The sequence below is a fragment of the Hyaena hyaena genome, unplaced genomic scaffold, assembly GCF_003009895.1.
Source record: "Hyaena hyaena isolate Hyena2069 unplaced genomic scaffold, ASM300989v1 scaffold_143, whole genome shotgun sequence".
Lineage (NCBI taxonomy): Eukaryota > Metazoa > Chordata > Mammalia > Carnivora > Hyaenidae > Hyaena > Hyaena hyaena.
The window spans coordinates 3184164-3256252 of NW_024080775.1; the positions used below are offsets into that span (position 1 = coordinate 3184164).

Sequence of the window (72089 nt, forward strand, 5' to 3'; positions counted from 1 at the left end):
CTCTCCCTTGCACTAGCTGTGACAGGCTGCATTGAGTCTGAAACATTTAGAACTCAGCTTCAGGTCTTTTGATTGCAGCATTTTGGGGTATAGTAAGGAGAGGCAGTTTTTATATCCATGTAGGGGTCTCTGGGATCCCCCAATGGCACTGGGGAGCACCTGGGGGCATCGATGGAAGCACCTTCACCCTGTCAGTTTTCTGGGCACATTTAAAACCCAGCAGTACCTGAGAGGGGACCGCACTCTACAGAGAGCTCAGTGAGATGGAAGAGGATCATAAAGCAAACATATATCCCCCTTCTTGGCTTGGCCCCTCCTCCTCCACACCTGCGTCCTCTCTCTCTTTGTCTTGTCTCTTCCCCCCCTCCTCCCTGCAGCCCTGACCTCATCCTTCCCTCTTTGCCTCCTTCACCGTCACTTTCTGTTGTGCAGCTCTGTCTATGGGCCTGTCTTTCTGACTGCAAATGTTTTGTGGTCTGAGACTTCCTAGGACTGAGTCTGCCCCCAGCTCTCCCTTCTGGCTCTCTACCTCCCTGTTTCCCTCACGCAGTCTCTGAGGGTCTCTCTTCCCATCACAGCATGTGAGTTTCACCCTGTGTGCCTTTCAGTTTCTCCTCACACATCTCCTCCTGCCTGTCTCCTTTTGCTGCCTCTCCATCTCTGTTCCCTCTCTTGCCCTCCCTTCCATCTCTCTTCCTGATATTCTTATCTCTGTCTCTTCCAGCCTCTTCCCCTGTCTCTGGATCACACCCCTGCCTCCTCACCTTTTCCCTCCTCCCAACCCTCAAGGTTCAGACATTGCATGTGAAATCACTTGCATGGGCTCCACCTTCCAAGTCCCTACATTGTGTCCCTTTCTCCAGCAGAGAATTATGTCCCCAACTCTGTATCCTCTGCATCCCCACCCCAGTCTCAGTCAGTTCATTCTTTTTTTTCTTCTCTATTTTTTAAATGTAAAATATTATAACAGGGTCTACACAAAAAGAGGGAGTGAAAGGTGGAAAACTTGAAGGACATAGAACACAGGAACACAATGACATAGGAGGGCCATAGCTTCTGTCCTGGGGGAGGCGGTAAGAAGAAAAAGTCAGAACTGGAGCAGTGGAAGTGTGATGGGGACACGGTGGCTGCATCCCCACACTTCCAGGAAGCACCTATAGTCTCTGGATCCTCCCGTTTACCCTGGACCCTACCATTCCATCTCTTGTCCTATATCTGGCCCTAGTGGCCTTCTTTTGCTCACTTTGACGTGGGTTACCCTGATAGTTATTTAGGAGAATGATGTTTAGGGCCTGACTCCAAACAACCCCACCTTATGAACTTACTACAGTTGCCTTCCCTGCTTCTGACCTTTCTCCAGTCTCACACTTACTGGTGTCTGGGACAGAATCTCTGAGTCCCTTCCTTCTGTTCTTTCCACCCTTAAAAAAGAAAGAAAAGCACTAACTCCCCAGGGAGAGGGAGCAGACAGTATAGGGGTGGTGGCAGGAGAGCACGGACCATCAAGGAGAGACTCACACATCCCCCTCTTACAGCAGAGCAAAGAATTGTACAGGGAGGAGAGGGAGTGAGGACACAGCCACTCCTGTCCTCTGCCACCCTTGCCCGCTGCCCAGGAAGCTTCAACACAACCGAAGGGGAACAGTGTGTGTGTTGGGGGGGTCAGGACTGATAGGGAAGAGAGAGGAACAGAGGAAACAATTTGTGAAGACCTAGCAAAGTGGCCTAAGAAAGCTCTCTTCCTACTTTTCTTTTGGAGCTTATATGGTTAGTGGAGTCATAGAGAGATGGTAGGAAGAGAAAGGGGAAGAAGAGCAGGTTCCAATGGACTTTCCTCCATTTTTCACTCTCCCTGCCACCAAGGTGGAGCTCACATGGCTGGTAAGAGGTGTCTGAGAGGTCATAGCATCCCCTCAGCCACTACAAGGAGTTCTCAGCTGGGTGGGAGAGTGGGGGAGGGAGGCCACTGCCAAGTCCACCACCATCTTCACTGCTGCCCTAGGACAGACCTCACCCATGCCTTGGTTGCAGAGCTCACAGACAGGGTGAGGGTCCTGGTAGTTACCTTCATGTGGTTGGAAATATAAGCCCAATTCGTCATCTTGACACATACATGACATGGCACCTTCTTCTCGTGTAGCACTGGGTACACCCCAGTGGATCCTTCTTGGCAAAGCTGACTCACATGGGTCACATTTGAAGGGCCCTCTGTGGATCCCATGACTGCTGAGGTGATCCTGAGGGAGAAGCTCTCCCACAGTGGGAGCAGTTGCAGGGCTCATGCACTGCACGATCCTGTCCTGTACGCACACGTGGTAGCTCCCTGGGTCCTTGCACTTGCAGCACAGCAGGCACACTGGACATGGGTAGCTCTCCTCTTCTGAAGCCACAGCGTGTCTTGGCTCTGGTGGGAGACATCGTGGAGGCCTTGCGGCACATATCACAGGTGTGCTTTTCCTGGATGCCCTTTCTAGAGTGGGTCCTGGTCACTCTTCACCCACCGCCCAGGGCCCCTGAAGCCCTTGTGACTGCCCAAACTCTAGCACCACCGTCTTACCCTATCCCACCTACTCGCTCAGCTGAGGACTTTCAGGGGCTCAGGGGTACCACCGTGGGCATCTCCGTAGCACCTGAGGAGTGCCAGCTGCAGGCCTTGGTTCACGTGAGGGTGGCCTGATGTTTTGGGATGTGGTAGCCATCTGCACCTCCTTGGAACAAGGGAGCACATGTAGGGCCCCTTGTCCTTTGTCTTCTCACAGGCAGGTGCGGGGGCAGGGGCAGAAATTTCAGATTTGTTGTGTCCATTGAGAAGCACAAGGCTGGGCCAGGGACTCAGGAGCAAAGGTAGTTGTGGTGGGGCAGACCCCTGGGCGGGTCCACCTGGAAAAACCTGGCCGTGGAGACTGAAACCTGGCTGGCATCGCAAAAACAGCCTGGAATGGAATCCCCTGGGAGGAAAAAAGGGGAACCAGAGCTCAGTCCTGATCTGAAAGGGGTTCTGGGTGTGACTCTGTGATGAGTGGAAGGAGTTCCAGAGGCAGCCCACCCCAGGGAAGACCAAACCATGCTAGGGGAAGGGAGTGGCAGCAGTGTGTTAGGGAATACAGGGACCATGGGCCTGTTTGATGGGCCAAGCCGGACTCAGTTGGAGCCAGGGGCACAAGCATTGAAGTACCCAGGCTCTGGGCCCAACCCTGGCCTGCCAGACTGGGTCAAGCTTAAAACATGGCCCTAAGACCCCCAGGCTGCCTGAGCACCTCTGCTGGCCTGTGGGACATTGGGAAAGAGGGATCCTGGGCCAGTTTTCATTACTTGGTGATTATCTAGGGGCCCTGGTATTTCCCCAGCCACTCACTTCTACCCAAGGCGTGAATAGCACAGGAAGAAAGAGGAAAAGATTGCCCTTGGGACCAGATACAAGAATACACAGACCCTCCCCTGCACTTTCGCTTATTTCCCTGAAGCAGATGCATATTTGGGGGGAAGAATCCCAGCTTGAGGCAGAGGAAGATAGCCTGGGACTGTTGGAACAGACACAAATGAGACCCCCGGTGCCCCTCCCCTTCTGTTCTGTCCTGAAGCCATCCTTTCTACTCCTGCCTACCTCCTTTGCCTCTAGGGTTTGGGATCTGTAGTCTGGCTGGGCCACTCACCCACTACCCAGCATAGTACCTGGAACAAAAGAGGTGCTTAATTAGTGCCTTTGGTCCGTGCTTACTGGAGGAGTATTAGGGCAGGGTCATTGTGATTTGTAGGCTTCCCTCCGTTGGAGGTCTTCCTGATATTTGTAGTAGTTCTTTCTGCTCAAATTTCAATGCTCTGTTTTAGTATAGTTAGTATAGACTCTGTCCCTTTAGGATCCTGCTGCTTCTCTTCTCTCCCTTCCCTCACCTCCACCCCAGTATTTAAGGAACCTCATTTAGGGTTTATGGGAATCTTAGCACTATCAAGAGAAGGCAGTGGTGCCCCTTTTCCATGTGACCAATGGCTTCTTGGGCCCATCACTTCTGCATTCAGCCCTTGGTATTAAGTAGGTCCTACTTTTTCCATCTCTGAAGATGTCTTGGCTTCTGTTTGAAGATTAACATTCTTGGAAATGTCCTTTGGTCACTGTTTCAGGGTATTGGAACCCACAGGTTTTGAATGTCTAGAGAGGGAAGTTCTCTAGGTGGGACTATATCTTTTCTTCACTTCCTCCAACAAAATGCCCAATGCATGTTCACTTAAAATATGCTATGAATGCTGAGTGACTGTCTCAAGAAATCACTCGAGGTGAAGCTTAAGCAAGTTCCCATTTAGTTTTAATCCTGGAGTGAAGTGAAAGATGAATGAGGGAGTAGGTATGTGTGGTGCTGAGAGAGGAACCTAGTAGAGGATTCTGAGAGGTGTCTGTGGTTGTGCTTCTATCCTCGTTTACAGGAGGGCAGAGTGGGCTCCTTAGCTGGATGTGGGTCTGGCCTCCAAATCACCACGGGCTGGTTCCACGTGGCTCCCCACACTCTCTTTCTGCCAACCAGGACCTCCTCCATACCCTGGATAGCTTGTTTACCACTAAATGCAGATCTTGGGTCAACAAAGTCTTAAACAATGTTCCATTTAAGCCCTCAGTTCACCTCATCACACATGCAGGTCCCACTAGTCTTCCATTGCCCATTTCCAGCTTTCCTCCAGGATTGTGCCTAATCCACCTCCTTCACAGTTCCCCACCCTTCTCATGAGCCCTCCTCCCAGGCACTCCAGCCCTCTGATGGCCCCGCCTCCTGATGATTCTGCTTTCCTGGAGGCCTAGTCTCCCTATTCCCCCAACTCCTTGATTGCCCCCTCTAAGCTCCACCCCAAGTCCTGACTTTGCTTGGCCAAGCTCCTTCCCTCTCCCTTGGTTTGACTTGCACTTTTTTCTCAGGTCTTTCTCCTCTGATACAGAAACAGCCTATGGGTAAGTGATTTCTCATGTTTGTAGAGTTGACTAGAAAACTGAGCCAGAGCCAGAGAGGAAGAAGCCTGAGCAGGAAGTGCAGCAGGCTGTGCAAGACCTGTGGGGTTTGAATAGAGGGTATTTTCTGGCACCAGAGCAAGGCAGTGGATTGGGAGAGAGGGGTACAGACCAGAAGCCTTGTGAGTTTGGGAAGGGCAGGGGGTTTTCTGGGTCAGAGTGATTTGGAGGCCTACGCTCTGTTCTCTTCCAGACCAGAAAGATTCTCAGCGCTGCTGGGGAAAAGATGAAGTAGGTAAAGTTATTCCTGGGTGCTTCTTCTCCAGAGTCCTTCCCGCCTCTGTGCCCTGCCCTCCTTTCTGATCTTGTGCAGAGCTTCCTTTCTTCATCTTTGTCTTTCCCATAGGGCCCTGCCAATAGTATGCTTAGACATGTTCCTTGAATGAATGAAGATTCTTCCACCTGGCTCTGCTGCCTCCTTCATGTTTTGTTCTACCTTCTCATGGAGATTCTGAGAGTCTCAGTGTCCTATCTTCTTAGGGAGGACATTGCTGTGGACTTTGCAGAAAAGCAGGTCTAGTTTGATGAGGTGGTCCACCATCACCAGAGAGAATTTGAGAGTTTTCTTCTTCCATATTAAAGGAACTAGATATCTATTTTTACAGAAGAAGGTACCTCCCTACTTTTCTTATCTAATTAAAAAAAAGTTACACGGTGGGGATTTATTATACTCCGGGTCAGGCTGTAGAGGGCAAGTTTACTAAGTTCCCCTGGGGTGTGGATGCTTTGTAGTTTTTAAAACACTGTAGGAAGGCTTCTCTGTGGTCCCAAATATATTATGAGGAGTCAGTACTAAACAAACTTTGAAACTTGATTACTTTGTTCTTTCTCTTGGAATCTATCCATTTCATGTACATGATAGATATTTTGATAAGATTGATTTTATTGATTGATAAGATCTTGGAGGAGAAGCCTGACATAGATCTGGCATCCTCGGTTTCCAAGAGGAAAAAGAGAGTTTGCTGTTACCTCAGAAAATATTTGCAACTCTTTTAACTGTAAAAGCCTTGGGAGTCTTAAACTATTCTCTTCCCTCCACCCTCCCCAGCACCATGTACACTGTGGCCTGGACCCCAACACAGAAGCCCTAATAACACTTATCCATGCTCAAAACCTGTTTTATTGATTATATGTGGTAAATGTTGATTACTAGGTTGTCTTTCTTGATTCCTCTAACAATTCTTGGCAACTTCTCTCCATTATCAACTGATAGGTATTACGTTCTTCTAGAAGGCAGATTCATTTTCATCTTAATTTAAGCAAAATCATGTGGAAAGGCCAATTTCCTTCACATGTATACACTAAATTAACAAATACGATTTTTGGATTTTTATTTTATCCTCATTCTTTTATCCTGGTATTATCCCAGACGTCACAAAGCAGAGTGGGGATTAGAGGGAACTGGGGAAGAGGGATAAAGAGTATCCCTTAACAAGTGATTTAGATTATGTTGCCTGAGCTGGGTAAGGAGGATGAGTCCTGAGGGAGAAGTCGTATGGATCTATATTTGAATAGGAGCTCAGGACTTTGAGGCATGACACAAGTTTCATACAATTCAGATGTTCTAGTGTCTTTCTCACAACAAAACAAAGCAAAAGACATTAACTTTCCAAGGGAGATTTGGCGGTGTGGAGCAGCTACCTAGGGCTGTGAGAGGAACCAAGTGCAGTGTGTTGAGAGAGGACAGAGAGAAAGAGACAGCCGAGTACTTCCATGGAGGACAGAAGAACTTATTCGAAGATATGAAGTAAGGTGACCAGAAAGAATAAGCATTTCCTAAGCCACCTTGTATGCAGTGTATTACTGAGGGTATATATTGGGAGGAGGTACACGGAAGAAGGAGCCATACATAACCTCTGACGACTCACAGCGGCTAGTCTGAAAGTAGAGACAGGAGGTATTGTGGGAAGACCACTGGGTGGATATTTGGAATCTGACTTTACAAGGAAAGGAAGGATTTGAGGGGGGAATAAAACAAAGCTGCTTAACATGTACCCCAATGTTCATAGCAGCACTCTCCACAATAGCTAAAACTTGGAAAGAGCCTAAGTGTCCATCAACGGACGAATGGATCAAGAAGATGGGGTTTATCTATACCATGGAATACTACATGGCAATGAGAAACAATGAAATCTGGCCATGTGTAGCAACATGGATGGACCTTGAGGGTGTTATGCTGAGCGAAATAAGTCAGGCAGAGAAGGACAAATATCATATGTTTGCACGTATAGGAGGATTAGGAGGAACTTAACGGAGGACCAAGGGGGAGAAGAAGGGCAGAAATGGTGGGGGAAAGGGAGAGAGGCAAGCCATGAAAGACTCTTGAATGCTGACAAAAACTGAGGACTGATGGATGTGGGGGGGGAGGAGGGATGGGCATGGAAGAGAACACTTGTGGGGATGAGCACTGGGTGTTATGCGGAAACTAATTTGACAATAAACTATTTGTATAAACAAAAACAAAAAAAGAAAAAAACAAAGCTGCTTAGCATGACTTCTTAGAAAAAAATGATAGTGGATCAGTGCTCATTGTAGACAAAGTCCATCCTAGGTTGCAGGGTTGTTTTTTTTTATTTGCTTATTTGTTTGTTGGAAAGTATGGGGGACAAGCAGATGGTTTTCCTTCTACTGCTTTCTCCTGAGAACTTCTATTAGATGTTCTGTGTTGACAGGATCAGAGTTGGGAAGAAAGCGTTATCAAATGTAAGGAAATCAGAGAAGAAATTGATTTTTACTATTGACATTGATGTATCACATCACTTTCCATCCTTTCACTGCACACCCTTCCTGGATTTTTTTGGACCTCTTTTAGATTCCTGTTTGGAAAATCTAATTCTGATTCTTCCTGGTAGCCCATCTAGTTTCTGTAGACCTCTAGAAGCAGAAGTTCAGGCTTTTCTGATTTGTCAGGTTGACCATCTTGTTGGGTGTAATAGAAATGTTAAGAATTTCCAAAACTAGATTTTGACTGAAACTGAACCTGTAAATGTGTCAAATCATGAATGAAGAGTGTCACACTTAATTATGTCTTCTCTGCAGTTATCCCAGAAGGGCTAAGAAAGGGCTAAGGAAGACCTGCTCAGGGTCCATGGATGGATTTCAGAAGAATGCAGGACATTTTTTTGAGGTGACCGACCTCAGAAGGTTCTGTGATTCAGCAAATAGTAAAAACCACTGTTGTGTTTTTTTGGGAGGTAGGTGGCTGGGGAAGTTTCCCCAGAGAGAGAAATGTGGTACCAGCATCCTTAGTGTTCAGAAAGGAACCTCCAGAGTCAGTTGAAGGAGCTGAAGGAGAGAGAGGAATTGGGAAAAGGGAGATGGGTTCAGAGGGAACGGGTAGGAGGGGTGCCCCATCATCCTTTGTTCTCACCCCTCTTTCTAACAGGTGTTCCTTGTCTGTATTCTCTATATTCTGACATTACAGGATTCCAGTTCCCCTTCAATTTAAATCTGTTGAGTTTCTGTCCTTTATTAGGTTATGAACCAGCTGTTTTCACATTAACTTGTGCAATTCCTTTGTTGAGCCTGAAATGCAGAGACTGGAGTCAACCCCTCATCAGTCATGGACTGTTAGTACCATTGTTTCCTGTTAGAACCCTTTTCAGTTCATTTTTTTCATCTTTCATCCTGATCTTCATTCTCCTTTCCCATCTTCAGTGGAGGTACTTGCTTTAGTATATTAACAAATGCTCTTTCAATCCATGCTTTATAGGTGTATTTAGATACATTCATACATTTAACAAATTCAAACTGCCAATTGTGTCAGGCACAGTTGTAGGTGTGGGGACTACAGCCAGGAGCAAACAAAACAAAAAAAACAAAACCAAAAGTCCTGCTTTCATGGAGCTTACATTCTTTTGGAGTGAGATAAATCATGAACAAATAAATAAGTAAAACATATTGTACATTCAGTAGTGATAAGTCCCACATCAGGCTTTGCACTGACTGTGGGGAGTTGCTTCAGATTCTCTATCTCCCTCTCTCACTACCCCTCTCTTACTACCTGTGTCTCTCTCAAAAATAAATAAACATTAAAAAATTTTAAGATGGAAATAAAAACACTTAAGAAAGGGGCGCCTGGGTGGCTTAGTCGGTTGAGCGTCCGACTTTCGCTTATGTCATGATCTCGAGGTTCGTGGGTTCGAGCCCCGCGTCGGGCTCTGTGCTGACTGCCAGCTCAGAGCCTGGAGCCTATTTCAGAGTCTGTGTCTCCCTCTCTCTCTGACCCTCCCCTGCTCACGCTGTCTCTCTCTCTCTCTCTTAGAATTGAAAAAAAAAAAAAAGATGGGAGGGGTGCCTGGGTGGCTTAGTCGGTTAAGCGTCCGACTTTCACTTGGGTCATGATCTCGCGGTTCGTGGGTTCAAGCCCCGCGTCGGGCTCTGTGCTGACTGCCAGCTCAGAGTCTGGAACCTATTTCAGAGTCTGTGTCTCCCTCTCTCTCTGACCCTCCCCTGCTCACGCTGTCTCTCTCTCTCCTAGAAATAAATAAAAATATTAAAAAAAATTTTAAGATGGGAAACCAATGGAAGGTTTTAGGCAGAGGAATTTCATTACATTTTTATTAGATGCATGTTTATCCTTGACAAATACACAGCATTTTTTGGATGTTTTATAAATGTTCATAAATGGCATTGTGCTATACACCTCATCCTGCTTTTTACTTATCCTATTAAATATTGTCCTATCCAATTGCTATCTATGAATGTACTCTATTGTATCTGAGTGCTATGTGATATTTCATTGTGCACATAGGGAACTTGCTACTTATATATTCTTCTAGTAATAGACTCTGGCATAGCTTCCACTTCCTGTTGCCACAAAATTCCTTTGTTGAACATGTTCATGTGAGCCTCCTTATGGACTCAGGAGGGAGTTTTCTTGGGGTGTTTACCTCAAAAAGGTAATGTGGGATGGGAGGGTGTGCATTCTTAATGATGCTAAGATTGTGCTTCAGGATGGCAGCCCCAGGTACACTCCCACCAGATAGTTTTTATCTAGTCATTCAGTTCTTGTGTTGATCCAGTAAGGAAAGCCAAGTAAAGTCCCATATGGATGAGGAAATTGAGGCTTAGAGAGATTAAGGAAATTACTCTAGTTTATATAGTCATGCAGAGGGGCTAGATCTCAAATTCAAAATTTCTGATATAATATTCATTGCTCTTACCTCTATAGTACCTAGCACTGCCTTTCTAGGAATAAGATGAGGCAATCATAGGGAAATTATTATTATTATTATTATTATTATTATTATTATTATTATAGAGCCTTGCATTTTTCAATGCCTGGTCTAACTCAATCTGCTTGGGACACCCATGTGTTTATTCTGACATGTATGAGGGTGTTTAATTAGAAACCTTAAGTTTCAAGGTGAATTATATGGAATAAGACTGTTTTAATTTTCTCATGAAGTTAGCTAACAGGCTCAAGGTTTAGTGAGTCATTTTGAGGTTAAAAATGTATAAATACTAAATGATTTTCAAAGTTTGGGGACTTTGAATCAGATTTCAATAGTAAACATTAGGTAGATTCTATTATGCATTGTTTGCTAGGTACTGAACTACAACCCTATGAGATATTTACTTTTACTCCCATTAAACTGTCATGGAAACTAAAACCCCAAGAGGTAAATTAATTTGTTCAGAGTCACCAGGTAAGAGGTTGAGTTGTGATTTGATCTTGAACAGTCTACTTGCAGAGCCTTTACTCCTAACTACTAAACTGTGCTGCCTTCCTGTGAAGGAAACTTCTAGAATTTTTTCCTTTGAAATTGAGGGCACTTTTCTGTCAGTTGGGTGGCTTAGAGCAGTCATGGAAATACAGGTCTAGTGGAAAAGAATCTCCAGAGGGAGAGGATATGACATTTGAAAATGTTCCAGGATGTCTTCATTATGCCTCCCTCTGTCCCTCGAAGTGAGAACCTCTGCATTAGGACATCTCACCTAGATTATAAGGCATGAACATCATGCCTTAAAAAAAATAAGGATTCTTTAACTGGTGTGGCTGGTTGGTTGCCTATAACCAAAGGGTGCCTGATAGTTTTAAAACAACTGTTCTCAAAGGCAGACAATTTTTTTTTACACTCTTTGTGGTTTATACCTGCCATGAATGATGTGTCTAGGTGTTATCACAGTAGATTTTCTTTCCACACTTTTGATTTTGATTGCCTTCTCTAAGAAAGGTAATATCATGTATATCTTTAGCTGAGCCACGTTTATAAAACTTACTTAGCTACAAAGTATATATCTCAAAGTCAAGTAGATAGGAATTCTGAATCATGTGTTCTTTCAGGATTCTATTCTCAGTTTGTATTTGTTTAACAAATATTTATTGAGCACTTAACTCACACTCTGGTGGAGGAGACAGGCAGCTGACCTGGAATATTTGCCCCATTAGGATAACTGGCACATAAGGGAAGCATGAGTGCTAAATGAGCACACAGAAAAGGCAGCAGAAGGGTCAGGGGAGGCTTCTTGGGGCAGCAACTTTGAGCCGAGAAGTAAAAGAGAAGTGGGGGTTGGCTAAGTGAGGGGACAAGAAGGCATTAGAGGCAGGGCAACAGGGTGAGTGTAGGATTTTGCAGCTGCATTAGGAACTGGGCAGATGATGACGCTAGAGGAATAAGCATAGGTCAGATGATGAAGGAAGGCAGGATTAAGAATGAAGGGTAATGGGAGCCACTGAAGGGTTGAATCCTGGGGGGGGGGGTGACACGTCAATCACATTTATAGTATAGAATATTTCCTTGAGTTAAGTATTGATTCTCTTTTTTTATGTTGTGTGCTTGTTGGTAAATCGTAACATTGGAACTGGTGGGTGGCGAATGAGTCTAGATGGATTTGTAGACAGAAGGCCTGACCCATAACCCAAGGGTTCCTTTTGATGATTTATAGAGAAGACTTTGCAATTTCGACTTGTCTTTCCATCTTTAGAAACCTCTATCAACATTTCCTAAAATTTTCTCTCAAAACCAAACCCTGAATAGAGTGCAGAGTGGGGGCTGCATGACTCTGTTTTCTCTGTTCTCCACTACTCATTTCTGTGGCATTGTTGTGAATTGTTCACCCAAAGTCTTGCTCTCCTTGAGGAGGGGCCTATTTGAATAGCAGCCAGGGGAGGAGGGTGAAGGAGGAACCGTATGCAGGGTTCCTTCACTAAGGACACATTTAGACTATGGTTTGAGTGAGTTAAAAATAACTCCTTGTGAAAAATTGATACGGAGTTACAAGTGAGTGTTTTAATAGAAGTCCATAGATCATATCAGGGTCTCCAGGCAGTTGGCTACTGACATCACAGATGGTGCAAGGTGTTTATAAAGCACAGTGTGGCCAGTAAGGAGACTTTCTGCAGAAGTGAATCCACCTTCTCACTTGGAACCCAGAGAGGGAGAAGACAGAAGGAATTGTTTTGGTTGTGAGCTACTGAGCTAAATGACTTACTTCTTTTCTTGCTACGCATCACAGACTCAAAACTGTGGACATAAAAACTGTGGTGACTTTTTATCTGGTTACTTTACATGGTTTATTGCATATCAGATATGATAAAATGACTGACCTTTCTGGCTCTTCTCCCCTCTTAGTAATGGACTCTTGGTTGGCTGCTGCACCCATTTCTTTCCAGAAAGCCTTTTTCTTACCTTGCAGATAGTTATGAAGGCTCTTTCCTCCTTTCTCCCTCTTCCTCTCTTTTCACAGCGTCCATGTGGGCCTAGGAAGGTAAAGCGAAGAGTTGGACTATATATTCTATGACATCAATACAGCTGAATGGATGATGAGAATGAGGAGAAAGGGGCCAAAATGACATTAGACCCTGGCTAGCTGATTTGGGGGTAAGGGTTTTAAAACTGGGGGCAAATATTTTCACTTTAAACTCAGATAATATTTTATATGGTTCTATAATTGCAACAAGGCGCTCTAGCCTGTGAACTAATGTGTCATAACTCAAGCTCAAGCACCGGCCAAATATTTCTTGTGTAAATTATTGCACAATACATTCACCCTGTTATGTCTTACAGCTTAATTTGTACATGAAGCTACATGAGTTAGATGGATTCAAATGGGATTATGTCATGTGGTGTGTAATAAAGGAGTATGTTGGGAGGTATTTGACATTTTTGGGGGGAGGGAAAAGCAGGAATGATTTTTCTATAATTTCTTTTGGTGTCAGTTTCTGTGATATTTGAGCTGCAACAAGTTATATGACTTCTGAGCTTGGTGTTGAATAACATTGTTCAGTAAATATTTTTTATTTACCTAGGAATTATGGAAGGATACCACATACTAAAAGAAATATGAAGCAGCAGCTTTGAAGCCTGAACAAGGGAAATTGACTGCCCCAACGCAACTCAGCTTAAGTCAGCCTCATCGAACCGGATCCAACACTCCCTGGGTTTGCTATAGCTCTCTGATCCTTAGAATCTTCTTCAACTCCAGCTAGAATGCCGTTTCAGGCATTTCGCAGATTTGTCCAAAAGCTGGTACACAGACGTCCACCGGAGAAAGAAATATTTGAGATTTCCTTTGACAGAAGATTGAACGTTCTTGATTTAGTGGCCCTGGGTGTGGGTCGCACTGTAGGTGCAGGTGTGTACGTCCTGGCTAGTGAAGTGGTCAGTAATCAAGCAGGACCATCCACTGTGATCTGCTTTTTGGTGGCTGGCCTGTCTTCTGTGCTGGCTGGACTGTGCTATGCTGAGATTAGTGCTCAGGTTCCCCATTCTGGCTCCTCATATCTCTACACCTATGTCATTATTGGTGAACTCTGGGCTTTCATCACTGGCTGGAACCTCATCCTGTCCTTTATTGCTGATACAGTCATTTATATCACGACCTGGGTCTTAACCTTTGACAACCTGCTTGGGAACCAGATGTCTCAGAGCCTGCATGAAAGCATCTCTCAGCATGTTCCCCAAGTCCTTGCAGACAATCTAGTCTACTTTTCTGTGGCCCTTCTGTTGTTACTTAGAGAAATTGAATATTTGAATTTTTATGAGTTATTCGCCCTTTCCAAAGTGTTCACATTGGTGAGAATTTTGTTTCTCAGTTTCGTTATCATTTCTGGCTTCATTAAGGGGGACCTGCACAACTGGAAGCTCACAGTAGAGGACTACACAATGGCTGGACTCAATGACACCTCTAGCTTGGGCCCTCTGGGCTCTGGAGGGTTTGTGCCTTTTGGCTTTGGGGGAATTCTCCGTGGAGCAGCTACCTGTTTCTATACATTTATAGGTTTCAGCATTATTGTTACCAGAGTGAAAGAAGTCCGGAATCCCCAGCGTTCTATCCCCCTGGGCATTGTGATTTCACTGTTCATCTGCTTTGTGGTGTATTTTGGTGTCTTTTCCGCACTTACACTTATGGTGCCTTACTACAAGCTTCAACCTGGGAGCATCTTGTCTGAGGCATTTCTCCACATTGGCTGGGCCCCTGCTTACTATGTTGTGGGTTTTGGATATTTCTGTAGTGTTTGTGGCATTTTCGTGGGCTTTATGACCCCCGTACATTGGATGACATACATGATGGCAGAGGATGGCCTCCTGTTCCCTGTCTTTTCCAGGATCTATACCAGAATATACCCCCGCTTCGTGGCCACCATGGTATTTACGATTATTGCAGCAATCATGACATTCTTCTTTGGAGTCACTGATCTTGTGGACCTCAGGTCAATTGGAACGCTGATATCTTATTCTCTGGTTGCTTTTTGTGTTCTCATCCTCAGGTATCAACCTGAGAGGAAAAATGGAGGACATGAAGTAGAAGTGCAGCAGCAGAATAGACTTGCAGCAGAGAGGCTGACTCTACAGGGACTATTTTTTCCAGGCAGCTCCACCCCCACTGTGCTCTCCGGCCAGGTTGTCTATGTGTGTTCCTCACTGCTTGCTTTGCTGCTTACTTTTCTGTGCCTGGTGCTGGCCCAGCGGCCAGCTCTGCTTTCTGGGGACCCAGTGTGGATTTCAGTGACTGTGCTGCTCCTGGTGCTCATCACAGGGCTCACTGGGGTCATCTGGAGACAGCCACAGAGGCCCAGTCCCCCTCACTTTAAAGTTCCTGGTCTGCCTCTCCTCCCACTACTGAGCATCTTCATGAATGTTTGCCTTATGATGCAGATGACGGCTGCCACCTGGGCCCGATTTGGTGTCTGGATGCTGATTGGATTTGCTATCTACTTCGCCTGTGGGATCCAGCACAACCTGGTTGCTAACCCCACTTAAGTTAGTGCCCAAACTGTAGAACTTGAACTCAGCAGTGCCAGTACATATTTATTTGACATCATCACACCTGAATGCAGTAGGGTCTCCTTGCACAGTAATGGAAAGTACTCCTGAGTTCATGGAAAGGTAGGCCTCCCATGGGATATTGGTGGGGGAAACACTAAAAGAGCTGGGTATTTATGGTGAAGTAAAGGATACATGTTTGATCTCATCCCTGTCCTTTGATTCCTTTTACTTGTCTCCTTTTCAGTTGTGTCAGTAGCTGCTTTTTTGCTTTAAAAATTGCTTTTAAAGAAAGTTGTAAAAGTGTTTTCCTTTCTTGGTTAAATATCTACTAGTAGCCAGGGGGTAGGGAGTTCAGTCAGTACAGCTGACTTTTGATCTCAGTGTGGTGTGAGCCCATTTTGCATATAGAGATTACATAAGAAAATATCCAGTAGCAGGATTACTGGCTTATAGGATAATTCCTTTTTTAAAATTTTTGAGGAACCTCCATACTGTTTTCCATAGTGGCTGCACCAATTGACATTCCCACCAAAAGTGCATGAGGGTTCCTTTTTTTTTCACATCCTTGCCAACATATGTTTTCTGGTCTTTTTTATTTTAGCCATCCTGACTGGTATAAAATGATATTTGGTGATGTGATTTTAATTTGTATTTTCCTGATGATTAGTGATGCTAAACATCTTTTCATGAGTCTGTTGACCATCTATATTTCTTCTTTGGAAAAATATCTATGCAGGTTCCCTGTCCATTTTTAATTGGATTATTTGTTTTATTGGTATTGAGTTGTATAAGTTCTTTTTGTATTTTGGGTATTAATCCCTTATTGAGTATATCATTTGGAAATATCTTCTCCCATTCAGTAGGTCACCTTTTTGTTTTGTTGATGGTTTCCTTTACTGTGCAAAAGCTTCTTGGTTATGTTAATTTGAAAAGATATGTGCACCCCTATGTTTATTGTAACATTATTTACAATAGTCAGGACATGGAAGCAAACCCAAGTGTCCATCGGTAGATGAGTCGATAAAGAAAATATGACATGTGTATACATAATGGACTATTACTCAGCCATACACAAAATGGAATCGTGGCACTTGTAATAACATGGATGAACTGGGTGAATATAATGCTAATTGAAATATGTCAGTCTGAGAAAGACAAATACCATATATTTTTGCCCTTATGTGGAATAAAGAAATAAAACAAACTAAAAAGAAAGAAAAAAGACAGACAAGCAAAAACAAAAAACACACAAAAACAAAACAACAAAGACACTGTCCCAGATGCCTAGATACAGGGAACAAATGGGTGGTTTCCAAAGGGGAGATGGGAAGAGGGATGGGTGATTTAGATAAAGGGAATTAAGAGTATACTTATGTTAATATCTTAATGAGCACGGAAAAATGTGTGGAATTTTTAATCATTATATTGTATATCTGAGAGTACTATAACAACATTGTATTCAATAAATAAAAGAAACTAGAGGGGAAAAAAAACCAAAAAAAAAAAAAAAGATAAAAAGTGTCCCCTACTTTTAAGGAGCTCATATTGTAATATAAGGGATGAAACATAGCTGTAACACAAAGTAGAAAGTGTTATCATAAGGAATATGCAAATAAAGTGTCCTAGGAATTCAGAGTGGAGAAGATCATCTGTTGCTGACACAGTGGTGAGTGTTGTGATATCAGGGAAGACTTTGTAAAGGAATGCCATTTGAGTTCTCTCTCTCCAGGGACAGATAGGATTTTGCCACACATGGACAGCAGGGAGAGACTGTAGGTAGAGTGAACACCACAAAGAAAAGCAAAGGAAAATGAAGCAGTGTTTAGAGCACACTGAACATGGCATTTCACTTGGGCCTTGGCTGTGAGAAGGGCCAATAGAACATGCACAGGTGTATTGGAGCCAGAGCTTACCTATGAGCACAAAGCATTTTGGCTTCGAACCTGTACTGAAAATCCCTAAAGCTGGTTCTTCGGCTTGCTGATATCTGCATTTTTGGACTTCAAAATGAACAGAAAAGTGAACAGCTGAGAGCCAGATGTCCTGGGTTCAGTCTTGTTTCTACCACTAACGAGCAATATGACCTTGAGCAAGTCAGTCAGTGCCTTAGATGCTCTGCTTATTTATGTGCAACATGAGAGGTCAGAACCAATGATTTCGAATGTTCTTTTTACATAAAAAATTCTAGGATATCCTCTGATTCTTATGTCCTGTTATTATCTTAACTAGTTCTCTCTCATATGCATAACTGCATATGACTTGAACCCACTTTTTACTACAATTGTTGGAACTGTAGAGTTACAATAAATCACAGCCCGTTTCCCCCTACTATGTTTGGAACCAATTGATAATCAACATGTAGAGAGAGATGATTAAATCATTAGCTGTAGATCTGCAGTTTAATTGGTTTGCTAATCCTGCATCATTAAATTAGATTTAATCCTCATTGCAAGTGGTGCTGACACCACCTACCCTCCATCACTGGAGAGAGTCTAATTTTATTAGATTTTCTCCTGTATGAGGAGGTTGGAATGAAGACGTTCTGGGCAGATTGGTTCTGGTTCTGGTACAAAAAGAAAACCAACAAAAACTGGGGCAGAGCTGGACATATTCAATCCTGTCTCTTCAACTCACTAATCAACAGTGAGCAGGGATGGTGGATAGCAGCCAGGAATAGTACTCTGCTCAGTGCTGCTCAAATTTCAAAGCATGTCACCTCACCTGGAGGGCCTGTGAAAACAATTGCTGGGCCCCATCCCAGATTTTGGAATTCAGTAGGTCTGGATGGGGCCAAGGACTTGTACTTCTAACAAGCTCCCAGGTGATGCTGCAACTGCTCCAGGGACCTCACATAGAAAACCAAAGCTCCAGCTGATACCCTTACATATGTAAAGATGAAGTGAGGAAAACAGGGGTGCCCTTTGGGCACTTACCTTCATTTAATGAAACACTTAGATTAAAATACCACGTTAATCCTTTCACAGTGGGGAAATCATAGTGAATGATTTCACAATGAATGTGTCTATCAAATCACCACAATGCACACTTTAATACCTTACAATTTTATATATCAATTATACCTCAATAAAGCTGAAATTAAAAAAAAATACCACAGTCGTTTGAGTGTCTTTATTTTCTTCAGTTTGTTTCTGATTGTAGATCAGAGGTAAGGAGTGTATCTTGTTTACTCCCTCAGAGCATCCATCTGGGACCAGGCACATAATGAGTATTTAACAAATTCCTGTTAAATTGAATTGAACGTTCCACATTTCTTCCACATACAGAACCTCTTCTTCCTTTCAGGCTAGCACTGTGTTACTCTTTTAACTATCTTCTGGGAGAATTCTTCTGCAAGAATTGACAAACAGCATTTCTCCCCACCAGAATTATATCTAGAACTGTATCTGGTTCTGTACCTAGCATCTAGAACTGTACCCAGGCACTTCTAGTTTTGCCTTTGTGTGGCTCTGCCTGAGTTCTGGTGATTGCCCTGTCTGTTCCATCAGAGTGGAGTCTTGTGCAGGACAAGGAGTAGGTTCTCTACTCCCTCTACACCCAACAGTAAGAACAGTATTGTTCATTCAAAGAGCAACAGGAGAAATACAGTCCTGAGGCAGGAGAATGCCTGACATGACCTCCTTTAGTCTCACTGCATCTATTCCCATGGGTTGTAGGGAGGGTTGAAGTAGCAAATTGATAGAAGGCCCAACCAGCTCTGACTCCATGGAATCCATGAAGATGAGACTGCCTCCAGTTGGGCACAACAGGCATCTTTCTTGAGGCAGTCAGAGTTTTATGGTTGGTATAGAGGGCCAGTGATTTTCCATTGTATTTATGTATGGGGACTGCCCTGGGAGGGAGGAATATGAAGATACTTTTACTTGTGGAATTTCTCATCTTCCCAATGGGGAGTAGGAGGCTCTAGGGATGCCTGCTAGAGGCAGGATTACCATATACTTACCAAAGGTTTTAGATGGGTTTTTGTTTTTGGTTTTTGTTTTTTTTTTTTTTGAGAGACTGGTGCAAAAACCTCATGAGAGCATCTAAGATTCTTTTGGGAGAGAGAACTTATACCCCAAATGGGGAGAAACACAAACTGAAATAGGAAGAGTTAGTAAAAGGAAAGGGATTGAGACATCATTCCTTTGGAAGGAAAGTCTGAGTAGAAACTAAGAAAGAGGCATTGGTCAAGAGATACTTTGGGAAATAAAAAAGGGACAGGTGAGTTGGAAAAGAAATGAGACAGTAATCTGGGCTACACAGACCTTTAAGTGTCATGAAAGAATGAGAATATTATGAGGGATGTGTGTTTTCACACTTGAAAGGAATTTATGAGCCAGATTTGTGTTGTGTATTGTGCCATGGAGTGAGATTCCTGAATCAGGAAGGGATGAGATATGACTATCATTACGATCTATAGAATAGCAGTTAGAGCACCTGCTCCAGTCACCTACATCCTTGTTCTTCAAACTGTGGTCCATGGACCAGTAGCATGGGTGTCATCTGGGAGTCTGTTAGAAATGCAGAATCTTAGGGGCACCTGGGTGGCTCAGTGAGTTAAGCATCCTACTCTTGTTCTTAGCTCTGGTTTTCATTTCAGGGTTGTGAGTCCAAGCCTTGCATTGGGCTTTGTGCTGAGTGCGAAAGCTACAAAGAAAAAAAAAAAGGAGAAAAAGACAAGAAAAGAAATGCAGAATCTTAGACCCCAACCAAGACCTACTGATTCAGAACCTGCATTTTAAACAAGCTCCCAAGTGATCTGTATGATCAGGTTTGAGAAGCATTGACTTTAGATCAAGGATGATAGGTGTCTGGCCTCAGAGGAGCACTATGGAAAGTCTGAAAACCTTAGAACTGGGAACACAAGAAGAAGGGCCTAGGCTGGGGAAATCAAATTTGGGGAAGATGGAGATGTGTGTGCCTTGGCTGCCCTCCTATACCCAAGCTACCCACATCAGTCGCTGTGTTAGGATTTAGCACTCCACCCACTATGGGAAAGTGACTGCTATGCCCATGCTGGAGTCTGCCTGGTCCTCGGGGGCTCCCCTGGGGCAAGCATTCTGTAGGCCAGGTCTGCTGCCAATTCTGTTTCCCCTACTTCATGTGATGACCTGAAAGGGACTGGAGAGGACATAGTAGTCATGCCCCACCTCAGTGCTGTACTCCCTATTAATCGAATGAGTAATAACATGATGATACTATTTGAGGAGATTATAGAGGTTAGGGGGATCAAATAGGAGTTCTTAACTATCTGTCCTAGATATTAGGGATAATTTCATCTATCAAAAAGCTTTAAGGAGAGACCAGACGACTGCATAAGGGGTTCTATCATGTTAGGGAACAAATTAATGCTTTTCAAAAATGTTTTTGTTTTAATTTATTTCTGAGAGAAAGAGAAAGCATGAGCAGGGGAGGGTCAGAGAGAGAGAGGGAGACACAGAATCTGAATCAGGCTCCAGGCTCTGAGCTAGCTCAGCACAGAGCCCAAGAAGAGGCTGTAACCCGTGAATCGTGAGATCATGACTTGAGCTGAAGTCAGATGCTTAACCCACAGAGCCACCCAGGAGCCCCTGTTAATGCTTTTTAAGAAGTCTTTTGATGATTTTTAATGGGCCAATATTAAAATATATGAGACCTATATTTCCAGAGACCTGTACATTGGCAATAAAACAATGTTACGAGGTGGGCATTTGAGAATTTTCTTCAGTGTTTGAGCGTTTGTGTACTTCATCTTCAATCAGAATTGGTGATAAAGAGAGGCCAATATGAAGAAAAACTGATTGATATTGAGCATGAGGTCGAATTTTCTGAGATTTAAGGGTGATTAGGGGAGGTGGGAGGGTGCAGGCCCTCTGGCCATGAGCATGATTTGGAATACCTCAGGTGGACTCCTGCCCAGAAACAGGGAAATTTGCAAAACAAATGATCAAAATGTTTTTTTATCCCAGGAACTCTTCAGCCAACTCCTGAAATGGAAGGCTGGTGCAGATGTGGTATGTATAGAAGGTGGTGATGTATGGGGATGATGAATGACAAGAGGAAAAAAAATCTTAATAGAGGTCTGAAATCTGGTAAAACTTAAAACAGGGCTTGGATTACAGAGAATAAGTACATGTTAGGGCTCAAATAACAGTTTCAGGTTTCCATGTCATGTCTCTCCCTCTGTATTTGTCTTGTCTCATTGATGAGATTTAAAAACCTCCTAAGGAAAAAGAACATCTCTTTTATGCATTACTTCTTTATATCTCCAATGTCCCCAAAATGATAATAATAATAGCTACCATTTACTGAAAACTATGCCCTATATTTTGTTCCAAACACTTTTCATACTCACCTATTTTTAAATGATTATTTATTTGAGAGAGAGAGAGAGAGAGAGAGAGAGAGAGAGAGAACACGGGAGGGGCAGAAAGAGATGGAGACACAGAATCCAAAGCAGGCTCCATGCTCTAAGCTGTCAACACAGAGCCTGAGGGCTCTGAGCCTGGGGTTAGAACCAATGCACTGTGAAATCATGACCTGAGCTGAAGTCAGATGCTCAACCGAATGAGCTAACAGGTGCCCCCATAATCACCTATTTAATACAGAAGTGTATGAGTTGAGTAGTTTTATATTCATTTTACAAAAATTGAAGCTAAGGCTCAGAGAGGTCAAGTCATTTGTGTAAAGTGAGTAGTGAAAGTAGGATTTGTCCCAAGTTGAAGCAAAGCTGGTGCCTCTAATCTCTGAGCTATATTCTGTATTGAGTAGCCACTCAGCAAGGGGGAAATGATCACTGAAACTTGTTGGCATAGAGGTAATTGAAAGGTAGTGCATAACTTCAAATAGTAAATAATGAAAAAACAATTTTTTTAATCGAGTGTAGTTGGAGAAACACTTAGTGACACATGCAAGCTTCTACTAAGACATTCTCTCATTTACCCTCATTGGGCCCCAACCTGCAGTCAGGAGCTCAGAAAAGGGGAGAGACTGGGTACATACATTCATAAAGCACAACATTGAAAGTCATATATATGTGTCTATTCTCTGGACATATGTGTTTGAATTTGAGTGGAAATATACACCAAGGACTGAGGTACATTTATCTCAGCAGTCTATAAACAAGCATATTTGTTAGACTTCTTGTGTGTGTGTGTGTGTGTGTGTGTGTGTGTGAGCGCGCGCGTGCGCGCACGCGTGTACACAAATCTTAAAGAAGTTTAACGAGCTGTCAGGAAGTGGCTGCCTTCCACTCCTAGCCATGGTTGGTGTGTTTACACCAAACCCTGATATTTATTTTTCGTCGCCTCTCAAGGGAACATCAATGAGTTTTCTTTCTGGGAAGTTTATGGCTAAGATGCCAGGCTACTCATAGGAGCCCCTATAAATCTGCTACAAGCAAAAGAGGTTTGCATAGAAGGAGAAACAGTGACCACAGTGCAATCCCCTCCTGTTTTTTTACTTTCTGCCCAAATACACAGCCGCTCTTGTATGCACACCACCCACATAACCAGCTCTCCTCTCCTAGAACCCACTCATGGAAGGTACTAAGAGAAGTCATTTTGTCTCTAAGTGGAACTCTCTGCTTAAGCCATCCCAGAAAGAGGAGGATTGAAATTATGCTAATTAAGGAATCTAGGGTTGAGGTTGTGAGAAACTGGTCATTTCTGCAACTAATTTAATAAAAAAGCAATAGGGTCTGACAGAAGCAAGGTTGGTGATAGGGGTTAAATGTCTCTGTTTACATCTTTAGAAAACCTGAAGCCAAGCTCCTGGAAACAGGAGGTGGGATGACCTGCAAGTGGCTTGAAAGTAGACTCAGTCAGGCTACAGATTAAAAAAAAAAAAAAAAAAGTGGGGGGCATGGGGATAAGTTATGTTGTGGGTGGGTAGGAGCAGACTGCAATTCTTTATGGTGGAATAAGGTAGGTCTTGCTATAAATGCGCTATTACACCAAATGCAAGGAAGGGAGTAACTACGTGATTATCTGGGGTAGAAGTGCTGCAGTTATAGGAGACAGCAAGTACAAAAGCCCTGAGGTAGGATCTTTCCTGGTATGTTAGGCAGTCAGAATGGTTAGGAGACCAGTGGCTAGAGAATGGTGAGTGAGAAGGCAGAGAAACAGAGGCTGAGAAGTAGCTGGGTCTGTGACCAATACTGTAGGACTTTGTAGGCCATTGTAAATGCACACTTTGGCTTTATACTCTGAATCAAAAGGAAACCAATGAGAAGTTTTGAGCAGAGGAATGATATGACATTTTTAACAGATATATGTGTGTAGCCTTGACAATTATACCGCATATTTTGACTGTTTTTAAAATGTACATAAATAGCATTGTATTATACACCTCATCCCGCTTTTATTTTTCCCATCTAATATTGTTTCTGAGATCTACCCAAGTTGCTCTCTATAAATCTACTGCATTATTTCTGACTGCCATGTAATATTTCATTGTGCACATACAACACATTTTACTTATATATTTCTCTAGTAACAGACACAGGCATAGCTTCCACCTTCTGCTACCACAAATAGTCCTGGGATGACCATGCTCATAAGGGCCTACTTATGGACTCGGGAGAGAGATTCCGTGGGGTGTTTACCTTGAAGAGGGACTGTAGGGTGGGAGGGTGTGTGCATACTTTTTTTTTATTTAATAGTTTATTGTCAAGTTGGTTTCCATATAACACCCAGTGCTCATCCCCACAAGTGCCCTCCTCCATGCCCATCACTCCCTTTCCCCTCCCCTCCATCTGCCCTCAGTTTGTTCTCAGCATTCAAGAGTCTCTCATGGTTTGCTTCCCTCCCTCTCCCCCCACTTCCCCCCTTCTTCTCCCCCGTGGTCCTCCGTAAAGTTCCTCCTCATCCTCCTATACGTGCAAACATATGATATTTGTCCTTCTCTGCCTGATTTATTTTGCCCAGCATAATACCCTCAGGCTCCATCCGTGTGGCTATACATAATAAATATATCTGTGATCCATGTTGTCCAATATGTCATTCAAGTGCATGGTTTCTTTAGTAAATTTCTGTCTAGTTGATCTATCCATTGTTGTAAGTGGAGTATTAAAATTCCCTGCTATTAGCACATTCTTATCTGTAGGATTGTTTCTGTTTGTGGTTAATTGTATTAAATATTTGGGTGCTCCCATATTCGGTGCGTAGACATTTATAATTGTTAGTTCTTCCTGATGGATAGACCCTGTAATTATTATATAATGCCCTTATTCATCCCTTGTTATTGTCTTTAATTGAAAGTCCAGTTTGTCTGATATAAGTATAGCTACTCCGGCTTTCTTTTGACTTCCCGTAGCATGATAGATATTTCTCCATTCCCCTTACTTTTAATCTGAAGGTGTCTTCCAGTCTAAAATGCATTTCTTGTAGACAGCAAATAGATGGATTTTGTTTTTTTTATCCATTCTGCTACCCATGTCTTTTGATTGGAGCATTCAGCCCATTTACATTCAGTGTTATTATTGAATTATGTGGGTTTAGAGTCATTGTGTCCTTTGTGGAGTTCATGCTTGTGGTGGTGTCTCTGGTATCTTGCGTTCCTTGCAAATTTTCCCTCAGAGTCCCCCTCAGGATTTCTGGTAGGGCTGGTTTAGTGGTCACAAATTCTATCATTTTTTTGTTATTTGGAAAGACCTTTATCTCTCCTTCTATTCTGATTGACAGGCTTGCTGGATAGAGGATTCTTGGCTGCATATTTTTTCCGTTCATCACATTTGAAGATTTCCTGCCATTCCTTTCTGGCCTGCCAAGTTTTAGTAGATACGTCTGTAACGACTCTGATAGGTTTCCCTTTGTATTTTAGGACCCTTTTCTCCCTAGCTGCTTTTGAAATTCCCTCTTTGTCCTTATATTTTGCCAGTTTCACTATGACATGTCGTGCAGAAGATCGATTCAAGTTACGTCTGAGGGGAGTTCTCTGTGCCTCTTGAATTGCAACATCTACTTCCCTCCCTAGGATGGGGAATTCTCTGCCATAATTTGTCCCAGGCCTCCTTCAGCACTTTTCTCTCTCTCTTCCTCTTCTGGGATTCCTACGATATGGATATTGTTCCGTTTGATTGCATCGCTGAGCTCTCGAACTCTTCTCTCATGTTCTTGGATCAGTTTATTTCTCTTTTTCTCAGCTTCCTCTTTTTCTGTAATTGTGTCTTCTAAATCACTTATTCTCCTTTCTGCCTCTTCAATCCGTGCATTGAATGCCTCCATTTTATTATGTATCTCATTTATAGCATTTTTAATTTATCATAACTATTTTTGAGTTCCATAGTGTTTGTAGCAATAGTTTCTCTGATGTCTTTCATGCTTTTTTCAAGTCCAGCGATTAATTTTATGACTATTGTTCTAAATTCTTGTTCAGTTATGTTGCTTATATCTGTTTTGAGCAGTTCTTTAGCTGTCAGTTCTTCCTGGGTTTTCTTTGGAGGAGAGTTGTTGCGTTTCATTGTTTTGGTTAGTTTTCTATCTCTTGTTAATTTTAAAAGCTTGTCGTACACTCTGCCCCTGCGAGTTCTGCTGTATTAAAGAGCAGAGTCAAACAGGCTCTTTGACTGTTCAAGGCCTGTCCATTAAGGAGGTATTCTTTGAATGGTGTCTCTTGGCTTCTCTTGTTAGAGTTTGGTTATTTTCTTTCACTACTGGTAGTGGTATATGGGACTCTCCATCATGTGTACTTTGGCTGGTTTCTTGAGGTAGCCCTGGAAAAAATAAACAGACAACCACACAGGGAACAAAGGCATACAAACACACAGACAAAACCAATAAACAGGCAAACCCAGGCTCAGGTAAAAACAACAACAACAACAACAACAACAACAACAACACAGCTCTCTGGAGGGGATGGGTGTGGTTTGGTGTAGGCGGGTCTCCCCTCCACTGTGTCAGCTGGCAGCTCCCTGAGACCCCACCTTGGTGGTTGTGGAGTGAAAAATGGAGTCACCCCAGTGCCTTTTCAACCAAGCATTGCAAATCACTCCCTTGGGTCTGATCCCCCTGTGCTGAGGATGTAGCCAAGGTGGGCTGAGTTCTATGCCCCACCTCCTTTCCAGGTCCCAGTCCATGAGCATTGTTTATACTGCCCAAAACAGTCCTGCAGGTCGCTGCTTCCCTGCTGCTATGGGTTGAGTGGGGGCAGGGGGAAGTGTCGCAGCCTCAGATGCGCCAGGGTCATGCAGCCATACAACCTGTGATCTGAAGCCTCCGAGCCCGTCTGCGGGGAATATAGCAGCTTTAGGCACGCTGCAGCCTCCACCGCTCGCCAAGGTGTATGCATTCTTAATTGCACTAATACTGTGCTTCAGGACGGTGGTCCCAGCTACACTCCCACCCACAGTGCATGATAGTTTGTATCTTCTCATCAAATTCTTATGTTAATTCAGTAAAGGAAGTCAAGTAAGGTTTCTTCTGGATGAGGAAATGGAGGCTTAGAGGGATTAAGCTAGTAACCCCGTTTATATAGTCAAGTGAAAGAGCAGGGCACCCCAGCACTACCAGTTACAGAAGGACACACACACAGTGGCTCATGACATCCTTATCCCCTTCCTTTCTCCAGTCCCTGGGGTCTTGTCTTCCATCACCTCCAAAAGCCTAGTAGGATTTGGGGAGGTGGGGTTGGGTATGCTCACTGGGACCTAGGAGCAAATTACCAGACAATTGCTCCTTTTGCCTTGGAAGGGCGTGTGTGTGTGTGTGTGTGTGTGTGTGTGTGTGTGTGTTCTCCTTGCTTCACTTCTTCCCTAATCTCACCACCCCATCCACCCAACCCTGCCCTCTTTGAGGCTGACTCCTACTTCTGCACTGAGCACTGCCTCTAACCCTGAGTTCCTCTATTTGCCTGTCTCATATCTCTCCCAGAGGGCCTCTCCCTCCATCCTGCTTTTAGTCCTTTTGCTTGGACTTTATCTTTCCTCCCCATGTAACCGCATGTCCTAGACCCTATAGCCCTGTTCCTCAGCATCATAGCATTTCTGCTCTGTCTACACCCGCCTTGGACTCCCCCTACATGTCTTCCTTCTGCTCTCCCTTGCTCTGTCCCAGGCTGCTGCCACCTCCCATTTCCTGTCTAGGCCCTCTGTCTGTTTCTGCCTGGGTTATTTTTCAGACTGGCTCTTCTCTAGATGGATTTTGGGTTGGTTGCTGAGCTTCCACACCCCCTTCCATGGGGGTTCTTCTGGCCCCTCCAGAGTTCCAAGTTGGCCTGATTCCTCCTTCTCCTTCATGTTGTGAAGCTGAGGCCATTGCCTTCTGGCTCCCAGTCTCTGCCAGGACTCCACTGGGTGTGTCTGTGTTGGGGTTGGGGGGGGAGGCTATGGTGAAGCAGGAGATCTTGGGCTGAGCTGGAATCCCAACCCTGTTCCTCACCAAGTAGCCTTTTCACCTGGATTCATTCACCTGTAAAAGGTAAGAAATAATTGCAGGGGCTGCAGGAAATAATTCACAGGACGGTAGTGAGAATTAGCACTGTGGTATGGGCATATAGTGTGCCCTCAATCCATATTAGCTCTCGTTTGCCCTTCCTCAATCTGCTTCCCTTTCTCCTTAGCCTGGAGTCCAAAAAAAGCTTAGAAGAGAGAAGAACCAAAGGAATAGACAGTATAAGCCAAATCCAATTGAATATCAGGAATCTCATATGGTTCAGCCTAACAAATGCTCTAAGCTCTGAACACAAGAATTGCCTGTGAGTATGAAAGAGAAGGGAGGATAGAGACTAGACTGAAGCACAGAACACAGGAAACCATGTGAATTGTGCCCTGGACAGAGCAAATTCAAACCCAGGGAGGATGGGGGCTGCTCAAATTTGAGCTTGCATTCAACCTGCAGTGGCAGCAATGGCTCCCCTCTGTCCTTGCAGTCATGGGTCTGTGTCTGCTGGGGCTACAGAGGGTGTGGGAGTCCAGCTCTCCCAATACTTTTACCTCCAGACAGGACCTGGACTCCTGGAGCCTTATATCCGCATCCTCCTCTCCCCTCTGTGCATGTCAGGTGTGCATATGCGTGTGCGTGTGCGTGTGCGTGTGTGTGCCCTGGAATCTCTAAAGGAAAGCACTGCCCCACTAGAGATGGATTCCCTCCAGCTGCCTGCCTCCCTGACACTAAACCTCACAGGGCAGTGTAGGCTCAGATGATGTCCCTCCTTGGGTTTCTTTCTCAGTTCCTGTCTTTCTTCAAGGGAGCAGGATCAGTAAGTCATATACTTTACCTTCTGTGTGTTCTGGGCACCGAGGGGAGACCCAGAGGGAGGAGCAGGGGCCTGTGCTGCAAGAGGTCCTGGACTGCAGGTAAAGTGAGGCTGAGACCTAACACAGGGAGCACAAGTATTCTGGGCATTCTCTTCCAAATGTTTGTGAGATCAGTTGGTCAGGGTTTTACCCTGGGTCTGAGAGGAGCTGGGGGAGCTAGTCTTTGCAGAGACCCAAGAAAGCCTGGGAAAAAGAATGTCTTCATATATTTGGATGGTTGCTTCTTCACTATTCCCTTGAAACGTATATTTAAGCGTGTCGACTGACCTCAGTGTCTCGATTTCTGCCTTGTTTCTTATTTTGGGAATTTCATATGTATATTTATGGAGACCCTTTAGTGAAAAGCCACTTGGAGGCTTCATTGTGACTGCAAAGAAGATGTCTGCATGCATGATCCCAAATTAATGGACAGTCACTAGTATCTTACTTTGCTTATTTTTTGCATGGTGCCTATTTAGCTCTCAATGCAAACATAGTCCTAGTCCTTACCCTCTCCTCCTTCTTCTCCATGTGATCCCTAACCAGTCTGTCCCCAGCACTTTCCCCAGAACGTATCAGTTTCCCTTGCCCATCTGCTTCTGTTTCTGCTACTTCTCAGTCCCAAATCCCTTTTCCTTTGGTTACGATTGGCTGCATTAATTCTGAAATATATAGTCCTGTTCCGTCTCTTGCCCTCCCTTCCATCTCTCTTCCTTGCTTCTCATCTCTGTCTTCCAGCCTCTTCCCCTGTCTCTGGCTCACACCTCTGCCCCCTCACCTCTTTCCTCCTCCCACCCCTCAAGGTTCAGACACTTCATGTGAAATCACCTTCCAGATCTCCACATTGTGTCCCTTCCTCCAGGAGAGAATAATGGCTCCAACTCTGTATCCTCTGATTCCCCCTCCACCCTCTCAGTCTTGGTCACTTCTTTTCCTTTCTTCTCCTTTTTTTTTTAAAAACTTAAAATGCTGCAAATAGATCTGCACAAAGGAGGGAGTGAAGGGTGGGGGACATGCAGGGGCCACAGCTTCTGTCCTGGGGGAAGGGGAAGAGAGGGAAAGACCAGGACTGGAGCCGAGGGCAAGAGGGATGGGGATGCCGTGGCTGTATTCCTCCCACTTCCTGGAAGCACCTATAGTTCCTGGGTCCTGCCCAGCTCACCGTGTATCCTACAATTCTGTCTCTTGTCCTGCCTCTGGCCCTAGTGAATCCTTCCTTTGCTCCCCCTGACTTTTTTACCCTGATAAATATTCTAATAGAATGATATTCAGGTCCTGACCCCAAACAAACCCATCTTATGAAGGTTCTACCTTTGCATTCCTTGCCTTTATATCTTCTCCAATCTCACATTTTCCTGTCTCTGAGACAGAACCTTGATTCCTCTTTTCTCCTATCTTCCTTCCCCCTGAAAAAGAAAAGCACCAACTCCCCAGGGAGAGGCAGCAGACAGGAGTGGGGGCTGATGGGGGAGGGCAGGGTCCATCAAGGAGAAGCTCACACATCTCTGGAAGGGCAGGGCTGGGGGAGGGTACAGGGAGGAGTGGGGTGAGGATGTTGGCCACTCCTGTCCTCAGCCACCCCTGCCCACTGTCCAGGGGCTTCAACACAACCAAGGGGACAGTTGTGTGGGGTCAGGTATGATAGGGAGGAGAGAGGAGCAGGAGAAACAAATAATAAAAACCCAGCAAATTCCCCTAAGAAAGATCTCTCCTCTCCTTCTGGAGTCTCCTCGGTTGGTAGGGGAAGACAGAGGTGGTGGTGGGAAGAGAGAGGGGAGGAGGAGACGATTCCAAGGGATTTTCCTTCACTTTCCACTCTCCCTGCCTCCAGATGGTAGCTCACCAGGGCTGGGAGGAAATTCTGAGAGCAACAGTGCCCTCTTGGGCTGACAGGGAGCCCCCAGCTGGGGAGGGGTGTGCCACCGCCATCCTCACTGCTGCTGTAGGACAGACCTCACCAGTACTGTGGTTGCAGAGCTCACAGACATGGTGATGGTCCTGGCAGTGCACCTTCCTGGGGTCCGAAATAGAAGCCTGTTGCCACACACATGGCATGACACCATCTCCTTGTGTTGACTATGTGCATCTGCAGTGGATCCTTTGGGCAAAAGCTGCCTCACATTGGCCACATTTGAAGGGCCATCTGTGGAGGGTACTTGTGGGGCATGACTGCTGCGGTGATCCTGAGGGAGAAGCTCTCCCACAGCAGGAGCAGCTGCAAGGCTTGTGCCCCACCCTATCCTGTCTGTGGCCTGTGTGCACGTGGTAGCTACAGTAGTCCTTGCACTTGCAGTGCTGCTGACACTCAGCCATGGGTAAGGCTCCTTGTCCGAAGCCACAGCTTGTCTAGGCTCTGGTGGCAGATGTCGCAGAGGCCTTGCCAAGCAAATCACAGGCATGCTTCTCCTGGATGCACTTTCCAGAGGCAGTCCTGGTCATGCTTGGCTCCCATGGCTCCTGTGGCTCCTGTGGACTCTGTCTCTAGTACCCATGTTTCCCCCTCCCCCACCAGCTCCTGAGGCTCAGAGGGACCATGGTGGGTGATGGGGTTTTAGAACCGTGGGAGTCCAGAGATGACGGCCAAGAAAGACTTTTTGAGACATCTTTGGTGCAGAAGAGGTGATTTTATCAAAGCACAGGGGCAGGACCCATGGGCAGGAAAAGCTGCCTGAGACCATGAGAAGAGTTGATTATATACTTGGGCGGTGGGGGAGGTAAAATCAAGAGGAATTTTCGAAAGGAAATTGGATATGCTGAAGAAGACTCACAGGATACTGGAGGCCTAGCTATTGTTAAGCTAAAGTTCCTTTTCCCTTAGCAAAGCATAAGATAGTAGGGGGTTCCTGGAGGAATGTTACACTCTGTCTGCCACAAATATTTGTCAGTGGGCTGTAGATTATAAGGAAATTTAATTTTATCTGCCTTTTCCTTCTGCCTTTGTTTCCCATAACAGTGGGAACTCCATACCACCTGGAGATACCCACTGACCTGGCCTGCCTTGACTCTAGTGTGGAATGCCTTGTGACTTGAGGTTGTAGCCACCCAGAACTCCTTGGTGCAATGGGCCACGTGTAGGGCCCCTTGCTCTTTGTCTTCTCCCAGACAGGTATGACCCAGGGCATGACAGCAGGGCTATGAAGGCTGTGCGTTGGCTGTGGTGATGATGGTGGCAGAGATAAGACTGTGGTCTGGGCAGCGGAGGCAGACACTGTTCAGGGCGGTGGGATCTTGGAGCCTCTGTGTCCAATACAGACGAGGTGGTTAAGCTAGGAGCTCAGCAGCAAGGGCAGTAGAAGTGGGGGACAGAATCTTGGACAACAGCAGGAAGCTGGAGCACGTCCACCTGGAGGGGCTTGGCCTGTGGGCTGTGGTCTGGCTGCAGGCCTTGTTGTGGTCTGCAATGGACTCTGGTAGCAGCCCTGAGAGGCAAAGAAGGTGGACTAGAACTCAGTCCCAAGTTGCAGGGGGTTCTGAGCAAGACCCTTTGGTGGGTGGAAAGAGATCATGAGGCTGCCCACCAGGGAAGTCCAGGCCCTACTGGGGAAGCGGTTGCAAGCAGCATGCTAGAGAATACAGGGAACATGGCCTCAGGCACTGAGGGGTCTCAAGGGCTCAGTGGGTTCCAGCGGCACAAGCCCTACAGGGCTTAGGCCCTGGGTGCCAACCCTGACCTGTCAGGCTGGGTCAAGCCTAAAGTATGGTCCTAGGACTCTCAGGATGCTTCAGCACCCCTATTGGGCTATGAGAGGTAAGAAATGAGGGTACCTGGGCCAAGTTTTTCATTACCTGACCTGGTTTTTCCCCAGCCCCTACCCTCTACCCAGCAGGTAGTGAATAGCACAGGGAGAAAGGGGAAGGATTGCTCTTGTGACCCGATACAAGGATAGACAGACTCTCCCCCTGCACTTGCCCTTCTTTCCCTCAAGCAGATGCACATCTGGGAAAAATCGCAACTTGAGGCAGGGAAAGAGAGCCTAGGACTATTGGAACAGATGCAGATGAAACCCCCAGATGCCCCTCCCCTGCTGTACTGTCCTGACAGCCATCCTTCCAATTCTTGCCTGTCTCCTTTGCCTTTAGGAATTTTGGCTCTGTAGTCCTGGCTGGGCCACTCATCCATAACCCAGCATAGCACCTGGAACAAAAGAGGTGCTCAGTTAGTGCCTTTGGTCCATGCCTACTTGAGAAGTGTTAGGGCAGGGTCAATATGATTTTTCGGGTTTCCTCCTTTACAGGTTCTTCCTGAGATTAGGAGCAATTCATTCTGCTCAGATTTCAGTGCTCTGTCTTTAGTATATTTAGTGTAGTCTCTGTCCGTTTAGGGACCTGCCACTACCCTTCACCTCCACCTCCACCCCAGTTTTTAAGGAACCTAATTTAGGGTCTACAGGAATCTTAGCACTATCAAGAGATGGCAGTGGTGTCCCTTTTCCTTGACACTGATGGTTTCTTGGGCCCATGAATTGTCCTCAGTCTCTAAGTGGACCCCACTTTCTGCATCTCTGAGAGGTCTTGCTTCTGTTTATATTAATATTCTGGGAAGGAGGAGGGATCTTCCTTTGGTCACTGTTTCAGGGTCTAGGAAGTTCTATGTGTTGAACGTATAGAGAAGGAAGCCGTAGGCGGGGACTGTATCTTTTTCTTTATTTTCTCAGCACAATGCTCAATGCGTATTCAGTTAGAATATGCAATGGATGCTGAGTGACTATCAGGAAATCCCTGGTGGTCAAGCTTTAGTGAGTTGCCTTTTAGTTTTATTTCTGTAGTGAAGGGAATCATGAATGAGGGGACGGTGAGGGATGATGCTGGTAGAGGAACCTAGAAAGAGATTCTGGAAGACGTATGCTGGCAAAGGGTGAGTCTATCCCTGTTGAAAGGGCAGCTGAGTGGGCTCTTTAGCTGGATCTGGGTCTGGCCCACAAATCACTACAGGCTGAGCTCAACCTGGCTCCCCATACTCTTCTCCTGAAAACCAGGACTTCCTCCATACCCAGGAGCCTGGAAAGCTTGTTTACTTCTAAGTTCACATCTTGCTGCCACAAAATCTCCAACAAAATTCCATTTAAGCATTTAGTCCCCTTCTTCACCCAGACAAGGCCCCACTAGTCTTCCATTGCCCAGTTTGAGCTTTCCTCTAGGATTCTGCCTAATCCACTTCCTTCACCCTTTCCCACTCTTCCCATGAGCCCTGCTCCAAGGCCCCCCAGACTCATGATGGCCCCACCTCCTGAGGGGCCTACCTCCCAGAGCCCCTTCTTTAAAACAAAGTTTTTTTTAATGTTTATTTATGTTTGAGAGACAGAGCACAGGCAAGGGAGGAACAAAGAGAGAGGAAGGCTTCAGGCTCTGAACTATCAGCACAGATCCTGACATGGGGCTTGAGCCCACGAACCGTGAGATTATGACCTGAGCCAAAGTCAGATGCTTAACCGACTGAGCCACCAGGTGCCCCTCCCAGGGCCCCCTCTAAGCTCCACTCCAAGTCCTGACTCAGTTTGTCCAAGCTCCTTCCCTCTCCTGGGTTTGACTTGCAGTTTCTTCTCAGGTCTTTCTTCTCTGAAGTAGAAAAAGCCAATGGGTAAGTGATTTATCCTGTTTATAGAGTTGGTCAGAAAACAGAGACAGAGTCAGAGAGGATAAAGACTGGGCTTGGAGTGCGGCTGGCTTTCAAACCCTGTGGGGTATGAGCAGAGGGTATTTCATGGCGTCAGACGTCTGTGGATTGGGGTGTGCAGATGAGAGGCTTTGTAAGCTTGGGAGGAGCAGTCAGGTTTGCTGGCTCAGAGTGATTTGGAGGCCTACACTCTCTTCTCCAGACCAGAAAGGCTCTCAGCTCTGCTGAGGAAACTATGAATTAGGGGAGATATTTCCTTGGTGCTTCTCCTCAAGAGCCCTTCCCAATTCTTTTCCCTGCCTTTCTCCTTGGCCTTTCTTTTCTGCCCTGGTGCAGAATTTGCTTTATTCATCTTTGTCTTTCCCATAGGCCTCAGCACATTGTATGCTTAGACCAACTCTTTGAATGAAGATTCTTCCACCTGGCTTTGCTGCCTCCTTCATGCATTGCCACACTTTCTCACTGGAGATTCTGGAAGACTCTGTGTCATATCTTCTTAGGGAGGATATTGTTGTGGACTTTGCAGAACAGCACATCCAGTTCGATAAGGTTCAGTGGTCCACCACCACCATGATGATTTGACGGCTTCTTCCTCCATGCCCAAAGACCTAGATATCTATATTTATAGCTGCTGAGTGTATCTCCGTCTTCCTTTTCTAATTTTAAAAAGCTACGGTGGGGACTGATTACAGACAAGGCAAAGCTGTAGGAGTAAAGATTACCCAGTTTCCTGGGGTGTAGCTGCCCAGTGGTCTTTAAAACACTTTAGGAAAACTTGTCTGATGTCCAAGTATATTCTAAATCATCCAGTGCTAAATAAACCTTGAAACTTGATAACTTTGTTCATTCTCTTAGAATCTATCAATTTTATGTACATGATAGGCATACTCATTGATTGAAAAAGGCTTGGAGGAGAAGCCTACAATAGGACTGGCTTCCTGGGTCTTCAAGAGGCAGTTTGCTGTTATGGAAAAACTCTTTAATTTATTTTAATTTTAATTTCTTAAAACTCTTTGCAACTCTTTAATTTCAAAGGCCCTTGGAGTTTAAACTGTTCTCCCCTCTATCCCCCTCCCAACAACCATCTACACAGTGGGCAGTGCCACAACACCAAAGCCCAGACAACACTTATCCATGCAAGACACCTACTTCATCAATTTTTTGTGTATTTATACATTGTCTTTTTTGTTCTGGGGCAACTACTCTCCATTTCCAGTTGATAGATATTCTGTGCTTCCAGAAGAAAGATTCATTTTAACCTTAGTTTAAGCAAAATCTTGTAGAAAGGCCAATTTCCTTCACTAAGTATATTCCAAATTGATAAGTATGATATCTGGATTATATTCTTTTGTTTTATCCTCATCCCTTTTTTCTTTTACTTTCACAGAAAGCACAAAGCAGAGTGGGAATAAGAAAGAACTAAGGAAGAGGGACAAAGTGTATCCTTGAATGTGATGTCAGAGGCTCTTTGTTGCCCATATGCTGCCTGATCTGGGATGAGGCAGATGGGTGGTGGAGAAGTCATATTGATCAATATTTAGGTAAGAACCCAGGACTTTGAGTCCTGACACAACTTTCATATGACTGTTGATCTGGTGTCTTTCCTACAACAAAACAAAGCAAAACAAATTAACTTTCCAAGGGAGATGGTGAGGGGGTGGAGGAACTACCTGGCTCTGAGATGAACCAAACTCTGGTGAGAAAGAATAGAGAAAATAATCACATGGGAGGACAGAAGGGTATATTTAAGGATATGAAGTAAGATAAGCAGAGAGATAGTCTGTCCTTTCCAAGCCACCTGTGTATGATGCATTGTTGAGGCTGTATATTGGGAGGAAGTACATGGAAAAAGAAGCCATGAGCCCTGACCACTCACAATGGCTTTTCTAAAAATGGACATAGGCTGGAGTGCCTGGGTAGCTCAGTCGGATAAGTGTCTGACACCTGATTTCAGGTCAGATCATGATCTCATAGTACGTGGGTTCGAACTCTGCATTGGGATCTGTGCTGACAGCGTGGAGTTTGCTTGGGCTTCAGTCTCCTTCTCTCTCTGCCTCTCCCTTGCTCACTCTCTCTATTTCTCTCTCTCAAAATAAATAAATAAACATTAGAAAAATAAAAATGGAAACAGGGTGTAGTGTTGGGTGGGACCACTGGATGGATTTCTAGATTCTGTGCTGAGAAGGAAAAGAAGGAATTGGGGGAAAAGCCCAAAGCTGTTTAGCAAGGCTTTTTGGAAATGAGTTTGGATCAATGCTCGTTGTAGACAAAGCCCATCCTACATTACAATCGTAGTATGGAAACTAAGGTGGACTGGCAAATGAATTTCCTTCTGCTGCTTTCTCCTATTGATTTTTTTATAAAAATTATTTAATGTTTTATTTATTTCTAGGAGAGAGAGAGACAGCATGAGCAGGGGAGGGTCAGAGAGAGAGGGAGTCACAGACTCTGAAACAGGCTCCAGGCTCTGAGCTGGCGGTCAGCACAGAGCCCGACGCGGGGCTCGAACCCACGAACCACGAGATCATGACCTAAGCGAAAGTCGGACGCTTAATCGACTAAGCCACCCAGGCGCCCCTCTCCTATTGATTTTTATTAGGTGTTCTATGTTGACATGGTTGGAGGTTGGGAAAAGGGGAGTAGAGATTCACACAGGGAAGTAGAGAAGAAGTTGATTTTCACTGTTGAAATCAGTGTATCACATCACTTTCTTATCCCTTATTTCAACATGCTTCCAGGCTTTTTCCAGCTCTCTTTCTGATTCCAGTTTGGAAAATCTAATTCTGATTCTTCCTGTTGTTCATCTAGTTCATGAAGACCTCTAGAAAAAGAATATCAGACTCTCTGATTTCTCAAGTTGATCATCGTGTTTTGATGTGATTGAAATGTTAAGAATTTCCAAAACTGGATTCTGACTGAAACTAAGCTTGAGTCACATCATGAATGAAAAACATAGCATTTAATTCTGTCTTCTCTGCAATTATCCCAGAGGGACTAAGAAATGCTGCCTTGTTTGCAACTATCCCAGAATCACTCTAGATAATATGGAGTCTATACGCCTCTGGAGAAGCTCTGGCTATGGGATTGTTTACTCAAATAATGGTGCAATCATCCTTGTGTGGTGTGTGCACATAGCAGGGACCCAATAGGTTTTGTGGGAAGGAAGCAAAAATATGTTATACTACAGCTACATAGATTCTGGTCTACATTTGTGTGGATGGATTTGGTCTATATATAGTTGATCTAGCTTGTGTTAGCCTGTATATGAATGCGTTATATTGATGTGGAATTCAGCATTTGCCAGACTGAGATGGGATGAGAGGTGTAGTGCTGAGGGTGGTAGGAGGAGTTGGAGGAAGTGGCTGTGTTTCCCCTTGGTTTAATGAGCAGACCATTTGTGGGCTGCTATGCCTTCAAATTCAAGTCTTGGCTACACCTAGAAATATTAATATTACTTGCAGAACTAGGGTTTCTAGACTCACTGAAAGAACACGAAACAGGTTTTACCCTAAAGAGGTTTTTTTGTTTTTTTGTTTTTTTTTAGAGAGGGAGACAAAGGCTTCTTCCAGGTCACATGTAAATAGAACACAGTACACAGTAAGACCACAGGTTGGAAGATGCCTGGTAAGTGATCCATTTGGTGAGGTTGTTCTCAGAAGACTCCTGGGAGATAAGTTTGGATATTTGTTTTCTTTAGTATGAGCTGAATTTGGTTACTTCAGCTTTCTTTACAACCATTCAAGCAAACTATCTGACCTTTCTTCTCTTTCCCCAGGGGAGAGGTTACACATTTATTACTACTGCAATGGTTTCTCTCTTCCTCTTCTTTCCTTTCTTTCTTTTTTTAAAATTTTGTTTGTTTGCTTGTTTAAATATAATTTATTTTCAAGTTAGCTAACATACAATTATACAGTGTACTCTTGGTTTGGGGGGTAGATTCCTGTGATTCATTGCTTACATACATCACCCAGTACTCATCCCAAGTGCCCTCTTCAATGCCCATCACCCATTTTCCTCTCTCCCCCGCACCCCCCCATGAACCCTCAGTTTGTCCTCTGTATTTAATAGTCTCTTATGGTGTGCCTTTCTCCCTCTGTGTTTGTAGCTATTTTTTTCCCATTTCTTCCCCCCATGGTCTTCTGTTAAGTTTCTCAAGTTCCACATTTGTCTAAAAACATATGATATCTGTCTTTCTCTGACTGACTTATTTCACTTAGCATAATATAATCCAGTACCATCCATGTGGCTGTCAATAGCAGGATTTCATTCTTCCTCATTGCCAAGTAGTATTCCATTGTGTATATAAACCACATCTTTTTAATCAATCATCAGTTGATGGACATTTAGGCTTTTCCCATAATTTGGCTATTGTTGAAAGTGCTGCTCTAAACATTGGGGTATATGTGTCCCTATGAATCACCACTCCTGTATCCTTTGGATACATTCCTAGTAGAGTTATTGTTGGGTCATAGGGTAGTTCTATTTTTAATTTTTTTGAGGAACCTCCAAACCATTTTCCAGAGCAGCTGCACCAGTTTGCATTCCCACCAACAGTGCAAGAGGGTTCCCATTTCTCCACATCCTCACCAGCATCTTTTGTTTCCTGAGTTGTTAATTTTAGCCACTCTGACTGGGTGTGAGGTGGTAGTCGGTGTAGTTTTGATTTGTATTTCCCTGATGATGAGTGATGTCAATCATTTTTTCATGTGTTTGTTGGTCATTTGATGTCTTCTTTGGAAAAGTATCTATTTATATCTTTTATCTATGTCTCCCCTGGATTATTTGTTTTTTGGGTGTTGAGCTTGGGAAATTCTTTATAGATTATTGATACTAACTCTTTATCCGATATGTCATTTGCAAATATCTTTTCCCATTAAGTCTGTTGTCTTTTAGTTTTGTTGATTGCTTCCTTTGCAGTGCAGAAGTTTTTATCTTGATGAGGTCCCAATAGCTCATTTTTCCTTTTAATTCCCTTGCCTTTGGAGATGTGCCAAGCAAGAATTTGCTGTGGCTGAGGTCAAATAGGTTGTTGCCTGTTTTCTCTAGGAATTTGATGGTTTCCTGTCTCACAGTAAATTTCATCCATTTTTAATTCATTTTTTGTGTATGGTGTAAGAGGGTAGCCCAGTTTCATTCTTCTGCTTGTGGGTGTCCGGTTCTCCCAGCACCATTTGCTAAAGAGGCCTTCGTTTTTCCATTGGAAATCTTTTCTGCTTTGTCAAAGATTAGTTGGCCATATGTTTGTGGGTTCAATCCTGGATTCTCTATTCTATTCCATTGATCTATGTGTCTGTTTTCATGCCAATACCATACTGTCTTGTTGATTATAGCTTTGAAGCAGAGGCTAAGGTCTGGGATTGTGATGCCTCCCGTTTTGCTTTTCTTCTTCAACATTACTTTGGCTATTCGGCGTCTCTTGTGGTTCCATACAAAGTTTAGGGTTGTTTGTTCTAGCTTTGAGAAGAATGCCAATGCAATTTTGATTGGGACAGTTTGACATTTTAACAATATTTATTATCCCAATCCATGACCATGGAATATTTTTTCCATTTCTTTGTCTTCTCCAATTTCCTTCATAATTTTTCTATAGTTTTCAGCATACAGATTTTTACATCTGTGGTTAGGTTTATTCCTACCTATTTTATGGTTCTTGGTGCAATTGTAAATTCTTTCTGTTACTGCATAATTAATTGGTGTATAGAAATGCAACCAATTTATGTACATTGATTTTGTATCCTGCAACTTTGCTGAATTCATGTATCAGTTCTAGCAGCTTTTTGGTGGAGTCTTTTGGGTTTTCCATGTTCTTGTTTCCTTTTCTTCACAGACCAAGCCTGTGAACTATTCTTATTTATTATAATTATTATTATTTAATATCTAGATCTGTACTAATATCGGCAGCAAACTATTAACTGGGTTTCTCTAGTTGGGCAAATTGGATTTATTGGTTAAAGCTTTGGTGGAGTTTGTTTTCTGTTTTTGGTGAAGGGTGGCATGGAAGGACAGTTTAAAAAAGGCTCTATTTAAGGATCAAGGCCCAAGCTGAACATGCAGCGTGAACTGATGTTTTCCTGGGAAACAGTATACACAATGCCAAGATGGAGTAAATCCCCGCCCCCTTCTATGAAACCTTCTCAGGCTGACCCACAGTGCAGAGAAGATACTCACTAGTCTTGCCAACACTGAAAAATTAGGTCCTTACTACTTTTATCTTCCATCAAGTAGGAGGTCACTTGGGATCTTGACATGCCCTTGCTGTAACTGTTCATTTCTGATTTAGGAATGCCCTTCCTGCTTTATAGTTTATGTACCTTTACTTACTTTGGCGAGTGGAAAGGTGTTTACAAAATGCCCTGAACTGTAGGTTCTCAGAGAGGAGAATTCTCTGTTTCCCACCATTTTCTTGCACTGGGTGTAACTGAGTATGTGATGATTTAAGGGTAATGGTGATTCATAATTTAGGGAGAAGAAAAATGTTGCTTTTGCTTGAGTTCTTTTGAATCAGTGTGGTGCCTGAATTTTCTAATTTGGAATTTGCCTGTGTATTCATTAAACTTAGTGGAAACCTGATCTTTAACAGATTGAATCTGGTCTTTCTCCCTTCAAAACTTTCAGAATGTGATTTAGGGCTCTATCCTGCTTCAAGGGCAGCACTCTCTGATGGCTGCGGTTGAATCTGAGTGAGACCTGAGACAATCTCAATGTTTAGTTTACAAATTTTATGGACCAAGTAATAGACCAGGGAGTACACAAGAGGCTCGCTCTGGACATGCAGTTTTTGCAAACCAGAGGATATAGTAGTCAATAAATATATGTATATATATTTTTTCTCTGTCTTCAATGCTTCTTCTGGTTGCTTCTTCCAGTTATGAGTAGATCCTTATCCTGGGTAGCAAGGGTTGGGGAGGAATGTGGAAATGAGAAAGAAGAGGCATATGGATGCTGGCTCTGCCTTGTGGAAACTTTTAGACTGTAAAGGAATTTAACTGACACACCCATAACACTAGAAGGCAGAAGGGGAAAATATTCAATTGAGCATCAGGATGCTCTGTAAGTGCTGGAGATGAGGATCAGTCAGGATGGCTTAGAAAAGGCTTTGTAGACACTGGAGGAAAGGTTGTAGAATAAGGTTGAGAAGCACTGGAGGATAAAGACTGGACAGAAAGAGAGGAGGGCATTCCTGGCAGAGCAGGTAACCTTCCCAGCCAGGGATTCGTTCCAGGAAGAGTAAGAAAGGATGCGAGGAGCTGAGTCAGGAAGGAGGTGACAGGCCCGAGGGCAGGGGGAGAATTAGAGCAGGGCTCTGACACCTGGGCCAGAGAGTCTGGACTGAATATATACCATTGAAATGACCACATGTTATTATGGCACCTGGATAGGGTGTTTCTGAACACGACGTTTGAAGAAGATGTTTACCCGTGTTGTTAAAAGCTGGATTTGTGGTAAGCTTTCTCAGGATTCCCAATCATTGGTTTGTTTTCTCTTCTATCAGTTTGCTTGTTCATTTGTTTGTTCAGCCTGCTTCTGTTGAAGTCATAAGATGTGATTTTTAGGGGCGCCCGGGTGGCGTAGTTGGTTAAGCGTCCGACTTTCGCTCGGGTCATGATCTCGCGGTTCGTGGGTTCAAGCCCCGCGTCAGGCTCTGTGCTGACTGCCAGCTCAGAGCCTGGAGCCTGTTTCAGTCTGTGACTCCCTCTCTCTCTGACCCTCCCCTGCTCACGCTGTCTCTCTCTCTCTCTCCTAGAAATAAAAAAAAATAAAAAAAAATGTGATTTTTAAATTCCCAGATGCTTTCTTCTTTGGGTTGCTTCTCTGGTATCTTCATACTTTGTCTGTAGCCCACTGTCCCTCATCTTTCGTAAAAGTGAGAAGAGCACAAAGACTTCCCGGCACAATACAGTTGAGGGAAACAGAAATTATCAAGAGCATTATCTCTCCACCATTCCACTCATGTGGTCTTCCTCTGGGATTCCTGCTCAGGGTCCATGGATGGGCATCAGAAGAGAGTAGGACATTTTTTGAAGTGACCAACCTCAGAGGGGTCTGTGATTCAACAAATATAAGGAACCACTGTTGTGTCTCTGTTGGAAAGTAAAAGGCTGGAGATGGTTCCCCAGAGGGAGAAACGTGGTACAAGCATCCTTAGTGCCCAGGAAGGAGCCTCCAGGGACAGTAGAAGGAGATGAGGGAGAAAGAGGAATTGGGAAAAGGGAAATGGGTTCATAAGGAACTGGTAGGAGGGATGCCCATTTTCCCTTGTTTTCCCCCCTCATTGTAGCAGTCATTCCTCCTCTGTGTTCTCTATGCCTGATGATTACAGACTCTGGTTCTCCTTTCATTTAAATCTGTTGAGTGCCTGCCATTTATCAGGCTCTGAAACAGGTCCTCTTACATCATCTCATGCAATTCTTTGTTGAACCTGAAATGCACAGAATGGAGTCAACTCCTCCCTCAACCATGGACTATTAGCACCATCGCTTCTTGTCAGGCCCCGTATCAATACATTTTATTTTCCCCTTTAATCCTCATCTTTGTTTTCATTTCCCCTCCTCATAGGAGGCACTTGCTGTAGTGTACTTAACAAATGCTCTTCCAATTCATGCTCTATATGTCTATTTAGATACACTCATCCACTCAATACATGCAAGGCTGATTATCTATGCACAGTTGTAGGTATGGGGAATACAGCCAGGACCAAAACAAAAAATAAACAAAATTTCCTGTTTTATGGAGCTTACATTCTTTTGGGGTGAAACAAATCATGACCAAATAAGTAAACCATATGGTATCTTAAATAGCCATAAGTGCTATGGGGGAAGAGAGGGCATGGGTTAAGGAGCAGATGGCAGTTCTATATGGGATGAAAAAGGAAGGCTTTGATAGAAAAGTGGTATTTCACCAAATGAAGTGAAAGGAGCAATGATGTGGCTATCTAAAGTAGAGGTGTTGTTGTTATGGGGGACAGCAAGTATAAAGGCTCTGAGAGAGGGCCTTGCCAGGTATGTTAGGAGGCCAGCATGGCTAGAGAAAAATGAGTGGGAAGACAGAGAAAGCAAAGACTGAGAGGAAGCTGGGTAGGTGACAAATACTGTAGGACTTTGTAGGTCATTGTAAATACAGACTTTGGCTTTGGCTTTGAATCAAAAAGAAATTAGTGGAAGGTTTTGAGCAGAGGAATAACATGACATTTTTAACAGATATATGTGTAGACTTAACAATTATATCGCATTTTGGGCTCTTTTTAAAATGTGCATACGTATAAGAGGATTAGGAGGAACTTAACTGAGAAACAAGGGGGAGAAGAAGGGGGAAAATGGTGGGGGAAAGGGAGAGAGGCAAACCATGAGAGACTCTTGAATGCTGACAAAAACTGAGGACTGATGGATGTGGGGGGGAGGGGGATGGGCATGGAGGAGGGCACTCGTGGGGATTAGCACTGCGTGTTATGTGGAAACTAATTTGACAATAAACTATTTGTAAAAATATAAATAAATAAAATAAAATGTGCATAAATTGTTGTTATACACCTCACCCTGCTTTTATTTTTCCTACTTGCAATTTTATCTTTCCTGTTTACAAACGTCTGCTCATGTGTCATGGCTCATGCCTAAGCACAATGCAACAATCCGTGTGTGAATTATTGTACAATACATTCATGCCATGATGTATGTAATTAGTACATGAAGCTACATAAGTTAGATGAATTTAAAGGGGTTGTGTTACATGGTGTGCAATGAAGGAGAATGTTGGGAGGTAATTGGCACTGTTTCTGAAAAGAAATCAAAGTGGATTTTTCTATGATGTCTTTTGGGCATCATGGTTTGGATTTCAGCAGGACATAGTTCAGAGCTTTCAGATTTAATGGTTCCAGTACTTCTAACTCCTACCCATCAGTATGTATTTGAGAGGAAAGGGAAGTTATTGACAGAAGGTGACCTGGGCACAAAGGTAGGAACTGGCTCTAGTACTCCTTTAATAGCCACGCCCTGAGTCTTCCCTCTTTGTGGCACAGGATTCTTTAGGAGAAAGAACATGGTCTTTGAAGTAACAAAGAATCAAGTTCAAATTCCGGCTCTCCTTGGCACTGGGTTATGGGCTTGAGACAGTTGTCTAACCTCTCAGTCTGTAAAGTGGAACAATAATACTTACTTTATTGGGATGTTATGGGGATTAAATGAAGTAATATCTCTGTATTACTCGCAGCTCAACAAACTCTGGTTCACTTTCACCACTCTCTCCATGTATGGCTAAATCTTGCACATATACCTGGTACCCCTATTTGGTAGATACTATTTTTCTCTGCCTTCAGCCTCTGCATATGTTTCCCCAATGCCTCTAAAAGTTCAAGTCTTGGCCATATCGGATAAAGGGTTAATATCCAGAAACTATAAGGAACTCACCAAACTACACGCCCGAAAAACAAACAACCCAGTGAAGAAATGGGCAGAAGACATGAACAGACACTTCTCCAAAGAGGACATCCAGATGGCCAACAGACACATGAAACGATGCTCAGCATCCCTCCTCATCAGGGAAATACAAATCAAAACCACACTGAGATACCACCTCACGCCAGTCAGAGTGGCTAAAATGAGCAAATCAGAGAACTCTAGATGCTGGCGAGGATGTGGAGAAACGGGCACCCTCCTACACTGTTGGTGGGAATGTAAACTGGTACAGCCCCTCTGGAAAACAGTGTGGAGGTTCCTCAGGAAACTAACAATAGAACTCCCCTAGGACCCAGCAATAGCACTGCTAAGAATTTACCCAAGGGATACAGAAATGCTGAGGCATAGGAGCACATGGACCCCAATGTTCATAGCAGCACTCTCCACAATAGCTAAAACATGGAAAGAGCCTAAGTGTCCATCAACAGATGAATGGATCAAGAAGATGTGGTTTCTCTATACCATGGAATACTACATGGCAATGAGAAACAATGAAATCTGGCCATGTGTAGCAACATGGATGGACCTTGAGGGTGTTATGCTGAGCGAAATAAGTCAGGCAGAGAAGGACAAATATCACATGTTTGCACGTATAGGAGGATTAGGAGGAACTTGACGGAGGACCAAGGGGGAGAAGAAGGGCGGAAATGGTGGGGGAAAGGGAGAGAGGCAAACCATGAGAGACTCTTGAATGCTGACAAAAACTGAGGACTGATAGATGTGGGGGGGGGGAGGGGCATGGAGGAGGGCACTTTGGGGATGAGCATTGAGTGTTATGTGGAAACTAATTTTACAATAAACTATTTGTAAAAAAAAAAATTAGAAGATAACAAGTGTTGATGAAGATGCGGAGAAAGTGGGACACTTTTGCATAGCTGGTGGGAATGTAAAATGGTTCATCCATGTGGAACACACTACTGTGATTTCTCAGAAAACTACATATCCAATACCATGGGATCCAGGAATCCCACTTCCGGTTATATGCCCCGAAAAATTGAAGGGAGGGACTGAAAAAGACACTTGTATTCAAAAATTCATAGCAGTATTATTCATAACAGCTAAAAGCTGAATTCATCACTGGATGGACACTGAGCAAGATGTGGGATATACACATTGGAATATTACGCAGCTTTAAAGAGGAAGGACATTCTGAATATGTTCCAGCCCGAGGGAACCTTGAAGACATATGCTAAGTGAAATAAGCTGGTTACAAAGGACAATATTGTCTGATTCCACTTATGTGAATTTGACTACAGTAGTCAAGTTCACTGAGAGAAAGTAGAATGGTATTTGCCAGGGGCTGTAGGTAGGGAAGAATGGGAGTTACTGTTTATGGGTACAGAGTGTCAGCTGAGGAATATGAACAAGTTCTGGAGATGATGGTGGTGACGGTTGAACAACAGTGTGAAGGTGAGGCTGTCTTGCATCACCCATCTTATAATCACAACCCACTCTGAGTGCATCCTAGCCTTTTCCTACTTCCCTTTTCTATGCAGCACTGATTACAAATCCAACAGAGTATACATTCATATTTCTTATTTGTTTGTCGTTTGCTTTCAACTGCAGGATGTAACCAACTTGTGTAGAGGGATTTCTTTGCTTTTTCTGATTTATCTGCAGTGGTGAAAAAATGGAAATGAGTATATTTGTTGAATGGATAAATCAAAGATCATGATTGGACAAAGACTTGAAGAGAAGGCCAAACAAAAGTAGAAGTTGGGAAGATTCCATTTTTTAATTTGCTTTGTAAACTAATTTCTTCTACATTTTGCTAAGAGACTCTGCACCAGTGTTCATGGTGGCTTTTATTCTGTTTACTTTTTCATGTGTGTTGGAAACTACTTCACCTTGGACATGTTCATGTACATGTACACAACACTTACTTAAAACTCTTGCCCTGAACTCAAAGCTTCTACTCTGGTATTCATGACTGTCCCCTACCTCAGCTGCAGGGCTGCTTGAGTTAGGACTTGAGAAACTCTGGGGAAGCTCAGCTTTCTAAAATACTTTAATCAGGAGTGTTTGGGAGGAACTCATTTGATTGGCTCCAGAGTCTTCATTGTCCAGAAATTTTAAGGAAGAAGAGAGTTTTCATATACTTTGACGTTAGAAAGGATCTATGTTTGAATACAGAGGATTGATATGATCTCTACAAATGTTGTATTTAAATCCACTTCTCTGAAACTTTGAGAGGTAAAACAATTACTTAACAGCCTTATTAGCCTTCTTCTCAAGTGTTTATCAAACTTCCAGCAAAGCAAGTGGCATCCAAACTCTCTTTGAGTTTATTCAGGAGCAAATACTAGGCCAACTTCCTGATTGGCAAGAGGGTTAACAGCCAACCAGGGGAAGCAATAGAATTTACTGCCCTAGAAAATGTTTTGAAAAGGAAATGTCCAGAGTGAGGGCAATAGCCTTCTTAGAGGCAGAAGAGTGAACACAATGACCCCTAGGACAAAGTGGAGTGGTTGGGACTGGCTGGGAGAGGAAGACAGCCTGCAGTTTGATGGGTGGATGGTTGGACTTGATAGGAGTTGTTCTGGGAGACCTTGGATGGAACTTTGGTTGTGGAGTTTGAAAGGAGCTCAGAGACTGAGAGGAATACACGGAGAAGAGGGAGGGAAGAGGGAGGTGAGGGCATGATGGAACTCATACAAGCTGGCTTCATGTTCCCTGGCCTCTCTCTGCATTTCTTGCAGCATCTTCTCTGCACCAAACACCTCCTTTGGGAGAGACTGTTTCCTAATGAAACTGAGACTCACAGACCCAGGCTCTTAATGATCCTGGAAATGTACTTGAAATAGATGACTGTACCTGTTTTAGCTGCAGTTTACACCTCTGTTTGGCACTTTGTCTCCATCAAAAGCAAACACAAAAACTAAAACACAAATAAACAAGCAAAATACAAAACAAAACAAATAAATTTCCTTTAGGAATATGAAGATATAGTAGTCGATCACTACATCTATAAATGCATTTCTTCTGTCCTAAATGCCTGTTAGTTTGCTTTGTACAACTATCTGAAGATCCTTGTCCTGGGTAGTGAGGTTGGAGGTGGGAATGTGGAATACAGAAGGAGGAGGTATTTAAATCGTGGCCCTGACCTCCGGAAACTTTTAGATTATAAAGGTATTTTAGTGACACACCCCAGACACCAGCAGACAGAAAGGGAAAACTAGTTTTAGCTGAGGATCAGGATGGTCTATGAGTGCTGATGGGAATTGGAGGGAGGTTGGAGATGGGTACAGTCAGGAGGGCTTAGGAAAGTCTTCCTAAACACAAGGGGAAATTTGTAGAAAAGGACTGAGAAGACCTAGAGCACCAAGACTAGACAGAAAGGAGTGAGGAGGGCATCCCCGGCAGGGCAGACACTTACTCAGACTAAGGGCTCATCCCAGGAAGGGTAAGTCAGGATGTGAAGTGCTGAGTTAGGAAGGAGGTGATGGGCCTGAGGGTAGGGGGAGAATAGGGTGGGTACTGACAGCTGGGTCAGGGAGTCTGCACTGAATATAAACTATTGGAATAGTTATAGATTACTGCACAGAGAAAGGGAATTTGTGAAAATAGTGTTTGAAGATGATGCTTTTGTGCATTGTTATCAGCTGGATTTGTGTTGGGCCCTCTTAGGATTCCCAATCATTGGTTTGCTTTGTCTTCGATAAGCTTGCTTGTTTTTATTTTTCATCTGCCTGCTTATGTTGGAATCATGAAATGTGATTATGTCATTCCCAGATGTTTTGTTCTTTGGGTTGTTTCTCTGGTATCTTCATACTTTGTCTGCAGCCCAGTGTCCCTCGTCTCCAGTTAAAGAAGGAAGAGAACAAGGACCACCCCGTATACAACTGTTGAAAGAAACAGAATTATCAAAACCATCACCCGTCTCTGACCCTGCCATTCACATGATCCTCCTCTGGGATTCCTGCTCAGGCTCCACGGATGGACTTCAGGAGAGTGTAGGACATTTTATGTGAGGTGGCCAAACTCAGAGGGCTCTGTAATTCAACGAATGTGAAGAATCACTGTCATGTCTTTGTGGGGAGGTAGGTGGCTGGGGATGGTTCCCCAGAGAAAGAAATGAGGTATCAGCATCCTTAGTGCCCAGTAAGGAGCCTCCAGAGACAGTTGAAAGAGCTGAAGTGGAAAGAGGAATAGGGAAAAGGGAGATGGGTTCAGAAGGAACTGGTAGGAGGGGTGCCCCCTCTTCCCTTGTTCTCCACCCTCTTTCTAGCAGTCGTTGCTTCTCTGTATTCTCCATGTCCTGATGATTACAGGATCCAGTTACCCTTCGGCTTAAGGCTCACATTATCTCATACAATTTCTTGTTGAATCTGAAGTGCACAGAGTGGAGTCAACCCCTCCCTCAGTCATGGACTGTTAGCATCTTTGCTTCCTGACGGGCCCCTTTGCAATGCATTTTACTTTACCCCTTTCATCCTGATCTCTATTCTCACTTCCCGTCCTCACTGGAGGCACTTGCTTTAGTGTATTTAACAAATGCCCTTCCAATCCATGTTCTGTATGTGTATTAGATATATTCATTCACTCTACAAATAAATGGTTGTAGTGTGGTGAATACGGCCAAGAGTAAAACAATAAAAATGTCCTGCTTTCATGGAAATTACATCTTTTGTTGTAAGGAAAATAATAAACCATTAAGTAAAACATATAGTACCTTGTATAGTGACAAGTGCTATGAAGAGACAATGAGGGCATGGGGATAGGTGTTGTGGGTAGTTAGGAGCAGATTGCAGTTTTATTTGTGGTGATTAAGGAAGACTGTGCTACACATGCGCTACCATACCAAATGCAGTGAAGTGAACAGCCATGGAGCTATCTGGGCTAGAAGTGGTATGGTTATAGGGACAGCAAGTACAAAGGCCCTGAGGTAGGGTCTTGCTGCTATGTTAGGAGGCCAGAATGGTTAGGAGGCTAAAGAAATATGAATGGGAAGAGAGAGAAGCAGAGACTGAGTAGTAGGTGGGTCAGTGACAAATACTGTAGGACTTTGTAGGACATTACAAAGGCAGACTTTGGCTTCTACTCTGAATAAAAAGAGAAACCACTGGAAGTGGTGGAGATATTTTTAAAAGGTATAACGTATCCTTGACAAATAAGCATTACTTTTTGGCTGTTTTATAAATGTACATAAATTTAGATAGGTCAGAGCCTGGAGCCTGTTTCAGATTCTGTACCTCCCTGTCTCTCTGACCTTCCCTTGCTCACGCTGTCTCTCTCTCTCAGAAATAAATAAAACATTAAAAAATTATAAATGTATCGTTTCATGTGTCTGTTGGCCATCTGGATGTCCTCTTTGGAGAAGTGTCTGTTCATGTCTTCTGCCCATTTCTTCACTGGGTTGTTTGTTTTTCGGGCGTGGAGTTTGGTGAGTTCCTTATAGATTCTGGATATTAACCCTTTATCTGATATGTCATTTGCAACTATCTTTTCCCATTCCGTTGGTTGCCTATTAATTTTCTGGGTTGTTTCATTGGCTGTGCAGAAGCTTTTAATCTTGATGAGGTCCCAATGATTTATTTTTGCTCTCGATTCCCTTGCTTTTGGGGATGTGTCAAGTAAGAAGCTGCTGCGGTGGAGGTCAAGGAGGTTGTTTCCTGCTTTCTCCTCTAGGGTGTTGATAGTTTCCTGTCTCACGTTCAGGTCCTTGATCCATTTTGAGTTGATTTTTGTGCATGGTGTGAGAAAATGATCTAGTTTCATTCTTCTGCATGTTGCTGTCCAGTTCTCCCAACACCATCTGTTAAAAAGGCTGTCTTTATCCATTGGATATTCTTTCCTGCTTTGTCAAAGATCAGTTGGCTGTATACTTTTGGGTCCACTTCTGAGTTCTCAATTCTGTTCCATTGGTCTATGTGTCTGTTTTTGTGCCAATACCCTACTGTCTTGAGGATGACAGCTTTGTAGTAGAGGCTAAAGTCTGGGATGGTGATCCCTCCCGTTTTGGTTTTATTTTTCAGTATTACTTTGGCTATTCGGGGTCTTTTGTGGTTCCATACAAATTTTTGGATAGTTTGTTCTAGTTTTGAGAAGTATGCTGGTGCAATTTTGATTGGAATTGCATTGAATGTGTAGAGTGCTTTAGGTAGTAATGACATCTTAACTATATTTATTCTTCCTATCCATGAGCATGGAATGTTTTTCCATTTCTTTGTGTCTTCTTCAATTTCCTTCATAAGTTTTCTATAGTTTTCATCATACAGATCTCTTGTATCCTTGGTTAGGTTTATTCCGAGGTATTTTATGGTTTTTTGTGCAATTGTGAATGGGATCAGTTTCTTGATTTCTCTTTCTGTTGCTTCATTATTGGTGTATAAAAATGCAACCGATTTCTGTACGTTGATTTTGTACCCTGCAACTTTGCTGAATTCTTGGATCAGTTCTAGTAGGCTTCTGGTGGAGTCTGTCGGGTTTTCTATGTAGAGTATCATGAGAGACTCTTGAATGCTGACAAAAACTGAGGACTGATGGATGTGGGGGGGAGGGGGGGGTGGGCATGGATGAGGGCACTTTGGGGATGAGCACTGAGTGTTATGTGGAAACTAATTTGACAATAAAATATTTGTAAAAAAAATTATAAATGTATATAACTTTAACTGTGCTGTATACCTCATCCTACTTCTACTTTTGCTACTTAACATTGTTTCTGAAATCTGCCCATGTTGTTATCTTTAATCTGCTTTTTTATTTATAACTGCTGTGTAATATTTTCTTGTGTACATATGGCATATTTTACAGAGGTAAAATACATTCCTCTACATACATTCCTTTAGTAACAGAGGCTGGCATGGCTGCAAATTCAGAAACGGTCCTGTGATGAAGGTGCTCATGTGAGACTCCTTATTGACTCATGGGAGAGTTTCCCTGGGGTGTGTATCTCAGAGAGGGATTGCGGGTTTGGGAATGTGTGTGCATTCTTAATTCCGCTAAGATTGTGTTTCAGGATGATGACTCCAGTTACACTCCCACCAGCAGTGGGTGATATTTTGTATCTTCTGATCAAATTCTTATATTGATCCTGTAAGGGAAGTGAAGTAAGGTTCCTTGTGGGTTGAGGAAAGCTGAGGCTTAGAGAGATCAAGCAAGTTATTCTGGTTTATATAGTGAAGTGGAAAAGCCAAGGCACAAATCCAAAATTTCTGACATAATGTTCATTGCTCTTAGCACTATAGTACCCAGCACTGCCTCTTCTATGAATAAGCTGAGACATCCATAGGCAAGAATATTAATGATGATGATAATGATGATGATGATATTTGAGGCTTGCATTTTCTTGATGCCTGGACTAACCCAGTAAGCCTAAGACCTCCGAGTGTTTAGCACCATGTAGGAGGGTGTCTAATTAGGGTACTTAGCACTACAAGGCAAAATATATGGATAAAACTGTTTTCATTGTCTCATGAGGGCACGGAACTAACAGGCTCGAATTTTAGTGGATGATTTTGGGGACTAGGAATTTTATAAAGACTAATTGATATTCAAAGTTTGGGAATTTGGATCAGATTCCAATATTAATCATTATGTAGATTATATTAATTACATACTGTTTGCTAGGCACTGAGCTAACTACTTTATAGGCATCATTTCTCTTATGTCTTACAATTATCCTGTGAGGTACTTTTACTCTCATTTGGCTGTTATTGAAACTAAAGCACCAAGAGGGTAACTAATTTGTCCAAAGTACCTGGTATAAGGTTGACTTGTGGTTTGAAACTGAACTGGGTACAACTGGAGCCTCACTGCTAACTGTTAAACTGTGCTGCTTTCCATGAAGGAAGCTTTCATAATCTCTTGTCTTTGACATTGGGGACAGTTTCTTATCGTTTGGGGAGACTTAGAGCAGCCATGGGAAGGACAGGGCTAGTGGACAAGAATCTCCAGAGAGATAGGATCTGAACTTGGGAAATGTTCCCCAGTATCTTCATTATGCCTCCCTCTGTCCCTGAAGTGAGAACCTCTGCCTTAGGACATCCTACCTACATATGGCGCCTGAGCTGATGCCTTCAAAAAGTCTGACAATTCTTTGTCACTTTATACCTGTCATGAAACATGTACATCAAGGTTTCATCCGTTTGTTTTCCTTCACACTTTTCATTTTGCCTGCCTTCTAGAAGGACAGTAATACAATTTATAGCTTTACATAAATCAGGATCATAAATATTGTTGGCTACAAAGTATGTATCTCAAAATCAATTACATAGAAATTCTGGATTATGTTCTCTTTCAGGTTTCCATTCTCAGTTTGTGTATTTGTTCAGTATTTATTGAGCATCCAACTCACACTTTGATAGAGGACACTGGCAGCTGAGCTGGATTATGATCTATTAGGATAAATAGCCCATGGGGTAAGCCAGGTGCTATTCCAGCACATAGGAAGGCAGGATAAGGGTCGGGGAGGTTCCTGGGAAACTGGGGGTGAGCTCAGTGAAGGGCTCTAAGGACCCCCTCTAAGAGGGCCTTAGAGACAGGTAACAGGGTGAGTGTGGGATTTCACAGCTGGAGCAGGAACTGGATGGGTATGAGGCTGGAGGAAGCAGCACAGGCAGACGATGAAGGAAGGAAGAACTATGAAGGAGGGGCAGTGGGAACCCCTGAAGGGTTTGAAGGCCGAGTGTGGGTGGGGAACATGTCAATGACATTTACAGTGTAGAGAGATTCCATGAGTTAAGTATTGACTCCATGTTGTGTGTTTGTTAGTAAATCATAACATTGTAACTGATGGGTGGCAAACAAGGAGTCTAGATGGATTTGTACACAGAAGCTTTGACCCATAACATTAGGACTCCTTTTGATAATCTGTAGAGAAGACATTTCAGTTTTGACTTGATCTTTCTGTCTTTAAAAACTTCTGACCACATTTCCTAAAATTTTCTCAAAACCAAAACCTAAATAGGGAGGAGAGTGGGGGGTGCATGACTTTGTTTGCTCTGTTCTCCACTATTCATTTAGGGGCATTGCTGTGAATTGTTTACCCGAAGTCTTGTTCCATTTGATGGAGGGTCCATTTGAATAGCAGCAGCAGAGGAGGAGGAAGAAGGAACCACATGCAGGATTCCTTCATTAAGAAAATGTATTTGGCACATTAAACCATGGTTTGAGCAAGTGAAAAATAACTATAGTAGAAAATTAATACGGATTTACAAGTTCGTGTTTTTTAATATAAGCTCACAGAGCAGGGCAGGGTCTCCAGGTGGCTGGCAGCTGACATCACAGGTGGCTCAGGGTGTTTATAGAGCACGGTGCGGCATTGAGGAAACTGTCTGCAGAAGTGAGCTCATCTTCTCTCCTGGAATCCAGAGGAGAAGGAAATAGAAGGAATTGTTTTGGCTGTGAGCCACTGAGTTAGGTGACTGACTTCATTCCTTCCTACCCATCACACTCTCATAACTGTGGACATACAAAGTGTAGTAAGTTTTGCCTGGTTGCTCTTGGTGAGGTTTACTGAATGTCAGAATTCACAAAATGGCCTCTCTGACTCTTCTCCCTTAGTAGTGGACACTGGTGGCTTATGCACCTATTTCTCCAGTGTTTCCTCAACAGTCTAGTTTCTCTGGCTCTTGCATGCAGTTATGAAGGCCCTGCCTCTTTCTCCCTCTTCTTCTCTTCGCACACCACCCCATGTGGGGCTTGATGGTAAAGGAAAGGGTTGGACTGTGCATTCCTTGCCATCAGTACTGCTAAAAGGATGATGCAGAATGAGGAGAAATGGGGCCATCTGACCTTGGGTACTGATTTGGGAGTAAAGAGTTAAGACAGTGGGACCAATATGTGTATCTTAAACTCAGATGGTATTTAAGAAAGGGCTCTGTAACTGTAAGAAGGCCCTCTAGTCAATTAATTAATGTGTCATAACTTATGCTCAAGCACCACACAAACATCTCATGTGTAAATTATTGCACAAGAAATTCATGCCCTGTTGTGTCCTACAGCTTAACTAGTCCATGAAGCTACAGGAGTTAGGTAACCTCAAATGGGATTTTGTCATGCGGTGTGAAAAGGAGAATGTTGGGAGAAATTTGACACTTTTCAGGGGGACAGTGTTGATTTTTTATGATCTTTTGTTGCAGTTCCTGTGATACTTGGGCTGCAACAGGTGACATGAGACTTCTGAGCTATGATTGTGAACTTTGGTTAGTTGGTTGAACACCATTGTTCACTACATATTTATTGTTTATTTAGGCATTATGAAGAGCTACACATACAAGATGAAATACAAAGCAGCAGCTTTGAAGCCTGACAAACGGACCTCAACAACCCCAACACAACTTGGCTTCACTCAGCCTCACTGAACCTGATCCCAGACTCTGCTCCCTGGGTGTGGAACAGCTCTCTGATCCCCAAATCCTCTTTGATTCCAGCTAGAATGCTGTGCCAAGCACTTCGTAGATTCGCTCAAAAACTGGTGCGCAGACCTACGCTGGGGGCACCAGTGGCTGAGGATGACCCAAGGAGAAAACTGAACACTCTGGATTTAGTGACCCAGGTTGTGGGCCGCACAGTGGATGTAGGTGTGTATGTCCTGGCTTGTGACGTCGTCAGAAATCAAGCAGGACCATCTTTTGTGATTTGCGTTTTTGTGGCTGGCATATCTTCTATGTTGGCTGGGCTGTGCTATTCAGAGTTTGCTGTCCGTATTCCCCATTCTGGCTTTGGATATCTCTACAGCTATGTCACTATAGGCGAACTCTGGGCCTTCATCAGTGGCTGGAACTTTATCCTCTCCTATATTGTTGGTATAGCCATTGTGTTTAACACATGGATCTTAACTTTTGAGAACCTGCGTGGGAACCGGCTCTCTCAGACTCTGCAGGAGACCATCTCAGAGAACATTCCGAGTGTCATTCGGGAATACCTAGATTTCGTTGTTCTGGGTGTTATGTTGCTCTTCATGCAATTCAGGAGGGCTTGGTATATTGGATCATTTTGGTCTACCACAACTGCCAAAGTGGTTACATTGGCGAAACTTTTGGTTCTCAGCTTTGTCATCATCTCTGGCTTCATTGAGGGGGACCTGCACAACTGGAAGCTCACAGAAGAGGACTACATAATAGCTGGACTCAATGACACTTCTACATTGAGCCCTCTCGGCTCTGGAGGATTTATGCCTTTTGGCTTCAAAGGGATTCTCCATGGAGCAGCTATCTATTTCTATGCATTTATTGGTTTTGACTATATTGTTACCAAAATTGAAGATACCCAGAATCCCCAGCATTCCATCCCCAGGGGCATTTTGATTGCACTGTTCATCTGCTTTCTGGTGTATTTTGGTGTCTCTTTAGCACTTACACTTATGGTGCCTTACTACCAGCTCCAACCTGGGAGCACCTTGCCTGAGGTATTTCTGCATATTGGCTGGGTCCCTGCCTACTATGTTGTAGCTTTAGCCTTCCTGTTCATTCTTTCTGCCAGCTTTCGGGGCTTATGGCAGCCGATATTTTGGGAGTTAGTCTGGATGGCAAGGGATGGCCTCCTGTTCCGTATTTTTTCCACTACCTCTCACCTCCGAAACATTTTTATCATAACCATTGTGCTTGTTGGAATTATTGCAGTCACTGTATTCTTCTTGGGAGTCACTGATATCTCGGACCTAGGGTCAGTTGGATCCCTGATTTCTCACTCCTTGGTTGCAATTTGTGTTCTCATCATCAGGTATCAGCCTGAGATGCAGAATGAGGAAAATGAAGCAGAGGTGCAGGAGGAGAATAGACCTGTAGCAGAGAAACTGACTCTACAGGGACTACTTTTTCCAGGCAGCTCCCACCCTACTCCACTCTCTGGCCGGGTTGTCTATGTTTGCTCTTCACTGCTTGCTTTGCTGATCATTCTTCTGTGCCTGGTGCTGGCACAGTGGCCAGTTCTGCTTTCTGGAGACCCAGTGTGGATTTCCGTATTTGTGTTGCTCCTGGTGCTCATCACGGGGCTCACTGGGATCATCTGGAGACAGCCACAGAGCTCCACTCCACTTCCCTTTAAGGTCCCTGCTCTGCCTGTCCTCCCACTACTGAGCATCTTTGCAAATGTTTGCCTTATGATGCAGATGACAGCTGGAACCTGGGCCCTTTTTGGTATCTGGATGCTGATTGGGTTTGCTCTCTACTTTGCCTATGGGATCCGGTACAGCTGGGGCACTGATTCCATTTAAATTAGGGCCAAAAGCATGTGTAGCAACATGGATGGACCTTGAGGGTGTTATGCTGAGCGAAATAAGTCAGGCAGAGAAGGACAAATACCATATGTTTGCACGTATAGGAGGATTAGGAGGAACTTGACGGAGGACCAAGGGGGAGAAGAAGGGCGGAAATGGTGGGGGAAAGGGAGAGAGGCAAACCATGAGAGACTCTTGAATGCTGACAAAAACTGAGGACTGAGGGATGTGGGGGGGAGGGGGGGATGGGCATGGAGGAGGGCACTTTGGGGATGAGCACTGAGTGTTATGTGGAAACTAATTTGACAATAAACTATTTGTAAAAAAAATAAAAAAAAAAAAAAACCTTTTATTGTGAATATAACACAACTATATAAAACTGATCTAAAGATAGATGGAAAGCTCACTTTATCATCACAACTCAAAAAATAAATGTTCCCGGCACCCAAATAAATAAATAAATAAATAATAAATAAATTAGGGCCAAAAGTGTAGAACTTGACCCCAGCTGTGTCAGTAAATATTCAGCTTGACATCATCACACCTGAATACAGTCAAGTCCCCCTGCATAATGATGGCGTACTTTGATCCCACTGTAAGTGTACACCTCCCATGGATGTGGTGGGAGAACACTATTAGAGCTTTCTGTATGTTGTAGAATGAAGGATGTGTATTGCTCATTCTCCCTTTTTTTTTTTCTTTTTACTTGTCTACTTGAATCGTGTCTGTAGTTTCTTACAGGCTTTAAAATATTATTAAAAGAAACTAGAAAAAATGTTTTTTATTCCATTGGTTAAATATCCAGCAGCTGTGGGGTGCCTAGCTGGCTCAGTCAGTAAAGCATGCAATTCTTCTCTCAGGGTCGTGTCCTTGAGCCCCACGTTGTGTGTATAGATTATTTAAAAAAAACAACCAGTAACAGAATTACTGGGTCATAGGTACTTTTATTTTTGAGAAACCTCTATACTGTTCTCCATAGAGGCTGCAGCAGCTGACATTCCCACTAACAGTACATGAGGATTCCTTTTTCCTCATATTGTGGACAATACTTGCTTATCTTGTCTTTCTGATTTTAGCCATTCTGACAGATTTAAAGCGATATCTCATTGTAGTGTTAATTTAGGTTTCCCTGTGATTAGTGATGGTGAACACCTTTCCAAGTGTCTGTTGGCCATCTGTATCTCTCCTTTGGAAAATGTCTATTCAGTGTGTCTGCCCAGTTTTTAAGTGGATTATTTGGGGTTTTTTGATGTTGAGTTGTATAAGTTCTTTCTGTATTTTTGGTATCAACTCCTTTTTGGATATATTATTTGCAAATATCTTCCCTTATTCAGTAGGTTGCTTTTCTCTTCTGTCGCTGGTTTCCTTTTCAGGGCAAAAGCCTTTTAGTTACACGAATTCAACAAGATATATGCACCCCTATGTTTATGCAGCATGATTTACAATAGCCAGGACATGGAAGCAACCCAAATGTCTCTTAATAGATGAATGGATAAAGAAGATATAATATCTATCTATCATCTATCTATCTACCTGTTTATCATGGAATATTACTCAGCCATAAAAAGGAATGGCATTCTGCCATTTGCAACAAGTTGGATGGACCTACAAAGAATAAAACGATGTGAAATAAGTCTGTTCAGAGTAAGACAAACACCAAATGGTTCTACTCTTACAGCAACTTAATAAATAAAACAACAGCAAAAAAGAAAAAGTGAGACAAGCAAAAAAACAATTCCATACACTTATATATAGAAAACAAACTGTTAGTTGCTAAAGTGAAATGGGTACAAGGATGGGTGAAACAGATGAAGGGAATTAAGAGTATAGTTATCTTGATGAGCACTGAGACATGTGTGGAATTGTTGAGTTATTATATTGTACACCTAGAATAATAGAGTGACATGGTATTCTAGTTATACTTGTACAAAAACAACAAAAAATGAAACTAAAATTGAACAAACAAACAAACAAAACAAATAGTAGAAATATGTCCCCTGCTCTGAAGGGACTTATATTCTAACACAAGGTGTAAAGTATACCTGTAACACAAAGTAGAAAGTGTTGTCATAATAAGTCATATACAAATAATGTGTCCTGGGAAATCAGAGTGGTGGATGATCATTTGTGGCTGGTGCAGTGGTGAGGGTTTATTGGTCAAATCAGGTATTTTGTAGAGGAATGGCATTTGAGATAGCTCTCTGCAAGGACAGATTAGGATTTTCCCACATGTGGGCAGCAGTGAGAGACCGTAGGCAGAGAGAACAACACTTGGAAAAGCACAGGAAAATGAAGCAGTGTTCAGAACACACTGAACATACAGTGTAGCCTGAGCCTTGACTGTGGGCGGGGTGGGGGGGGACGGGCAACAGAATGTGCACAGGTGGATTGGAGCCAGAGTTTTCCTCTGAGCACAAAACACTTGGTTTTGAATCCACTCACTACCCTTGCCGAAAATCCCTGGGGTTGATTCTTCTACTTGGCGATATCTGTAATCTTGGACTTGATAGTTTCTCTGCTGTTGTTGGCTTTGGTCCACGTGATCAGAAAGTGCTCAGCTGAGCGCCACGTGTCCTGGGTTATGCTCTTGTTCTGGCCACTAAGTAGCATTGTGACCTTGAGCAAGCCTCTTGCTTCCTTCAATGCTTTGCTTATTTTTCTGTATATGAGAAGTGAGAACTGATCATTTCTTTTTTTTCTTAGTTTTCTCTCTTTTCTTTATTTTTTTATCCTTCCAAGGTTTTTATTTATTTATTTTTTTTACAAATAGTTTATTGTCAAATTAGTTTCCACATAACACTCAGTGCTCATCCCCACAAGTGACCCCCTCCGTGCCCATCTCCCCTCTCCCCACATCCATCAGTCCTCAGTTTTTGTCAGCATTCAAGAGTCTCTCATAGTTTGCCTCTCTCCCTTTCCCCCACCATTTCCACCCTTCTTCTCCCCCTTGGTCCTCCGTCAAGTTCCTCCTAATCTTCCTATATGTGCAAACATGTGATATTTGTCCTTCTCTGCCTGACTTATTTCGCTCAGCATAACACCCTCAAGGTCCATCCATGTTGCTACACATGGCCAGATTTCATTCTTTCTCATTGCCATGTAGTATTCCATGGTATAGATAAACCACATCTTCTTGATCCATTCGTCTGTGGATGGACACTTAGGCTCTTTCCATGTTTTAGCTATTGTGGAGAGTGCTGCTATGAACATTGGGGTGCATGTGCCCCTATACATCAGCACTCCTGTATCCCTTGGGAAAATTCCTAGCAGTGCTATTGCTGGGTCATAGGGGAGTTCTAGTGTTAGTTTCCTGAGGAACCTCCACACTGCAGAACTGATCATTTCTAATGTTAGGTTCACTTAAAAATTTCTAGGACTTTGTCTGGTTCTTGTAACTTGTCATTCTCTCTGCTAGGTCTCTCTACTGCTGGGAATCTGAACCTACATCCTTCCCACTTTTCACTACAACCCATGATGGAGCTATAAGGCTCAGTAAATAACACCCCATTTCTCACTTCTATGTTTGGAACCAACTGATAATCATGACATAGAGAAAGGTGATTAAACTGTTAGCTCTTGCTCTACAGCCCAATTGGCTTGCTAATCCTACATCACTAAATTAGACAGACTTAGTCTTCATCAGAAGTAGTGCTAAGCAACCCCAACAAGTTAACATGGATAGGATTCAGCATTTATTAGATTTTTCATGTATGAGCAGGTTGTAATGAATGTTTTTTTGGTCAGTTTGGCACCGGATAAAAAAAGAAAACTAATTTTAAAAAAGGAAGGGGCTGAGCTGGGTATAATTCCTGTTGTTTCTTTAACTCACTAATTAAAGTCACAGGGAGAGGGGCATAGGTGGGGTCGGGCCAGGAATAGTATTGATGTGGTTCTCAATCTTCATCAGGTGTCACCATACCTTGAAGGCTTGTGAGAACACAGATTGCTGGGCCCTGTCCCCAGCATTTGGAATTCAGTATGTCTGGGTGAAGCCCACAAATGTACTTCTAACGAGTTGCCAGGTGATGCTGATGCTGCTGGTCTTGGGACAACATATACAAAACCAACGCTCCATGGGGAAGATGAAGTGAAGGATACAAAGTTGCCCTGTGAACACTTACATTCATTTGATGAAACATTTATATTAAAATACCATTGTTAATCTTATAACAGTGGGGAAATCATTCTGAATCATTTCACAATGTATATGTATGCCAGATTACCACAATGTATGGTTTAAATAATTAAATTTTATATGTCAATTGTACCTCAATAAAGTTGAAATAAAAAAGTACCACAGTTATCTGAGTGCCTTTATTTTTGTATATTGTTTCTGATTGTAGATCATAGGTAAGGGAGTGTATCTTGTTCACTCCCCCAGAGTATCGACTGTGCCCAGACACACAATGATTATTTAATAATTCATGTTTCATTGAATTGAGGTTTACACATTTCTTTGGTACAGAAATTCTCATTCCTTTCAGACTACCACTGTGCTGCTACTTTAAAACTATCTTCTGGGACACTGCTTTGACAAACAGCATTTCTCTCCATCCAGAACAATATAAAAGTGTATCTAGATCTGTACCCAGCATCTACAACTATACTTCAGCACTGCTAGTTTTGCCTTTGTGTGGCTCAGCCTGATTTTTGGTGACTCTGCTGTCTGTGCCATTAGAGTGGAGTCTTGCTCAGGATAAAGAGTAGACCCCCTTCCTCCAGACCCAGTGGTAAGAACAGTGATGTTCACTCAAAGAGCATCTGATGCAGGTGAATGCCTGACACGACCTCCTATGGTCTTGCTCCACCTGTACTCATGGGACTTGGAAACGGGCCAAGATACCAAAGTTGATAGAAGACCCAAACTCATCTACATGGCTCCAAGGTATCTCTGAAGATGAGACTGACTTCAGCTTGAGCACAACATACAATTTTGTGAACAGTTTTATGGTTGCCCTATGAGGGCCAGTGTTTTCCTACTGTATTTATGTATGATGACTTCCCTGGAAAGGAGGGATGGGAAGCTACTTTTTATTTGTGGAAATTTTCATCTTTTCATCAGAGAATAGGTGACCCCAGGGAAGCCTGTTAGGGGCAGTATTGCCCTTATACTTATCCATTCCTTTAGATGATTTTTTTTAGGAAGTGGTGCCAAAATCTTGTGAGAGCATCTTCTATTCTTTTGCACAAAAGTTTTACACCCTAAATGGGAAGAAAAAATGGACTGAAGTAGGAGGAATTAGTAACCACACATGTATTGAGATATCATTATTTTGGTGGATGGTTTGAGTAGAAACTGAGAAAGAGGTAGTAGGCAAGAGATGCTTCCTGGAGGAATATGCCTATGGAGTAATTTGGGAAATAGAAGAGGGATAGGTGAATTCAAAAAGAAATCGGACATGCGAGCCAGCCTGACCCAGAGAAGGAAGCAGCGATTCTGACTCCGCCCCCAGAGCTCGGCAGGGAGCATGGAATTGCCCGAGGGGGTTGCCTGGGAAGCTGTGTCTAAGGCAACTTCAGCGGGGCGCGGGAACTGGGATTTGGAGATTGGAACTGGCCTGGGTTGAAGAGTGCAACCAACTTCGGCTGCGCCCCCGGTACGGGGAGTTTACACACCCAGAAAAGCGAAGTGCAGCGCTTGGTTCAAGAAGGGACTGGAGCACCGCCACTCTCCTCCCCACAACCGCCAAGGCAGAGCTCCCGCCTGAGGCATTGGATCCCGCCACGCCCATCCCTGCCTGAGAGGTGCCCTCCTCCCTTTTTTTTTTCTTTTTCTTTTTCCTTTTTTTTCTCCTTTTTTTGTTTTTTTCCTTTTTTTTCTTTCTTTTTTTTCCCTTTTCTTCTCTTTCTTTTTTTCTTCTTCTTTCTCTTTTCTCTCTTTTTTCCCCAGAACACTGACCTGACTAACTCTGGTCGCCAGCTTGCTTAAACAATCACAACGAGTCCATTCTGTAAATGTAAATTCTACACCTACCGACATTTTCAGCTCTTTCTCTCAGGAGTAATTAGACTATATAGTTTCTCTGGATAATTCCAGCATCCTTCTCTCACCTACCCAACTATATTCCACCCTTTACCTCTTTGAAAAAAGCTTCTTATCCCTTCGGCATGTTCATTCTATTTCCAATTGTGCCTCATCCCGCCCTGCTTTCTCTCTCTTTCTCTATGCTCTTCAACCAGCACTGCATACACACGGCTATTTAACTGTAGCTGGGAAATCCGGTTATATGCTTTAAACCATTCTTTGCCCATCAGTTTTCTTCTTTATTCCTTTTCTTTTCCCCTTTTATGACCCTTTTATGTACTTTATACTCCATATTATTCGCCCTCCCTGCTCAGTCTTTTCTCTTAACTTTTTCGTTTTCCCTCTCGCTTTGCATGTTAGTTGAATTAGCCTGTGCGTTTGTGTGCTCCTGCTCCCTGTGTGTTTGTCTGTCTGTTTTCTTTTCCAGGGCTACCTCAAGAAACAAGCTAGAGTGCACAAGGTGGAGAGTCCCAAATATCACTACGAATAGGAAAATAAAATAACCAAGGTCCCAACAAGAGAGACCAAGGGAGACCATTCAAAAAACACTCTCTGAAAGGATAGGCCCTGGAAAGTCAAAGAGTCTTCTTGGATATAGCAGCGCTCATAGAAACAGAGAGCATAACAGGTCTTTAAAACCAACAAGAGCCGGAAAGCTAACTAAAATGACGAAACGAAAGACCTCTCCTCCAAAGAAACTCCAAGAAGAAATGACAGCTAATGAACTGCTCAAAACAGATATCAGCAGCATCACTGAACAAGATTTTAGAATAATAATGGTAAAATTAATAGCTGGGCTTGAAAAAAACATAGGGGACATCAAAGAAACTATGGCTACAGACAGAATGGAAAATAAAAATAGGCATGAAGAATTAAAAAATGCGATAAATGAGATCCATAATAAATTAGAGGCCTCCAATGCACGGATTGAAGAGGCAGAAAGGAGAATAAGTGATTTAGAAGACACCATTATAGAAAAACAAGAAGCTGACAAAAAAAGAGACAAACTGATCCAGGAACAGGAAAGAAGAATTCGAGAGCTCAGCGATACGGTCAAACGCAACAATATCCGTATCATAGGAATCCCAGAAGAGGAAGAGAGAGGGAAAGGTGCTGAAGGAGTCCTGGAACAAATTATAGCAGAGAACTTCCCCGACCTGGGGAAGGAAGTAAATGTGGAAGTACAAGAGGCTCAGAGGACTCCCCTCAGACGTAACCTGAATCGATCTTCTGCACGACATATCATAGTGAAAATGGCCAAATACAAGGACAAAGAGAGAATTTTGAAAGCAGCTAGGGAGAAAAGGGCCCTAACATACAAAGGGAAACCTATCAGAGTGGTGACAGACCTATCTACTGAAACTTGGCAGGCTAGAAAGGAATGGCAGGAAATCTTCAATGTGATGAACAGTAAAAATATGCAGCCAAGAATCCTCTATCCAGCAAGCCTGTCATTCAAAATAGAAGGAGAGATAAAAACCTTTCCAAATAAACAGAAATTGAAAGAATTTGTCACCACGAAGCCAGCCCTACAAGAAATCCTGAGGGGGATGCTCTGAAGGAAAGGTTGCAAGGAACAAAGATACCAGAGACACCACCACAAACATGAACCCTACAAAAGATACAAAGACTCTAAACCCACATATTTCAATAATAACACTGAATGTAAATGGGCTGAATGCTCCAATCAAAAGACATAGGGTAGCAGAATGGATTAAAAAACAAAATCCATCAATATGCTGTCTACAAGAAACTCATTTTAGACGGGAAGATACCTTCAGATTAAAAGTAAGGGGATGGAGAAATATATATCATGCTACAGGAAATCAAAAGAAAGCCGGAGTAGCGATACTTATATCAGACAAACTGGACTTTAAATTAAAGACAATCACAAGAGATGAAGAAGGGCACTACATAATAATTACAGGGTCCATCCATCAGGAAGAACTAACAATCATAAATGTCTACGCACCGAATATGGGAGCACCTAAATATCTAAAACAATTAATCACAAACAGAAACAAGCTTATAGATAAGAATGTGCTAATAGCAGGGGACTTTAATACTCCGCTTACAGCAATGGATAGGTCAACCAGACAGAAAATCACTAAAGAAATAATGGACTTGAAAGACACATTGGACCAGATGGATCTGACGGATATATTTAGAACTTTACATCCTGAGGCCAGGGAATTTACTTTCTTCTCAAGTGCGCATGGCACATTCTCCAAGATAGATCACATACTGGGACATAAAGCAGCCCTCAATAAATATAAAAGAATAGAGATCATACCATGCACACTGTCAGATCACAATGCTTTGAAACTTGAAATCAATTACAGGAAGAAGTCTGGAAAACCGCCAAAAACATGGAGGTTAAAGAACACCCTTCTAAAGAATGAATGGGCCAATCAGGCAATTAGAGAGGAAATTAAAAAATATATGGAAACAAATGAAAATGAAAACACAACAATTCAAAATCTATGGGATGCGGCCAAGGCAGTCCTAAGAGGAAAGTACATTGCTCTCCAGGCCTATTTCAAGAGATTAGAAAAAGCACAAGTCCAAAATCTAACAGCTCACCTAAAGGAGCTAGAGGCAGAGCAACAAGAACGCCCTAAACCCAGTAGAAGAAGAGAAATAGTAAAAATTAGAGCAGAAATAAACAACATAGAGACCAAAGAAACAATTGAACAGATCAATGAAACCAAGAGTTGGTTTTTTGAAAAAGTAAACAAAATTGACAAACCTCTAGCCAGGCTTATCAAAAAGAAAAGAGAGAGCACCCAAATAGACAAAATTATGAATGAAAATGGACTTATTACAACCAACCCCTCAGAAATACAAGCAATTATCAGGGAATACTATGAAAAATTATATGCCAACAAATTGGACAACTTAGAAGAAATGGACAAATTCCTAAACACACACTCACTACCAAAATTCACACGGGAAGAAATAGAAAACCTGAACAGACCCATAACGAGTGAAGAAATCGAATCAGTGATCAAAAATCTCCCAACAAATAAGAGCCCTGGACCTGATGGTTTCCCTGGGGAATTCTACCAGACATTTAAAACAGAATTAATCCCAATTCTTCTCAAGCTATTCCAAAAAATAGAAGTCGAAGGAAAACTCCCGGACTCATTTTATGAAGCCAGCATCACTCTGATTCCCAAGCCAGACAGAGATCCAGCAAAAAAAGAGAACTATAGGCCAATATCCTTGATGAATACGGATGCAAAAATTCTCAACAAGATCCTTGCAAATCGAATCCAGCAGCATATCAAAAGAATCATCCACCAAGATCAAGTGGGATTCATTCCTGGGTTACAGGGCTGGTTCAACATTCGCAAATCAATCAATGTGATCCATCATATCAATAAAAGAAAAGATAAAAACCATATGATCCTGTCAATAGATGCAGAAAAAGCATTTGACAAAATACAGCATCCCTTCTTAATAAAGACTCTCGAGAAAGTTGGGATAGAAGGAACCTACTTAAACATCATCAAAGCCATCTATGAGAAGCCTTCAGCTAACATCATCCTCAACGGGGAAAAACTGAGAGCTTTCCCCCTGAGATCAGGAACACGACAGGGATGTCCACTCTCACCACTGTTGTTTAACATAGTGCTGGAAGTCCTAGCATCAGCCATCAGACAACAAAAGGAAATCAAAGGCATCAGAATTGGCAAAGAGGAAGTCAAACTTTCACTCTTCGCAGATGACATGATACTCTACATAGAAAACCCGACAGACTCCACCAGAAGCCTACTAGAACTGATCCAAGAATTCAGCCAAGTTGCAGGGTACAAAATCAACGTACAGAAATCGGTTGCATTTTTATACACCAATAATGAAGCAACAGAAAGAGAAATCAAGAAACTGATCCCATTCACAATTGCACAAAAAACCATAAAATACCTCGGAATAAACCTAACCAAGGATACAAGAGATCTGTATGATGAAAACTATAGAAAACTTATGAAGGAAATTGAAGAAGACACAAAGAAATGGAAAAACATTCCATGCTCATGGATAGGAAGAATAAATATAGTTAAGATGTCATTACTACCTAAAGCACTCTACACATTCAATGCAATTCCAATCAAAATTGCACCAGCATACTTCTCAAAACTAGAACAAACTATCCAAAAATTTGTATGGAACCACAAAAGACCCCGAATAGCCAAAGTAATACTGAAAAATAAAACCAAAACGGGAGGTATCACCATCCCAGACTTCAGCCTCTACTACAAAGCTGTCATCCTCAAGACAGTATGGTATTGGCACAAAAACAGACACATAGACCAATGGAACAGAATTGAGAACTCAGAAGTGGACCCAAAAGTATACAGCCAACTGATCTTTGACAAAGCAGGAAAGAATATCCAATGGAAAAAAGACAGCCTTTTTAACAGATGGTGTTGGGAGAACTGGACAGCAACATGCAGAAGAATGAAACTAGATCATTTTCTCACACCATGCACAAAAATCAACTCAAAATGGATAAAGGACCTGAACGTGAGACAGGAAACTATCAACACCCTAGAGGAGAAAGCAGGAAACAACCTCCTTGACCTCCACCGCAGCAACTTCTTACTTGACACATCCCCAAAAGCAAGGGAATCAAGAGCAAAAATAAACTGTTGGGACCTCATCAAGATTAAAAGCTTCTGCACAGCCAAGGAAACAACCCAGAAAATTAATAGGCAACCAACGGAATGGGAAAAGATAGTTGCAAATGACATATCAGATAAAGGGTTAATATCCAGAATCTATAAGGAACTCACCAAACTACACGCCCGAAAAACAAACAACCCAGTGAAGAAATGGGCAGAAGACATGAACAGACACTTCTCCAAAGAGGACATCCAGATGGCCAACAGACACATGAAACGATGCTCAGCATCCCTCCTCATCAGGGAAATACAAATCAAAACCACACTGAGATACCACCTCACGCCAGTCAGAGTGGCTAAAATGAGCAAATCAGAGAACTCTAGATGCTGGCGAGGATGTGGAGAAACGGGCACCCTCCTACACTGTTGGTGGGAATGTAAACTGGTACAGCCCCTCTGGAAAACAGTGTGGAGGTTCCTCAGGAAACTAACAATAGAACTCCCTTATGACCCAGCAATAGCACTGCTAGGAATTTACCCAAGGGATACAGAAATGCTGAGGCATAGGAGCACATGTACCCCAATGTTCATAGCAGCACTCTCCACAATAGCTAAAACATGGAAAGAGCCTAAGTGTCCATCAACAGATGAATGGATCAAGAAGATGTGGTTTATCTATACCATGGAATACTACATGGCAATGAGAAACAATGAAATCTGGCCATGTGTAGCAACATGGATGGACCTTGAGGGTGTTATGCTGAGCGAAATAAGTCAGGCAGAGAAGGACAAATATCATATGTTTGCACGTATAGGAGGATTAGGAGGAACTTGACGGAGGAACAAGGGGGAGAAGAAGGGCGGAAATGGTGGGGGCAAGGGAGAGAGGCAAACCATGAGAGACTCTTGAATGCTGACAAAAACTGAGGACTGATGGATGTGGGGGGGAGGGGGGAGGGGGTGGAGGAGGACACTTATGGGGATTAGTACTGAGTGTTATGTGGAAACTAATTTGACAATAAACTATTTGTAAAAATAAATAAATAAATAAAATTGACTAACAACAATAAAACCAAAAAAAATACAAATAAAAAATCAAAAAAATAAAAAAATTGATTAGATAGACCAGCAACAGACTGAAATACAATCGAAAATACATCGGTTTCTGCTAGAAGTCTAACTAAGAGGCACTTATGGTCCCTAAATTGAACAGGCAGAGAGACTTGTGTTCCTGAAGAGGCATTCGGAGTTCAGTAGGTCAGAGCGCGGCCCAGAACTTGTAATTCTAACAAATTCCCAAAAGATGATGATGCTGAGCCTCAAGGGATCACTTGTTGAAAACCAAAGCTCCAGCGGAAGCTCCTCCACATGCAAAGATGAAGTGAGGAAAGCAAAGGTACGTTTTGAACACTTACCTTCATTAAACCTAACATTTACATTAAAATACCATCTTTAATGCTCTCACGGTGAGGAAATCATAGTGAATCATTTCACAATACATATAGGTATCATATCACCACAATGTAAGGCTAAATATCGTACAATTTTATATGTCAGTTATACCTCAGTAAAGCCGGATGAAAAAATAAAATGTCAGTTATATGAGTGTCTCTATTTTCTTTATTTTTTTCCTAATTGTAGATCACGGGTAGGGAGGTTGGCCCAGTTGTGAGGGCTCAGTGTATTGGCTGTGTTCTCCACTAGATGGCGCTGCCTAGCTCGTGGGGTAGATTGTGTGGTGCACGTATGCGCATGCGTGGGAGGGGTGAAAATGGCATCACCCACCTTCCCAGTCGCTAGTATTAGAACCCTGTTCTCCCCAATCAGCATTTGCACACAGCCTGGAATAGAATGCCCTGGGAGGCAAAAAGGGGAACTTGAGCTCAGTCCAGATCTGAAAGGGGTTCTGGGTGTGACTCTGTGAGGAGTGGAAGGTGTTCAAGAGGCCGCCCACCCCAGGGAAGACCAGGCCATGCTGGGGGAAGGGAGTGGCAGCAGTGTGTTAGGGAATACAGGGACCATGGGCCTGTTTGATGGGCCCAGCCGGACTCAGTTGGAGCCAGGGGCACAAGCATTGAAGTACCCGGGCTCTGGGCCCAACCCTGGCCTGCCAGACTCGGTCAAGCTTAAAACATGGCCCTAAGGCTCCCAGGCTGCCTGAGCACCTCTGCTGGCCTGTGGGATATTGGGAAGGAGGGATCCTGGGCCAGCGTTTTCATTACCTGGTGATTATCTAGGGGCCCTGGTATTTCCCCAGCCACTCACCTCTACCCAAGGTGGTGTATAGCACAGGGAGAAAGAGGAAAAGATTGTCCTTGGGACCAGATACAAGAATACACAGACTCTCCCCTGTACTTTCACTTATTTCCCTGAAGAAGATGCATATTTGGGGGGAAAAATCCCAGCTTGAGGCAGAGGAAGACAGCCTAGGACTGTTGGAACAGACACAAATGAGACCCCCCGTGCCCCTCCCCTACTGTTCTGTCCTGAAGCCATCCTTTCTACTCCTGCCTGCCTCCTTTGCCTCTAGGGTTTGGGATCTGTAGTCTGGCTGGGCCACTCACCCACTACCCAGCATAGTACCTGGAACAAAAGAGGTGCTTAATTAGTGCCTTTGGTCCATGCTTACTGGAGGTGTTTGGGGCAGGGTCAATGTGATTTGTGGGCTTCCCTCAGTTGGAGGTCTTCCTGATATTTGTAGTAGTTCTTTCTGCTCAAATTTCAATGTTCTAAGTATAGTTAGTATAGACTCTGTCCCTTTAGGGTCCTGCTGCTTCTCTTCTCTCCCTTCGCTCACCTCCACCCCAGTTTTAAGGAACTTCATTTAGGGTTTAGGGGAATCTCAGCACTATCAAGAGAAGGCAGTGGTGCCCCTTTTCCATGAGACCAATGACTTCTTGGGCCCATCACTTCTGCGTTCAGCCTTTGGTATTAAGTAGGCCCTACTTTCTCCATCTCTGAAGATGTCTTGGCTTCTGTTTGAAGATTAACATTCTTGGAAATGTCTTTTGGTCACTGTTTCAGGGTATTGGAACTGTTTACAGGAGGGCAGAGTGGGCTCCTTAGCTGGATCAGGGTCTGGCCTCCAAATCACCACAGGCTGGTTCTACATGGCTCCCCACACTCTTTCTGCCAACCAAGACCTCCTTTATACCCTGGATAGCTTATTTGCTACTAAATGCAGATCTTGGGTCAACAAAGTCTTAAACAATGTTCCATTTAAGCCCTCAGTTCACCTCCTCACCCATGCAGGGTCCCACTAGTCTTCCATTGCCCATTTCCAGCTTTCCTCCAGGATTCTGCCTAATCCACCTCCTTCACAGTTCCCCACCCTTCTCATGAGCCCTCCTCCCAGGCACTCCAGCCCTCAATGGCCCCGCCTCCTGATGATTCTGCTTTCCTGGAGGCCTAGCCTCCCTATTGCCCCAACTCCCTGATTGCCCCGTCTAAGCTCCACCCCAAGTCCTGACTCTGCTATGCCAAGCTCCTTCCCTCCTTCCCTCTCCCTTGGTTTGACTTGCACTTTCTTCTCAGGTCTTTCTCCTCTGATACAGAAACAGCCCATGGGTAAGTGATTTCTCATGTTTGTAGAGTTGACATGAAAAATGAGCCAGAGCCAGAGAGGAAGAAGGCTGAGCAGGAAGTGCAGCAGGCTGTGCAAGACCTGTGGAGTTTGAGTAGAGGGTATTTTCTGGCACCAGAGCGAGGCAGTGGATTGGGAGAGAGGGGTACAGACCAGAAGCCTTGTGAGTTTGGGAAGGGCAGGGGAGTTTGCTGGGGTCAGAGTGATTTGGAGGTCTACGCTCTGTTCTCCTCCAGACCAGAAAGATTCTCAGGTCTGCTGGGGAAAATATGAAGTTGGGGAGGTTATTCCTGAGTGCATCTCCTCCAGAGTCCTTCCCACCTCTTTGCTCTGCCCTCCTTCCTGGCCTTTCCTTTCTGACCTAGTGCAGAGCTTCCTTTCACATAGTATTCTTAGACATGTTCCTTGAATGAATGAAGATTCTTCCACCTGGCTCTGCTGCCTCCTTCATGTTTTGTTCTACCTTCTCATGGAGATTCTGAGAGTCTCTGTGTCCTATATTCTTAGGGAGGACATTGCTGTGGACCCTGCAGAATAGCTGGTCTAGTTTCATGAGGTGGTCCACCATCACCAGAGGGAATTTGACAGTCTTCTTCCTCCATATTAAAGGAACTAGATATCTATTTTTACAGCAGAAGGTACCTCCCTGCCTTTCTTATCTAATTTAAAAAAAGTTACATGGTGGGGATTGATTATAGGCCAGGTCAGGCTGTAGAGGGCAAGATTACTAAGTTCCCCTGGGGTGTGGATGCTTAGTAGTTTTTAAAACACTGTAAGAAGGCTTCTCTGTGGTCCCAAATATATTATGAGGAGTAGGTGCTAAACAAACTTTGAAACTTGATGACTTTGTCCTTTCTCTTGGAATCTATCAATTTCATGTACATGATAGGCATATTTTATTGATTGATAAGATCTTGGAGGAGAAGCCTGACATAGATCTCAAATCCTGGGTTTCCAAGAGGAAAAAGAGAGTTTGCTGTTACCTCGGAAAATATTTGCAACTCTTTTAACTGTAAAAGCCTTGGGAGTCTTAAACTATTCTCCTCCCTCCACCCTCCCCAGCACCATGTACACTGTGGCCTGGACCCCAACACAGAAGCCATGATAACACTTATCCATGCACAAAACCTGTTTTATTGATTATATGTGGCAAGTGTTGATTTCTAGGTTGTCTTTCTTGGTCCATCTAACAGTTAGTTCTTGGGCAACTTCTC

At 43.4% G+C, this 72089-nt stretch overlaps 2 protein-coding genes across 2 annotated transcripts; both read left to right on the forward strand.

Annotated features, from left to right (window-relative positions):
• The first annotated feature begins 13428 nt into the window (after positions 1-13428).
• On the forward strand, positions 13429-15412 carry LOC120236004 (cationic amino acid transporter 3-like). The gene has a single exon (XM_039238589.1). The coding sequence runs from the start codon at positions 13429-13431 to the stop codon at positions 15199-15201; it is 1773 nt and encodes a 590-aa protein (XP_039094520.1). The 3' UTR covers positions 15202-15412.
• Positions 15413-54855: 39443 nt separating this feature from the next.
• LOC120235994 (cationic amino acid transporter 3-like) lies at positions 54856-56639 on the forward strand. The gene has a single exon (XM_039238565.1). It carries the CDS (start codon positions 54861-54863, stop codon positions 56637-56639), a length of 1779 nt encoding a protein of 592 aa, XP_039094496.1. The 5' UTR covers positions 54856-54860.
• The last annotated feature ends 15450 nt before the right edge of the window (positions 56640-72089 follow it).

Bases quoted from the DNA above. Each gene is read 5' to 3' on its own strand.
- LOC120235994 (XM_039238565.1), top strand. From the start codon at position 54,861: ATGCTGTGCCAAGCACTTCGTAGATTCGCTCAAAAACTGGTGCGCAGA.
- LOC120236004 (XM_039238589.1), top strand. From the start codon at position 13,429: ATGCCGTTTCAGGCATTTCGCAGATTTGTCCAAAAGCTGGTACACAGA.